This window comes from Anomalospiza imberbis, chromosome 1 (genome assembly GCF_031753505.1).
Source record: "Anomalospiza imberbis isolate Cuckoo-Finch-1a 21T00152 chromosome 1, ASM3175350v1, whole genome shotgun sequence".
Lineage (NCBI taxonomy): Eukaryota > Metazoa > Chordata > Aves > Passeriformes > Viduidae > Anomalospiza > Anomalospiza imberbis.
In genome coordinates, this window is record NC_089681.1 from 41,598,759 (window position 1) to 41,670,847 (window position 72,089).

Genomic DNA, 72,089 nt, shown 5'->3' on the forward strand with positions numbered 1-72,089 from the left:
TTTAATGGTTATTCAGCTAGGAAAGACTACAGATTGAAAACACTGAATTTTCATTATTGTTGGCATTATCAAGTCTGAACACGAACCTCAGTGTTCCTGAAGGAATAAGCATACTTGCCTTACTGAAGCTGCCACATGCATTCTTCTGAGTAAAGCTAACTTCTCTTGAGTTAAACATTCCCAAGATTAACTCAAGAAAGGATACCCAAAAACACATCTACAGCAGGACTGAAGCAAAGAGTGCATAACTATACAGAAAAGCTGAGAGTGGTCATCAGCTTCTCTGTGAAAGGAAAAATTAATCACAGAAACCAGTAGATCTCTATAAAACAAGTCAAATTTTGGTATTCTTAAAATCACATAACTGAAGTGCTACCTTGAAGATGCAAAGGAAGAAGAAGAGATGTATTCTATAAGGACACTTGGGGAATAACAGTTTCTTCAACTACACAGATACAAGGCAAAATACAGTGAATATTGTGTTCAGTTTTTGGAGGTGCTTACCACAAGACATTGAGGTGCTGGAGTGTGCAGAGAAGGGCATATGTGGTAAAGAGTCTGAAGGACAAGTCTGATGAGAAGTGGCTAAGGGAGCTGGGCCTAGGACCCTATCATTCTCTACAATAACTTTGAAAGGATGTTGTGAAAAGAGCTGAAGGTAAGTCTCCTCTCTCAGGTAACAAGTGATTGGATGAGAGGATATGGCCTCAAGCTATGCCAGAGGAGGTTTAGGTTGATCATTAGGAAAAATTTCTTCAGCAAAAATGGTGTCAAGCACTGGAAAAGGCTGCCCAGGGTAGTGAAAGAGTCATCATCCCTGAAGATGTGTAAAAACGTGGATGTGGCACTTAGAGAAAAGATTTAGTATTGGACTTGGCAGTGCTGAATTTACAGTTGGACTTGATGATCTTAAAGGTCTTCTCCAGCTTAAAGTACCTGTGTAATGCTCAGTTCACAGTTGCCCATTCATTGATGAAATTATAGAGCCACTGTGAAGCCAGGAAAAAATGGATGTTTTGCTTATTTAGTCACTTAATCTCAAGTAGCAAGGCACTTTTTGTCAGATATATCTTAAATGAAGAGCAGATGGGTACATGCACTAGAATTATAGTCTGGAGTGGAAATGCATTTTCAGAGCATATCTCCACAGACATTTAGCCATTAGCACATCAAGGTTCCACTGCACCTTGATGTGCACTGTGGTACAGGTGCAGTGGAACCCTTGAAAGAAGAAACATTCTTGGTACCCGTTTGTGCTACAAATCTCTTCAACTAATTCTGCTGCGCTGTTAACTAACACAGACTCTTTAGCAGCCAGCCTTGAGCAGAGATATAAAATAACAGAATGTAATCAGCACTGCTTACACAGTCAGGTGGCTTCCAGGGATCAATAAATCTTCCTGTCTGCAGATATGAACAGAAGGCTAGCTTAACCTAGGTCAAATCTCCTCAAACTCACAAAGATATGGAAGTCTTACAGGCAGCTGAAATATATTAAATTACAGCAGCTGAATGGCAGTCCTCTTTCTAAGTTGTTTGTAGAGTCGACACCTCAAGAGTACAACAGATGGTATTCATGTTCCAGTATATAACCCCTACATATTTGGAAGGAAAATACTGAACTAAGCTCTCAGTAACACCTGCAGTACTTGCCACTCTAAGACAGTGGGCTCCTGGTGGCACTGCACACCTGTATTATGACAGCTGACAACGTCAGTCAAACAGCTTGCTTCCAAGCACAAGAGTTTTGGGTCGAGGTTGAGGAAGACAAACTTGCAGATGTGATTTACTGGCTGGAGAGACAGTGAGGGCTGCACAGTGATATTGCAGCTCTGGCACTGAGCATCAACTCTTTCAAGGAGTTTTTTTCTTCCAAGTTTTTTTGTATGGAACATCTTGTTCCTACTCCTTGCCTTTGGTTTTCTGATCTTCAGCATAAAACAGTTTACTTTGCAAATTATTTGAGATGTGGTATGCCCAAATTTAGTCCTGTGTGAATGCAGTATGGTCACAGCTGGCTTGAAACATTTGTATCTGACAGCTGAGCCAAATTCAGCTTAACAATTTAAATTCAAATAATTAAAGAACAAGATAATTGCTCCCTTAGCTGTCCTTAGGTATCTTAACAAGGTACCAAAGTTTCATGTATTATAGAAAATGTAGAAGCCTTTAGGCAGTTCAGAAACTGATCTAAAGTAATCTTTAGGAAACACCAGAAGGGGAAGAGCACTTTGTTCCCACTTGTGTATGCAAGGGGGGTCTCCGACTGTGCAAGCATTTGATTGCAGAGATAAAAGCTAGTTTGCTGAAACTAGCTCTATGAGCAATTTGAAAAGGAAGTGATCTACACTTTAAGGACAGATAAAGGCGCATATATATCTGCCCTAAAACTGCTTGCATGTACAGAAACTTGTAGGCTGCATTTTGTTTGCAGATGTTACTATGAATACGACATCAAGCAGCCCCTCTAGGTACATTAAGATGCTAAACCACCAAAGAAACTCAGAGGAACGCACAGGGGTGGGAATAACCTGCAGGGCATGGTGTAAAAAGAAAACTTCACTGTAAAATTAATGAAGAGACTTTCATTAAAATGTATAAGTATGCAGTCAAAGTAATAGCTCACATATACTGAAAACAAGTGTTTTGTTTATATGCTTTATCCTAAAAGGAAGAACATATAGAAAAGAGCCTGTTATTCTTTCCTTCTCTTCCCATCTTGGTCAGTTTTTAGTAATTGATAAGCAACTGTACAAAACCTACAAACAAATCCCAGCCAGCACAGTTTCTTTAAAGCCACATGCATATTCTGGTATTTGAAATCTTTTCCTGAGATCCTGAACTGAATAATATCAGGTAAAGGGAAAAAAAAAATTCTGATCTTCCACATTGCACAAGACAAAAAAAAAAAAAAAAAAAAAAAGAACAACAAACCCCCAGAAATTCTAGAAAAAAAATGTAAAACTGTCTTTTGTTAATAGCATAATTCTTTTGAAAGACATGTCATAGGCATTTTTTTCTTAGGGTCTTTTTGTTGCATAAATCCTCAGAGTGGCTCCACAGCATCAAAGACAGCTGAGTGCAGTCTAGGCTGAAAATACCCTCTCCTCAGCATTCCCACAGGGCTGGCAGCTTCCTGCTCAGCATTCTCCCTTCAGGTATGTTAGCTCCTGAGATTTCAGGAGCATTTAAAGTGCTCTCCAGTTTCCCTACGTATGAAAATCAGGTACTAGGCTTTGCTGCTATAACCTGTTCCAGTCATCTATGAAGCACCTGCTGTTAAGCCTGTTTCACACTTCCTAGCACAGCCCTAGCCCTTCACACTGCCCTAGCACAGCCAGTAGAGAGGGGAAAACAAAGCAGTCTCACTTGTTCATCATCTGAGAGCAATCACATTGCAGAGCAGGTCGAAAAAGTGCTACACCTTCCCTGACAGCAACAAGTACCATTGAATAGTCTCACTCAGTAGACCTCTGCAAGTTCTTTTCTTACAGCCTAGCAAAACCCAAAGCCATCCACTTGATCCAGCAAGGCAGCAGTTTCTCCCTGCTCCAGCTTTTGAGCAGGTTTTAACCTTCCAGCCTTCTGGCTGGATTTCAGCCAGCTCTTCAAAGTGAATGACATCAAAATCCACAGTAAAACCATGAGGAGTGAGGTAACTACCTGAAACAAGGAGAGAGAAAAAAGCATCAAGATAGACATCCCAGAACTGGGATGGCAGAAAGATAAGGCTAGAGAATAGGAGGAAGTGTTGTAAGTAGACAAGGGAGTGACTGAAAGAATTTACAGGAACAAGCTGATTGCTTTCTCCCCTAATTCCATAATCAAAGAAGGCTGACTGGCTCATGACTGGCTCAGAGACAGAATACTCCTGTACTCTATTAAAAACATCTCAATAATATGATCTTTTTATATTTGCCCTTAAATTTCACCATACTGCTCAGATTTTATAAGTAAGATTTTTTTTTATTGTCATTTGAGGTTTCCTCTAACAGAGAGAAAAATATGTTGCATACTTCACAATATATAGCAGTACATTTCCTCCTATCTTATGTACTGCTCTCGTAATGTATTTTTTTTCTCTCCAGTTGTTTTATGAGGTTTCCAATTATATTCATTTATTCTGTCTCAAGCAATGGAACCTCAATGACTAATGAAATAATCAAATTAGTAGCAGTAAGTTACAGCAGGTTTCAACTGTGCAGTTGTCAGGGAAAGAATTTGCTAGATGATTGCCCCTCGATGTCGAAAATAGTTATACCTGTAGTTGTGTGGAACCAGGACTGATTATAGAACATAAATTCTATTTCCTTCTGATGTATGAGTTTTTAAACTGTGTTTGGTTTTTTGGTTTCCGATCATAATTAATGTGTGTTTTGGTATTTTTTTTTTCTTAATAGCTATATAATATCTATTGAGATGATGTGTTGCCCTTCAATTTAATTTTATTCAAATTTTAGACAGAAATTTCTCATTCTGGAGAAAACTAGGAAATACATTCAGGTCAGGAGTCTTTGTTACAGAGGCTGAACCCCTGAACACCATTTTTATTGCCATAATAACTTCTAAAATAGACTGGAAAAAAACCACAATAATTTTAATGACTTATTGTATTTTTTATAATAAAAAATATAATAGTACATCACAGCTTATTGTGTTATTCTAACAGTAGAAATTATATGTCCTTTGAGAAAAAAAAAAGTATTTTCTTTGGAAACAGCTGAGATGAAGAATCTTTTCTTTGAAAGAATGCCAAAGTAGCTCTGCTACAGCAGCAAGAGCATTTACTGACAGTAACTAGAGGCTTAGATCTGCAACATGTCCTCCAAATGCCAGCCTGTTTTCCCTTAGGAGAAGAATTAAAAGTAATTTTGGGAACAGCATGGGGGAAAAAAATCAAGATTTTTTACAAAGTTCTGCACTAGTATCCTACAACACAGTATTTTAGAGCTTTGTAACAGAGAGTAGTTACAATCTGTTACTAATGTTAACTCTTAAGGGTGGAAAGACTCAGAAAAAATATGTGGTATTAAAACCAAGTATTTTGCTTTTAGTTCTCATGATATAGAGCAGACTGCAGTCTTTAATTTTAGGTCTAATTAAGACTAATTAAATGTCTAATTTTAATTGTACATTAATTTCAGGCCAGTGAGATTTACCTTGTCAGCTTTAGGTGATGAATTCAGTACAGTCACAAAGATGGCAGAGTAGCAACAGCAAGGCTGTGATAATTCCTTCTGATGCTGAAGAAATTGTGGCAAAATGAACCTTTCTGTTCAATCGATCCCCATCTCACATGCTTAGATGCTGCTAAGAGGACAAGGACTGACTGCCAATAATTTGACTGAAACTATCAACAGTAGTTAGGAGCAAATGGGAAACTCCCCAGCTATCCAAGATACAACAGCATTTGTAAGAAAAAAGCTAAAAAGCTCTGTTTCCCTCTAACTAACAAAGCCACCACATAGGGGTCACTTTAACACCAACACAGAAGTTGAAAAACACTATAAGATTCATTTTGAAAATGTGGGAACATGGCACCCTGACTCAAGTGTGTATATCTGAGTTCTGCAAATTTGTGTCCTTTTTTAAAAGTACTGATGATCAGTTTGATGAAGACAATTTTTTAACACATTATAGTGAAATATCATGCCTTTCATAAGACTTACTTTGGCTATTCACCTATTCACTAGTCTTGCAGAAAATTGCATATATTGGTCACAGTTCCTCAGGTTTAACTTCACCTAAAAAACCCCCAAGAAAATGTTTAATAATTTGAAGTTTTATCTGCCTTTAAGTCAGTTGGTACATACATTCGAACTAAATATTAGTAATAGTCATGAATTTTGACCCAGTTTTGTGATCATTATTTGGATGAAAAAAAGGAACGTTAAGAGAGTTGACAATTATGGTGTGTTGCAAGCCACCTGAATCTGTCAGATGAACAGTGTAGCCTCATTGGAGATCATGAATTACAATGGAGTGGTCCAGCAGAGCAAAGTACTTCTTACCAAGAACTTTCTGCATTCAATGAGTTTAGTCTGGGTCTGCCAGTAGTCTAGTCCCTTAGATTAGAATCACAAGAATAACAGAATGACAGATTCACAGAATGAGTTGGAAGAGACCTATCAGGTTCATTAAGTCCTACCCTTGGCCCTGCACAGGATATTCCCCAAGAGTCACAACATATGCCCAAAAGCATTGACCAAATGCTTCTTTAACTCTGTCTTGCTGCTGTGACCACTTCTCAGGGGAGCCTGTTCCAGGGCCCAACCACTCCCTGGGTGAAGAACCTTTTCCTAATATCCAGCCTAAACTTCCCCTGGCACAACTTCAGTTCATTCCCTTAGGTCCTGTCACTGGCCACCAGAAAGGAGAGATCAGTGTCTGCCCCTCTTCTTCCCTTTACGAGGAAGTTGCAGTCTATGACGAGGTCTCCCCTCAAGTTTCCTCCAGGCTGAACACACCAAGTGACCTCAGCCATTCCTCATGCAGCTTCCTCTCAAGGCCCTTCAACATCTTTCTTGCCCTCTTTTGGACACTCTCTAATAGTTTCATATCTTTCTTATACTGTGGTGCCCAAAACACAGTATTCAAGGTGAGGCCACATCAGTTCAGAGCAGAGTGGGAGAAGGTGAATTAATGGAGATTATCTTCAGATTTGCTTTAAGAGCCTGCTAAAAACTCCAGTAAACATGAGACCTCCAAACACCTGTTTCTGTTACAAGCAGTACACTGCCGAGGGACACAGCTTTAATCTACACCATAATGACCCTAACATTCATAAGCAACCATGCTTGCTTGTTGGTAATCCATGGGCAGTCATCTTAGGTTCCATCTCTCAAGCTGTATTTTAATCACCCTACCACTATCCTCAAAGGACACGGATATAATAAACAATTCCTTTTTTTTTTCCCCATAGCAGCTCTTCACCAAGATGAGCAATAGTATCTTCCACAAAGCATAGCCATTATGTCTTACATTAACATCATCATATGTTCTGAATTACCCCATCATATGCCACTGAGCGTTTGATTTCTAATCCATATGTGTTATGATACGGTTATTGAAATATTTAGAGAGATGCCTCTGCCCAAATTAAGGTACAGAAAGGACCATATGCTGAATATACATAGCAACCTTTGTGTAAACCAAAGCAACCTTTGCTTCACATCCTGCAGCAGGATTTATTTATAGCATAGAGCTTCTTTGGATCGATAGGACTTTGAACGATAATACGACATGTACATTGATAAAAGATACCAGTTAGACAAAAAATAGAGTATTAACAGAAACTAATGGTAATGGTGGATTAACTTTAGGGGTTTTACTTACATGCTGAGAATTTTTTAGAAGAGTTCTATTAGCACTAATGTCTGCACAATCACCTAAGAAAGTGTTTTCTTTCAAATAATAATAAAAAATGCTATGGAATTGAATTTCATTTATTTAAACTTACTCTGTTGAAAAGAGCAAGAAGTCTCACCTTTTAAACTCACAGAATAAAAGTAGATTCAAATAATCTCCTTGATAAATGCTGTGAATATTGCAGTATTTTCAACTGGGACATTGTAATTTTATGACCTTTCAGTCATGAATAACCAGAACACTTAGTACCTTACAATAGCTGCAGAGAAATTGAAAACATTCAAACATTTAAAAAAAAAAAAAGTTGATTGTAGGGAATTCAGAAGTTCTTGTGACATCTTATTGGAAGTTCTATAGAATGATCTTATGTTGTACAAGAAAAATGAGTGAGACACATGCACAGTGGTTTAGCAATATATTTGGGGGTATGTGTAGACAGCAATAAATAGAGGTTTCAACTATTTATGTCTTTTGCTATTATATTCCTCCTTGTTCCTCTTCTACTGTCTATTTACAGATTATTCATTTATGTAACAATATGCTCAGTTTATATTTTCATTAACAAACACATGTATCACCATATATCACTATGCATCATTTCCTTTGATATGAAATACAGAATGCAATGTGATATAGTGCACCACAGTAAACAAGTAAAAGTTGCAAGTAATGATAATATATTTTGGACTCTTACTTCTGAGAGAAATGCAAACATGAAAGAAGCAGGTACAACGTTTGAGGCCAAGGGAATTATTTTCATATTTAAAGACATTTTTATTCAAGGCACCCTATATTTCTCATTTTGGTTTCCATGAGGACTGAGTTACCGTACAGTTATTTGCAGGTGCTCTTAAAAGATTTACTCTTATAATTCATTAACCCCATATACAGCAATATATAGGGCCAAATGTAAGAGAAAACGTAAAAAAAAAAGAAAGAGCTATTGCTTTGAATAAGGCAGTGTCTATCTGGGTATTTTCTCCAGAAATATATACTTAAATAAGATATTTAAACAACAATCTTAAACATTCAAACAAGGCATGCAGTGAAATCACATGAAATATTTTCCATGCCCAGCTGCCATTTGGAATAAATTACTACAGATTCTAAAAATCTGAAAAATTCATAAGGCACATAATTTCTGCCCTTCAGCACTCTCTCTGTTTGTAACTGTGTCACAACTAGAGATTATATAAGATTCCTTTTTAAATGGTGTGTAGGCTTTGGTGTAGAGGTTCATAGGAGTAATGATCATTGTGGGTTCCTTACAAACCAATAATTCTAGCCAAGTCTAGTCTAGTCTACTTCTATCCTATATATAATCTAATGGATAAGTTCTTAGAGTATTGTCAATAAAATATCTTTCCTAAATAATCATAAATATGTTGAGTCACAGATAATAAATTTAATACAGTTACAACTGACAAATTCCTAAAAAACCATGTACTTACCTTGTTATGATCAACTCCAAAATTTCCTGCAGATTAATAAAAGTGAGTCAATAAAAACATATGTTTGGAAGATGAGTTTATACAAAATGATTAAACATTACAATTACTTACTGTTTGGTAACTCTGCATGTGTAATCATTGTGCCTCCTATTTACATTTTGTAAAGTAAAATGCATCTTCAGTTTCTACAACTGAATAGTGAAAACTGCTTTCTTGAGAAGTTCAATGACTCGCCTTGTTGCTTTTTCATTTACCTTTTCCATCCATCTGTGACTGCTTAATTCTGTATCACAAAGGGGAAAACACTGTTGACCTCACTAAACAAACCTAATATCTTTACACACTTGATTCAGCTATACTTCTACTATTATGGTTTGAAGAACAAAAGAAACAGAAAAAAAAACAAGCCAAACCACAAAGCTATTTCTTACTTTTTTAAAATACTCAGGTAAAAGACCTTCGGCAAAATCAATTCAGATATGAATATATGCACCAGTCTTCAAGAATTCCAACAGGATTCAATTTGTTTCCTGGTAAAAGCTGTACAATCAAAGTTACAATTGGAATATAAGCATAAAATTCAAGTCCATCCAATAATTCCAACTGTGGCCTTGCTGGATATCAGTGCTTTGGCTGCATGCAGAACCCAGAATCCTCTGTCAATGAATTCCTGGGTGATGCAAGAGCTTCCCAAATCCTCTCAGCATTGAGGAGACAGCACATAAGACAAAGTCAATGACTAAGCCTTTGACCAGCTTCACAACAAAAATTCTGTTACAGGAGCTCTCCAGGTGTGAATTATAGACGGCCCTGGAATTTTCCTAAGCAGGCCCTGCTGTGCCTAGACTGTTTCTTAGCCACCATCTGTATGCTTCAATACATCTGCAATTCATGCATAATTTATTAATGTGCATTTATTTAAAATGCAGCTACCTTGGGTAAAGAATCTGGCAGGCTCATTGACTCCTTCAGGCAGTTCCTGTTGCAAGACTGACCAAAATATACAGATAGTTGCAAACAGCCAGCAGAAAGGGTTTTTGTGCATTTGACAGAAATGGTCATATATTACAGACTTTTATACATAATTAATGCTATGTGTGATAAGAACAGGCAGGAGAACGTGCTCCTTTAAAATGCCTTTATTAAAAAGTGACCAGCTCAGGTGGGGGCCCGACAGGTCGCATGCACACCACCGCTGCTGCTTCCCGGAGTGGCACAGATGAGGAGGAGGAGGAGGAGGAGTGCAGCTTTGCCCGCTTTGCATGCAGACAGAGCCGGGGATTCCATCATCATAGGAGCAGCAGGATTCTGAAGGCTGAGCTGTAGCTTAGGGTTCTCATTCCGGAAATTAAAAAGGTTCCCGCAGACACTAGAACTAGTTGCTCACCCTTGGCAGTTGTTTAGCTCCTTCAATTTCGTTGTGGCTCACTGTTTTAGGGTTTTTCAGTGCTGGATTTGGTGTGTTTCTGCATTTGCATACTGCCTCTGATGTCACTTCCTCCTCACAGTCCCGCGTGCCATTTTCTAGGAATTAGCAGGGGTGAAACCCGACCTGACAGAGAGGGATTTCTAACAGGGGATGAACAACAGGTAACTGATCCACAACAAGCCAACAGTAGGCCTTTAAGAAATAAGCAATTTCTTATTATAACAATGTGTATCATTTAAAACACTCAATATAAACATATCTATGACATGCTGGAGTCATCATGGAGGACTGAAGGCCAGCTGAATTATAGGAAATAAGTGAAATAGCATCACAAGTAGACTTAATCTGATCCAGGTGAACACACTGCTGCAGGGATACTTGCACTGGAGGCTCATGCAACTAAACAGAAAATAACCATCTCATTCAAGAGACTGGTTTCCTGTCAGGAGTGCTATGCTCTGCCAAGGTGGCATTTCTTTTTTTAGATAAAAAAATATGCCTGTGAGAATTTCTACAAGTTTCCAGCACTTAAAAGAAGATACCAAAAAAAAAATTAACAACAAATATGTTATCCTATTTCAAAATACATTGCTAATAAGGAATAGTAAATTTTCAAAGTCTGAGAGACCATAGTTCCACTACTGTGCAGAAGGATTGGTACTATTTTCAAAACCATGCTACAACAAAAACTTAACGACAGAAAATTAGGTTACTAAATTTGAACCCTTGTATATATATACTACCAAAAAAAAAAAGAAGCTGTATGCCTGGATTTTCCTCTCCTTCAGGTATTAGATGGAAATATTAATCATGTACGTGACTAATTTTTGACTAGTTTCTTTGACATGATTAAAAAGAAAATAAAGGAAAACCCCACATGACTAACACTGATTAACACAATACCTTCCACCTCATATGATGAATCAGGAATGTCATATCAAAGGAAGAGATTTGCAATTAGATCTGAGTAGCTAGGCTCTGCTTAAAGGCCAAACACTCCTTTAGAACTTGTTCACTCCTTTTGGTAAGAAGAGTGGATATACATGACAACAGTACAAAAAGACAAGCACCGTTAATACACCTAATTTTACATCTGCATCTGGAACACTAAAACTGTTGCATGACCCTAGATAAATCATTCTTTCTCTAAAATTCAGGAAAAATAACATCTCCAAGGGCACTGATGCTTGAACGAGACAGTGCCACAAGGTGACAAGCTAATTTCCAATAACAAAGTTGAATTATCCTCTGCATTTTTACACAACAGTCTAAAAGTACTTAATACATGACACATTAGTACTTTACATAACCATTGTACTCCATAGACTCCAATAAAACAGAAAAAAAATTCCATAACATTAATTACTTTAGCTATATAAAATCTTGTTAAATTCAAAAGGATGTCATAATTACAAAATTACAATGCTGTATAAAAAAATTATCTGTATCTTATGTTTATTTTAAAAGACATGAAAAACAAATATTTTTAACATAACTGGCTATGCAGTGGCTGTAAAATATTAAACAAAAAAAGTTCTCAGAAACTGACTTAATGAAATTCCTATTGTATTCCATACGACCCTGATCTTGCAAAGACTTTTAATTAATTTACCTTAATATGTATGAACACCTCCATCTGAGAAAAACAGACTACACAAAACTACTGAGCAAACACATTGTGCATCATTTGCAGAATTACACTTTAAAGCTAATGAATACTGAAAACATATAAAGCAGTTAAATCATCACAGTCATCCTGTATTAATTCAGGCATAGACATCCACCTGTGCTTTGGTACAAATCAGAAAACCATCCACACTTCCATCTGACATTCTCTTTCCTATTCTACTAGACAATTTTGCTCATATAAGAGCCCCCAGTTGAATCTATGAAATAGTTACTCAAGAGCAAGTCCCTGAATATTCACCAATCCAGCATTTGCAGTAAAATATGTTCCTATAATTAAGACAAAATATACAAAATATTCAATGTGCTTTTACATCTAAGTCTGTGTAAAAAATAACCCCTTTCTAAACTAAGAAAATATTTCAAAAATATTTGCATTGCTTTTCTTGAACTGCAACTGAACTGAACTCATGAGAAAAGAAGATAACAATTGACTGTGGATAATCCTTCATGGAAAAAGCTTAACTAAATTGTGAATGGGTTCAATGGAATTGTAGCCTAGGGTAGTGATACAGAGTGCTGTTTTAAGAATGGAAGCTATAGATTATAGAATCATAGAGTGGCTTGAGTTGTAAGGATCCTAGCAGACAAAAGGTTCTAAGATTTGCTGACGAAGAAACTCTACGGAGACAAATTATATATTGCATTTTAGGACAGTCACCTCACAGTATTATGGAATGTTTTTCCATATGGGATATTGAATTGTTTTGTTTAAATACTGCATTAGGTTTAAGTACTTCCAATAGGGCAATATTTTCCTTAGGTTGTTATCAGCTAGGTAGAAAATCAGCTCTTACATGAACAGAGCGCTGCTTCCCACCCAAAAAAAAAGATCTACCTCCTTTACCACAAGGATCAGAAATTTGTGTGAATGAATTCAAGCAGAAAATTCTAAAGCTCCTAGATATTTTCCAACTTATTTAGTTGTTTTTCTGTGTTTAGTGTTTTGATTCTGTTTTTCATATTATATCAAAAAGAATAAGATGTGTAGTGTCCATCTGGATAAGGAGCATAGGTATTAATCATGCCAAAAAAAAAAAAAAGAAGCTTTGAAACACAAACACTTTTTCTTGTTAATATAAAAAGGATATACACATATACATGTTATTAATCTTGTTTTTCAGTAATACAGGGGGAAAAACATCACTATGTGTTAAGATTAGGGTCTATATTACTTGTTTTGAAATGGCTGACAGAAGTTTCCTGTTTCTTTTTAGCCTGACCCATTCTGTGCATTCTTGCAGAATACTTTTTCTCTTAAACAATTTATCCTAGCCATGTTTCACTACAGTGACCCTGACTGTCTTTTGGTATTTGTTTATGCCTTCCAGTTGACTAGTGTAAATAGCAGAAAGGACTATAGCACTTACAGCTCCTTGTTCAGTTTTGCAGGTTCACAGAGGTTCCAGTTGTTAAAACAACATTTGTTTAAGCATTTATCTGCACTCACATTTTTGTGCAGAAATAAACAGACAGAAATCAAGATAAAATCCAAAGAAAGCATCTAAGACGGAATTGCCTATATCAGAGAAGACTGTTATGTTCTAAAGTCTTCTGTTTATCATAATGTATTTTTTATTCTTATTAGAAGACTGAGTTCATAAGGCTGAGTTCAAACTCATAAGACTGAGTTCAAACAATTATCACTGCTTTAGGTTATATACTTGATTAACTGTCAGAAATAAAGGATTTTATTCAACAGGTAACAGCAAAAATATCTTTTTATATAATCAAGATAAACTACTGGGCAATTAAATCAAGTTATTCAAAATGCAATTTCTGGAATTACTGAAAAAGTTTAGAGATAATAAGATTCTTAAAAATTCTGAATTAATTTAAACATCCTACCTGCATTATATTATCTTTGAATTATATCATACCTCTTGGAAAACACCTGATGGCATTGTTCCTTTAAGAGCCATTGTCATTAAAACCTTTCTGAGTTATTTTTGGCTATTCTTTATTGCTTTATCCAAAGCAATAAACTATATTTCCTCCTATATGATGTAACCAATGCTGTTTCTTTATTTCATTTAGTTCTGTAGATGAAAGAAACAACCAATGCCAGGCCTGTCAAGTAATGCAAGACCTGCTGTCTATACATGTATTTAAGAGAGAGGGACAGAGGGCAAGAGGGGCCAACATGAGTAAGATGATGAAGAAGTATTTCTGCAAACAGATGGCAAGTTTAAGAGCATACTTTTGAGACTAGGAAAAGGACAACTCGTGCTGCATTCATTTCCTTATGTGTCACTTCTTGGATCTGAATTCAGTATCATGAATTTGTAAGGAAACAGTAAAACCATAAAAGTTTCCTTTATTGCATCAAATAATAAAATATTGTTTACTGGAATCCTGTTTTTCTATGTGCACAGGTCTATAGTCTGATCTAAAACTTCCATTCACAAAGGCTTGACCTTTAAGGGCACTCTTACTATTTTCTTCGTCAGTCATTGATTTTAGGCCTCAGTACTTGAAGTCTGCTCCTTTCTCTGTATAGAATGCCTTACTTACTCAGTTGTCCAGGTTGGACAGTCTACAGCAGACCCCCTCTGTAATGTCACCTGTCCCTGCCCTGCCTTTAATCCTGACCCAAAAATTCTCAGTTGGCTACTCACCTATTTCAAAGTAGAGCTGATCATTGACACAGAGGGAAACACCCCTCCTCATCTCCCCTGCCTGCCTTTCCTAGAGTCTGTATCATTCCATTCCCACACTCCAGTCACAGAAGCCATCTCAGCGCCTCTCTGTTATGCCAATAACATTCTAGCCCTGCAGGCATTTGCACATCTCTAACTAATTTATCTTGTTTATCCTCCATGGAATAGATCTTGTATAGACACATTTAAGCTGGGTCCCCAGTGAAGCCAACTTACTGTCTGGAGTGGCTGAAATTCCTTTATGCCACACTTCAGGTACTCTCTTGCTGACTTGTGATTCCTCTCCAGGCTGTGGGTATCTATTGCAGGTAGGTTATTTATGATCCCTGGGTTTGCTTCTTCTCTGATGTAACTGGGGTGAAAAATATAAATTGAAGTAATGAAAAAAAAAAATCCAATCAATCAAACAAACTTATAAACAAAAAGAAAAACGCTTTGCTAACAATCATTATTTTCATATTTTTTGAAACCAAAGTATTTTGTTTTCAGACATCCACAACATGTGTGTTTAAGAAGCTGTGTTTTGCAGGTGCTGAGTAAAGCTAATTTAGAATTTGTATACAACATTGTCTTCTTGATTAAGTCTTCCTTTGCTGTGCAAGTTGGAAATATTTTTATTTGGGCCTACCTCTTACTCATTAGAAGCAGGCCATTAGAACCCATATTAAAGGCCAGAAAGAAGTAAAAAATACTGGCAATAAAGGGAGATGTTTTCTGTGCACAGATAATTGAAAAAATAGTGTGATAGTCTTTGGTGATTAGGCTGGATGTATACCAGAAGGCAGGGAAGCCCTGTGGTTCTCATATACTTGATGTACAAGACAGAACACCAGCTTCTTTTCCTGAAAAATAGCTCTTCAGTGTAAACAGAAATAATCATTAAAAAAACAGTGGTTGCTTATTTTTCATTGGGGAAGGGAGATGCTGGGTTTTGATTTGGTTGGGTTTTTTGGGGGTTTTTTTTGAGTATGTGATTGTAGAGTCAGCCCATAACATTTTGAACATCCAAAGGCTTTCATTCTCTTGAACAAGGTGCTAGTTTTAAATAAGAGTATTATTCAGAACAGAAGTATATTCCAAGCACTTTGCCCAAGATCATGCAGGAATGCTAGGACAGAACAGATGATAAATCAGATTTCTCAGTTCTGTGCTTTGATCAAAGAATGTCTTTCCTCTCTTCAAATGTATCCCAAAAGTATATCTAGAAAACAGTGTAGGGACCAGTCAAAGAGATTCACAATTACAGCCTTTTCAAGAAAGACTTTGAAAGAATACATTGAAGATGTTTGCTCAACTACAAATTTAACCTAGAAGTTAAGGAGTGCACATGCATTTGAAATTTAGTCCATGAAATTGTTCTAAATCACAGAACTGGTGAGTATTTTAGAAATCAGTTGGGGAGGGGGAAGTTCAAGCCCTGTGGAAAACCCTGTGAAGCTCCAGGCATCACAAAGGGCAGTGCTTTCAGCCTCAGACTACTGCCACTCCTGGTGTGATTTATCTCACTAACACAGGTATCTAGAAGTCAAACATGCAAACCTGAGCTATGGTTCACAGCATGCACAATTATGGAAGGAAGCTCTATTGAATTTACCTTGTGCAAACCTACTTACGAGTCCAGAAAATAGTTTAATATACAAGTAATCTGCCCCAGACAGAAAGAGGATGGCTTCTTTTTTGTTCCCTACACAAGGGCATACACATAAAGTCCAATTATTAAGCACTTATTTCCTAGATTCCATGTGTGTGAAATAATGTGACAGCTCCGCTGCATCACTTCCACATTATGTACCTCTAAAGAAACATTTCCCTCTACTCTGGCCACGCCCTGTACAGGCATACAAAGTTCAAGTCCATGAAGTACTTGTTACTAATCCTCAAACTTACTGTCAGTACTGCTACTTTGCTTTTACTTTTTAGTTTTCTTCACATGCTGAAGATATTTTTGCCTGTGGAGGAGGAGAAATGTTAGCAGCGTAGGTAGTTACCATTTATTTTTATCTTGGTTTTATTATCTCATGGGCTCACAAAACATTTACAAGCAGCAAGAACAATTATTCAAGTGGAAGGCAGGTGGATAGTACATCATTACAGTATTTCCCAAGTTCCATTAAGCAAGTACAGACCAAACTGACTCTAGAAGTGCTTGTAAGTAATACCTTGCAAGTAAGAGCAGGAAGGAAGGCTAGTGTTTCAAGCACTATCATGATTTCATGCTAGTCTAAATTTAGATAGGTAGAGAGATCCTTTAGCACAATCAATTCTTTTCTCTGTGCTGAAGCAAATATTAAAAGGTGTCAAAAGTCACAAAGTGTTGGGTACTGCTTGGGTTAGTTTTTGCTAAATAGAAATTAATATATTGCTATTATATTAGACTCTATTTTGTTTCAAGGCAAAATACGTATCTAAGACTCTTTTAAGGAACAATGCTTCAAGAAGCCCTGCCAACCCACTATGGCTGTGCTGACCTGGATTTCTAGCCTTTGCCTCCTCTTCTTTGGAAAAGTAAAAGCATCTGCAGTGTTTGTTTTGCATTGATCAATCTCCTTTGCTTTCTTTAGATTCTCCATTCTGTACTCAAATCCAGCTGAAAATGTCTCTTTTCTGTACCCTATTAAGCTTAAATATCACACATTGCAAAAAGAACCATGTTATTCATGTAATAATTTTTAAAAATCTTTCATTTATTAGGTTGTGCCTCTGTGTACAGAATTCATAAGAGAATTGTAAAAGAATACAGACTGTTGAGCAAATCAAAATTGTTGCTACACACTAAATAAAAGGAAAATTCAGTATCTAAAACTATCCCTTGAAAACTCTGCCCTATACACTTAAGAATCAATCATCAAAGCTTGAGTAACTCACCCCAGTCTTTTACAGTCATACTTTTCCTTTTTTGATTTAGACTCATAACCAAGGATAGACTGTCTTAAGTGATCCATGTACTTATTCATCTCCATTGACTATGAGGAATACCTTGGACAGCTAGTGCAGTCTTACAGGTGTCACAGCTGGACCTCTAGCAATGCACTTCAAAATGTGGGGACCTGCTTCAACAAAATTATAGATAACTTTGGAGAGAGGCCCAGAGCCCTTGGGCATCTACGGAAGGTTCACTGCACTCCAGTTACACGTGAAAGTCTTGAGCTTCAGATAACCTCAGCAGCTTGCTTCCACCAACACTGACATGGCTATACTTGCAGTCTGTACCCATTCCCCATGCCTCCCTGAGTTCACTCAGAGTTCTCTTTCTAGAAATGCCTTCTAGTTATAAAGAAAAAACAACTATTGGCTTCCCAAGAAAGTTTTACGAAATTATTGTTGCACTGGAAAAAAAGCAGGACAAATCCATGTAAATTGGTATATATATCAAGCTGTCCATGATTTGGATAAAAACCTTATCACAGGCAGAAAAAAAGCTGATCAAGATACACAACTACACATCTCAGAACTGCCTGATTGCCTATTCTACAGAGGTAGGAGCACTCGCACTATATTTTAGAAATAGACAGCATTACAAAATCATATTCTTACTCATTACTTTTTTAGAAGCAAATGATCACGTCTTCTGAAAAGGATGCTTGGATAACCAGTAATTTTGCTCTTAATAAGCACAAGAAGTGAATTAAATAACAAGAAGATTTAAACAATCAGATTTCAATACAGATGAATCATTTGCATAAATTTTATTTTGCCTCAAAAACACAGTTTGTCCCTAGAGGACAAAGAGCTACAGATAAATTGCTTTCAGCACAAGAAATTAAGCAGGATGATCAGCTTGCAGTGGCTAAAGAAAGCTTGCAAACAGGCTGATAAAACATTCAGGGTTGAGAAGTTTACGAACATAACTAACTTTGCATTCCTCATCATCCTTCATTAGCGAGATAATAAAATCAATAGCAATTTAAATCAAGGGTGTACTTTACACAAAGTCTCCTTTTAGGATTAGTAGAAATAGATCACTGTGTAAGTAAAAATTCAGTTATAAGCTTTTTCCATATCTAAATCAGAATCCAGTGCATCTCATTCAAGGCTTCAACAGTTCATTCAAAGCTTAAAGGAAAAATGTGCTTGTCACTCATTTCTAGTGGAGATATCTAAGATTTCTGTCATAACAGGACTGTACATTCTTTTCAGACCCGTTAGTTTGTTCATGAAAGTAAATATAGGAATAATTCTCTAAGAGTCACTCTGAAATGGTCCAAGTCCTAGGTGAAGTCCCAGTTCCAGGCATAAGCAAGTAGGAAGATTGATATCCAGAGCAGTGGAGGGTGGAGAGCTCATGGGAATGCAGCCTTTTCCTCAGCTGCAGCAACAGATCAACAAGATCAGTCTGCTATCACACTGATGGGAGTGATCCTCCCGACTGCACTATGAAAACACCTGAATTCCACATTTATCTGCTGTGTGCTAGGGCACATTCCAGCATACCACAACTAATGGAGATATCTCTTCACAAAGTTGTCACTTCATAGATTTAAACAGTAGTTAAGTATACCCCAATATTCATATTTTACACATCTCCAGCAATTTTTCTTGAAGGTTTCTAAACCAGTTTGGGAAGTTGAACATCCATTAATAATTCCAGCTGCACTAAGTGCAGTCCTGGAGCACATCTGACAACCATCTGAAAATAAATCTAATTTGTGTGCTCTGAGACTGCTCCAGTCTCATGTAAAAAGTAAAGAGGAAAAAGTAGTAAAAATGACTAAAAGATTCCTTGCATCTGTGCACACCTTGTCTTGGCTAATACTCTGATGCAGAGGCACCATAAGAAGTAGTCACTCAAGCATAATTCTGAAGATAAAGATCATTACTGTATCCTAACAAAATCCATTCATTATATTTGAAGTCACATAGAAATAATATTTTTAATACCTGGTAATTTTTTCTTAGCTAAAGAATATTCTTTGTAATTCATTCAGCTGGAAATAGAACCAGTTGACAGGTAATTTTTTAGCCCTTTCAATTAGAGATTGTCTTCTCAAATTTCTGAAAGCCTGGAACATGCCTAGAATTTATTTCTTCTACATATTTACTGGAAACACTACTAAACACAAATTCTACTTTGGCTACCTCTCTTAAGTAGTACTGACTTGTAGCTTTCTTGGTAATGAGAGCTTGTTTGCTGCAGCAATAATCCACCCTGGATAGGCATAGGTGCCTTTGAAATATGTAAGTCTCTGACTGAGCAGACGTAGACAAGACTAGTACCTTGTTTGTCAAAGAACAACCTCATTTATGTGAGGTAATAGGGGCTCCTCATACCAAACAGGCAGCTCATACCTTGATACTGAGATAGATAGATCGATAGGTAGATGAAATTATTTAAAAAAACAAACATCAGCATGGTTCATTAGGCTGCAGTCTAAATACAGTTTTTTTAAGGATGGGTTTTAAGTTTATTTAAGGACATCCATCACAAGAATAAATGACAGTAATAACAGAAAGCCTCTGGAGATACCATGTTAGCAGTCCCTTCAGGTAGCCGTATTGCCCTTACAACTCTCTTATCCTCTTCAATGCATTTTATCCTCAATCTCCATCTTGATGCACTCTCTGTTTTTAGCTACCCTGTTTCCAATACTTTGTCCTGTCAAGTGCCACCCAAATCCTCTGACACTGAAGAGAAGCAAGATTATCAAGGCATCCAACAGAAAGAGCCTAAATAGAAGGCTACCTAAAAGGCTACGTTTACTATGCCTTTAATCAATTGGTTCAATTTAATATCTCCTCTGAGTTCAGTTTATCAACAGAAAAGTAATTAAAAAGTCAACTCCTTTTTATAAGTAGATAGAACACTATTCTGTAATTATTTATCAACAGTGTGGTCAACACAAAATTAAAAGGGAGGACAATATCCATGGTTTCAATAAGATTCAAAGCTGCATTTTGGTTTGGTTTTATTACAGTGAAAATTGTGCTTATTTCCAAATATAGGGTATTCTGAATAGTCCTGTAATCCCCAAAAAGCAAAAAGTTTGATACACATACTTTTAGAAAACCACTTTTTAGACACTTTCAAAAACCCTCTATAGACAAAATATATGAAAACCAATTAATTTCCACATATTAATATTACATGTGGTTCTCAGCAACAGGTATATCCAGCCTGGTAAACTTTTAAACTGTTTTTTAAAGTTACTTAAACATATACAAACATATGACTGTTGCTTGCTTGAAAGTAAATAAAGACAAAATAACTAGATTAACATAAAAGCTACATCTATGTGCTTTCTCTCTATAGAACTAGCTTTTCACCCACATAACACTAACACCCACATAACTTGAAAACAGAGTTCATTGTCTTTCTATAGAAATTGACTCTGGCCCTACCACAAGTCAATAACCATGGGAATTTTGGAATTTCTTTTCATACCAAGGGATATTTTTAAATTTCCTGCCTCTTTTCCCATGACATATACATTGAAATAATTTATGGGGAACACTTAAGCTGCAAGATTATATCTTTACTATAGATGATGAAACCTAATACTTCAGTGTTTGATGACAAAAACATCATCAAAAAAGTTTATGTTGATAAAACAACAATTATACTTTTTCTTACTTTCATATTTCACTGTTTCTCTTTCTTGTCTGTCTTGAATTAAAAAATACTTTTTTACACGTTTTAATTCTTGCTGTATTTCATAGTGTTTTTCACATGGTACCACTCTTTAGGCAGATTGCAGCCCAGGGAGACATAAGATCTAAAACTAGTTTTTCACTTCACAATTTACATGCTACACAAAATCCATCAGGTCCTCAAACTTTATTTTACCTCAGTATTTCTCTAGCGAATGAGACCAGTGTTACTCATATACCCCTGCAAAATGCTGATTGAATCACTTATTTGACATTTTCATAGTCCACTTATTTTATATCCCCTCTGCTCCCATAGTTTAATTGTTTTCCTATCTCATTTCTCTCCCCGGTTTTCCTTTTCTCTTAATCCTTCCTATTTTTCCTTACCTCAAAGAGATCACCCATTCATCTTTTCATGTGTTTTCCCTCTGGTATAAGATATAAACCATTTTTTTCACAGTTTCCAATTTCTGTGCAGATTCCATAGCTGAAGGTCAACTTCAGTGTACAAATAATAGCCTAACCAAAATTCTGTATTCTTTTTCCAATGCTCTCTTCTAGGTGTCTGTCTCTGAGCTTATGTGCAATTTGACTAAACAAAGCTCTTAATTCCTTTCCTTTTACCCCAATCCAGCCCTCATATTTATCAGTGGAACAGTGTAAGTCTATAGATCCTATTAACTGTTGTATGCCTGTCAGGCATATAATTCCAGGCATCTTTTGTTGATCCTGATAAATCCTCAGTTGCAGGATATGACTAAATCCTGCCGAGGTCTTTTTTGCATAAGACTACATTTTGCATAAGTACAACATTTTCTGTATTCCTATTCAGCCAGAACAGGTGTCTAAATCTTCATTGTATTTTATTCTGTTTCTTGAATCATCACTTCCTTTCAGCAGATAATCATGTCCTACAATAGATATTTAAAATTCTTTTAAGGACTAACCTCTTTTTCATGTGCTGATTTGACTATGTTGCCCTGATTTCCTTTGCAGGTAGTTCATTGTCCAGGAATTCAATAGTGCTCAATGTCACTTTCACCTCTACTATTTGCCATCAAATTTTAATCTTTTGCTTCTAGCAATTCCTGTGTGTGGAAATTCCTTGTTCACCTGTCAGATTACACAACAAGTATCTTTATTCTTCTTTCCCAGTTTCTCTTCAGATATGGGTGTACAAATTCATATGCATTCACGTAAACATACATGTGTGTGCAGAAATGTGTGTGTGTATAGATATGCAGGTAGGTAAGCAAATATATGCATGAACACAAATACACATTTGGGCACATGTGCGCAAAATCCCACACACATGTACAAATATCAATACGTGCAGGGGGTGTGGGTGGGTAAATGAATGTGGTTTATTCCTTAGTGGTGGCTTTTCCAGCCTCCATTAACTCAGCTGTGCACATTTCCAAAAGCAATACTTCAGGCTACGCTTCAGTAACTACAACTGTCTAAGTGTGGCTGCAAATGACAGGTAAGTGAGTTCACTTGACACCCTTCACAGGCCACAAGGAAAGGAAAATAAAACTCAGCATAAAATGTTGGATGAATTTCTTAGATGATCAACTTAAAGTCCGAAACAAATTATTTCTTTTTATTATTTAAGACTGAATGACTTCCAGAATTCCATTTTGAACAATATTCTAAATCCATAAAGTTGAATGGAGCTTTCCAAGTTACTGTACTAGATAATGCAGTTACTGAATTGTCTCCTGAATTTGAAAATGACTGCTTAAACTTTATAGGGAAATAATATGGCAACAAAATTTACTTTTCTGGGCATTTATAGTATTTATTACACCAATATACCTAAGTTTTAACATTTCATTCCACCTTCCTGAATTAACAAGTGCTTGTTCCAAATCATAAACTGCTGTTCACAGGAAAATTGAAGTCCACTGTTGTTTCTTTGGTTCCTCTGCATTATAATAGAAAATAGATTAGATTTGTAAACTTTTTCAAAATTAAAGTATGGCATGTTTGTTCGGTTTTTTTAAGACAATACCAAATTTCTTTTTAAAATGGGCATCACATTAAAAAGGGCAGGAGAAGAAAATCAGCTAGAAACAGGCAATCCCAATCCCAAAATTCTTTAGTTTTCATGTGTGAAACAGAACTTTTGTAGTATGCAATATTTCTCCATTATCAGCAGGAATAGGTTTGAATATACTGGCAGACAACTTCTGAAAACACTCAATGTATTCTTTTTCTTTTACAGAAACAAGCAGAGCAAATGTGTTATTTACAAGTGAGGTATGTTATTTGCAGCTGTGAGAACAAAAAAGTTAAAATCACAAAGAGATATCCAAACTAGTAGGTTTTAGGATTCATCATGTCAAATCAGCCTTCCTCCTGGAAAGATATTTGCAACTAAATTCATCAGTGTCTCTGTTAGGTTCCCAGAAATGCTTCCCAGCTCTCACTTACAGCACACAGATCCTCAAATCAAATTCTTTCTTAAGACTTATCCCAAGATTCAGAGTTTGGATTCAAGTCATCTATGTACAAAGGGAGAATTTTCCAGACTATTCAGACTTCACATCATAGTTTATAAGAAAATGCTAGGGATTTTCATAATTCTTTAAATTCTATATCCAGATTTTTTTTTCCCACTTGAACTCCCTAAACTTTTTATATCACCAGGCTAAAATCCTAAGTACAGATTTTCATAAAATTTGCAACATTTTCTGACTCAAAGTAACAAGAGAAGATATTTTTATATGAGTTTTTAAACACTACTTCAATATTTGAACATTTTACTTTTAATTTGAGAAGACTCACCACACTACTAAATAGTATCTACAGTCTGCAAGGGTATGATTCTTAACACATATTTAAAAAACCATTTTTATTCATTACCTTTTTAAACAACCACATATATAAAGGGGAGAAATTAGCTAAATTTGCCTTATTTTGCATTCTATTATATGGCATCCTTAGTACAAAAATTCAAATATAATTCATGAGATGCCACCCTCCTGACTAGAAAACTCTAGTGCTTACTGGTAACTAGCAATGAATTCACAATTCTTTGTCTGCCTTTCAATAACCTTTGCAAATCTCTTGTTTTTTAAGCAGAACAACATCTGCAGTCTAGTTTAAAACACTCTCAGAGCAGAAATAGGTAAAGAAATACATATATACATTAGGTTCACAGTCTCTAGAGTTTTTTCTCCACCTAAAGGGCACTTTGTTGTATTATATATTTCAGCACAAGGCATACTTCAAAATTGCCCTTTCTTCTACATGAAAAACACCAGAACTGTGGAAAGGCATACACTATCCAAGAAAGAGAAACAAGCCCTGGAGATTCAGCAAAAAATTATGGCTTCAGAAGCACTACTTTTATCTTTTACTGTTTCTACAGTCTTCAAAAAAGTATAAAGACTTCATAAATGTCACATTTCTGCCTTAAACCATTCTAGAGGCTGTGAAATTGAAGCTAAACAGCAATAGACCTTATTCTTGGCTCTGGGGCTTAAACTCATAGTAGTGAGGAGACAGTTTTATTTGTGTAGATTTATTTTTCATCAATTTGGACAAAGTCCAATGCTATTTCCAAAGCCAGCTGGAGAGCAGCAAGAGGGCAGGCACCTTAGAACAACACCTTAATCCCACAGAGTCATTGTGGTCAATCATGTCAGTCATTTATGAAAAATGGGGGAGGTGAAGACTGGTTTGTGGTTTGAAGACAGCTTCTCCTGAAGATGGTGTGTGTAACAAGAGCCACATTTCTCGTTCAGCTCTTAGACAGTCATTTATATTAAACATAAAAATGATCCTGCCCATATGGTTCAAAATATCTTTTTTGCTTCAAGCTTTAAAATCAGCACCCTGCAGTTCCAATAAATGGAAGAAGGTAAAGTACAATGTCATCTTTATTGTGTGCATTTCACAGTGCTGTGCTAGTCTACTAAGCATGGTGGAGGCACCTTCACAAATAAAAAGAGGCATTAAATACATAGCACTGGAATTGCTATAGAAGTAAAGTAGTGGGCTTTTAATAAAAGCTTAAGAATTCTTGTACTATTTTAAAACTCAGCAAGCCTGGCATATATCCAAAAGCTGTAGAAGATCAATCTCAGTCAGATGCTTATGCAGTTACCAGCAGTACTCTCACCAACATGTCACTTAGGTAATTATACATCATACCAGCTTTAATTAAATAACGTTTTAATAAAACAAATGTCTAGTTTGTTTTTTTTTTTTTACTAATTCCACAAAATAACCAATTAAAAAATAGAAGACACAATGTTATTGTAATCACAAAATAAATTAACACACCTCAGCTTTTAGGAAAGACTAATGAGAAGTCAGTGAGGCAAACAGCAAATTAAAAGTATATAAAACATTTACATCACAGCATTTACTAGAACTATTCATGGGTATTGTCTTCAAAGAACTGTTTTAAGCAGCTGTCTTTATCCAATCCTTTCTCTGTTTAGAGCCATGTACTATAGCATGTGGAATTCAGGAGGAACACTGATTTGTTCCTTTTGCAAAGATGAGTATCTTCACATTGTCTAGGAGAAGACAATTGCACTCATAAGGAATTTTATCACTTCCAGCATGGAGAAGAGATAAACATTTAGGGAAATTGTAGTCATTTGAGAGCTGACAAGTACACTGACATTGTAGCAAAAGGTCTGGATTCGCACAGAGAAGAGCATTATACTGAAGATGGTCTTTAAACAAGAGCTTAGCTGAATCCTCTGCCTGTAATTGAAGACCAAAGTCCTTCAGGCTATCTTGTAAGAAACTTCACCCTTCTGCTGCTATTCCCCTTCTAAAAGTAGTAAATTTGCCTCAGGTTTACATTTGAAAATCTGAATAAATTGCCATTGTCTTTATCTGTTTGCTTTCTGGCTTGCAAAAAAAAATGAGTTATGCGTATAATATTTAAAGCAGGAATTACTACATATGAAACAAAATTATTATTATTCTAGTTTCAGGAAAAAGGTGTTTAGGATGCTGAACCCTCCTCCATTTTACTGTTCAATTATAGAAAAAATGGTTGAGATCCTGGAATTTTGGAAACGGACTAACTGACTTTTGGCAATACTAAGATTGTCAATGATAATTTTTAAAAGTTTAAATGCAAAATGTAGCTCATCCTTTATAAGGTTTGTGTGAAACAGTTTACACTTCTTGGAGGAACACATAATGGTTTATTAAAAGGTAGTACATTTAAAACACTAAAGGAACTTTACAAAAATTGATGAAAGGTATAAGTAGATTAAAAGAAAATACAGGCCTAGGAAGAATTCATATCTGAATAAATTAATCTTGGGTAGAGAAGAGAAACTGCTACTTCTGGCCACCTCCATTTAAGATTTTATCACAGCATTCAGAGACAAAGCTGGTAAGTCAGGTATGACAGGCAGTGGCTTCTCTGTTGCTCCCTTGGAAAGAATTTATCAGAAGTACTTTCTTTGCAAATAAATAGGCTTCTGAACAATTCAACTGAATTTGTTATCAGGGTCTAATTAGCTCTGCTCTTCTTATTAAGCCAAAGAAAAAGCCACCAATTTTTTTTAGTAGAAGTTTTATACAGACGGCAGTTTAGCTGTTTCTAAATGGGAAAATAGGAATAGAAGTACAAGGTAATTAAAACCCTTTTTACAATGGCCATCAATAAAGAGCAGCAAAATTGATTTGTTTGAAAAAAATGAATAAATTCAACTTCTCAGTTCTTCCAGCAGTAACAGGCAAAGGAATTGTTTATAAAATATTTTGGCAATTGGACAAGAATAACACATATTTTCTAAATTATTAGACTTATTCATGTGCTCTTTGTTCCAGTTGTCCACACAATAGCAGTCCAACGTAGGAACACAATTAAGCTGAATCCACCCACATGCTAATAAATTACACCTTTGAGGTCTGAAGAGTCACTTTGAAGTCTGACTCAAAGGAGGCTTTTAGTTTTGTTTGATAAAACTATAGTTATTATAAATGGCTTCAAACTAAAAAAGGGTAGATTTAGATTGGATATTAGGAATACCTTATTTTCTGTGAGAGTGGTGAGACCTTGGAACAAGTTGCCCAGAGAAACTGTGACTTCTCTGTCCCTGGGAGTGTTCGAGGCCAGGTTGGATGGGGTTTAAGCAGCCTGGTCAAGTGGAAGTTGTCCCTGCCCATGGCAGGAAGTTGGAAGCAGATGATCTTTAAGGTCTGCTCCAACCCAAACCATTCCATGATTCTATGATTTCTACCTGAGAACAACCTGAATAAATCAATTCAAAGAAATATTTCAAACAGTGTTGGCTTTTCTGATTCCCCGCCACTGCCAGAAAGAATTGGAAATTTTCAGGATTAACAAAAAAAAAAAAAAATCCCATAATTGTAACAATGAAACAAAGCAGGATGTTTCACCTGAGAAGAGACAGGAATGGGGGAAATATTATAGAGTAACTTTCTATGGTATAGAGAAATTCAGTGATGAATAGTTGTTTTCCATCTTTCCTAACACAGGCATTAAAAGCAATTTAAAAAATAGTATTGACACGGCTTAAAACAAAGGAAGGACTTTTCCTTACTGTACACAGTTAATCTGCATAGAGACTTTAACTTCATTAGCACTTTTCTGCAATACAATTGAGACAATCAAATAGATTCTCTATCAGATCTCAGACAATGCACATGGTCACATATTATGTGAATGAAGAGCAGAATTTATCACTTTAAATGTGAAGTATTAAACTTCTGTGTCTACCAAAGCAGCTGAAATGCTACAGAAATTAAGAAATATTTTAATTTGAGGAAATAAGTCTGACATTAAAAATTATTTTCTTGAAGTGCATATTTAGCTAATTTAGTTTCATTGCCAAATCACTTATTTGCTTTGTAAAACTACTAGCTCAAAACAAATTTAGGATTAATTTTTTTCACTAATTTGTTATGCTTGAGAAATATCATTTGCCAAATTATAGTCATGCATTTTGTTACATGAGCTTTCATTTGAAATTTATTTTAAAAGATTAATTACTTGCTATTTTGAGAAACAAAACCAAAGAAAATATTGAAAAACTTTACTGGATTTTTTGCTGTTTTTTCTTACTTTGCTCAGAAGACAACAACATGTCTTGATAAGCAAGAGCTTCCCACATATTTTGAACCTCCACCCAGTCAGCAGAAGATCATTTTCTCTTAGATTTTTTTTCCTGGCTTAAACTCAAGCCTATATCCAAGGAAATGTGCAATCCATTCACACACAAGCTTCAGCCTGAGTAGTTGCTTGTAACTGAGGAGGGCGTAGGTGTTGGCATCATTAGCTACCACAGCTAGCACAGAGCAAATCAGGAATGGCAGGCATGTTGACCATCAGTTTCAGAATTATTATCAACTGTCTGCTGCAGACAGAAGCTTGTTTCGTGATCTTGGCTGCTCTGTGACAGGAATAACGTATAACTAAACATTGAAAGAGATACTCATAAAAACTGTCTTTAACTTGTGAAGGGATGTGTGGGCTGCAGTCTGCAGACAAGGTTCAACATCCTCCTGGACACCTCGAAGAGTCTGAGCTCCAGATGCTTTTGCTTAGACTTTAAAATCAGCTTTTCCACTGTGACTAGAAATCCAGGAAGAACTGTATTCTTTAATCAAAATTAGCATTTTTAACCACAGCCCTCCATTTTTTCCATGGCAAACAGGAACAAATGCAACAAATTTCTCCTGCAAAGTACCAAGATTTGCTTATGCAAAGAAATTACATACCTATGCCTCTTTCCAGACCACTGTCTCCTATGCAGCATATCCATAAATGTTTCCCAAATCCAATTCCCAACGTTCACTAGGGAAACAAGTAAGAAAAGCTAAGCTATGCCTCAGTTCTTCTGAACATGTACTTTTGATCTGATAGAATTTATTCTGTCATATAAAAAAATGTTCCTAGCTCCAGTACCTTCCCTGAACATCTCCCCCAGGGAACCTGCAAGGATGCAAGGATTAGTTTAGGAGAAACCAACACATTTCCACAGAAAGACTGACAATTGTGAGGACAGTCAGTGTCTACAGAACTAGCCATAGTACTAATTAAAAAAAAAAAAAAAAAAAAAAAAGAAGAAAAAAGCAAGACACCAAATAATAACAACAAAACAACCACAAAAATGGTTTCAGAGACTACGCACAGATATCGTCAGTAATTATAGCAATATCTGAACCACTACTGCCATGTAAATATCTGAATTGCTAAGACACTTGCATTAAGTTACTAAAATTAATTTTAAAATAAGAATCAAAGGTCATTAAGATTAAACATACTACATTGGAATATTTTTGTAAGAATAAAATAGCAGAAATATGCTACAGTTATAGTGGTAGAAAGAGACAGCTTTTTACTCTTTGGATCCCAGATTTATTATGTATAAATAATGAATTTTAAAATACTGAAAATGCTTTCTCATGGGATAAAAATATTCTTTCAAAATCTCATAACCAATCTATGAATATGTCTGGGAAAGATATATACTTAAGTATTTAATAAAGGCCTAGCAATCAGCAAATACTTCTAGGCTGAGAATAAGCAACTTGCTAGATGAGGAAGTTTCATGTTCACATTAAATTTGTTTTCTATTTGCAAAATAAATTTTGTTATGCAACTGCAGCAAGAAAACGTTTTACCTTCCAAGTATTTCCTTTCTTTTACTTTTTGTTATGACTAAGCAATCTGAAGCTTGTAAAAGAGAATAGCAGTCCTTTAAACACATTTACCTCTTATTGTGAGAAAGTGCAAAAGTGACATCAGATGATGTTTTGTGTTGAACTGATTGCCCATATTTTCTGTCTGCAGGTTTGTATGGGCAGGGGGAAGAGGAAGAAAGAGACTACCAAGTATGGCAAGTTCTGTTTTCTTCGTTATATATAATTGTGCTTTGCCATTTTACAGGGGATAAAAACCTGTGTGTTAGTGTAGAAACATTAACTGCATAACATTTTGTGGATATTTTTATCAGCAGAGAAAAGACAGCAAGAGTCAGTATTTCACTACTGTATTGAAGCCTAGAAATGTGACACAGTGTATTCTTTACCAACAAAAGAGAAGAGGGTGCAATAAATACATGAAGACAAAGTTTTGTTGTTTGTTTTGGGCTACTAAAGTGATAATACTGGCTACATCTTCAACCATACATGCTCATGCAGTTGAGGAGTGACATGGTACAAGAAAAATCTGTGTCCAGATGTTACATTGTATTTTGTCCCTATCCAGACATCTCATGATACTTTTGTTTTAAGAACACATTTGTCATCTCTCTTCTCTTCTATCTCAGTATAAACTGCTGATAAATCTAAGGAGATGCTTTTTACAAATAGATGAGATTGAATCCAATAAAATATTTAATAAAAATACACAGAAAAACATTAAGTGAAAGAAATATCTGCAAGGACTTTCATAGACTGTGACATAACTGAGAACTCCCCCAAAAAGATGTGCAGCAGAGGATTTCTGGTTTTTTGGAGCACGTGAGTAGACTAAGTTGCCTGTAAAAAGTGTTGGGTGTGAACTTATCAGTGGCATTGGTGAATGGCTGCTGAAACACTATCCCTATTTTGTACTGTTTGATTTCTTATAGATAATTTTCAAAAACAGCTTCCTTGTTTTCATTCAAGAAAAAAGGAAATGTGGTTGCACAGCAGTGCATTTATTTCCATCCAGATCATATTCTGTGGTTCTTAGAGACTTTTGCCCCCACTTTTTATTTCATGAAGAGGAGTGTGTCCACTTGCATTCTCATAAAAAGAAAGTTTCCACTGAGCATATTAAAAAAAAAAAAAACCCTAATCCCACCACAGGCAACATAGAACATAGGATGCACAGAAAATAGAAGTTTAGCTTTCTGGGGAGGAAAAAATAAAACACAATTTGGAATTTTTCTGAGGTTTTTAAACCAATTTTTAAAATTTACCTACTAATGCAGAAATCACTAGAATAATAAGTAAAGTTGTATGGCTCAGCTCTAGAAAAAATGACAGAAATTCAAGTAGATAAAAATAACAGGGAAACTGTCTGAAGCATAAAAAAGCCTGGGTTTCCCGGAGAAATTGCAGAAGTTTCCACAGAAAGGTCTACCAAGCCATGAAATGGGAAGAAGGAAAAGAAGCAGTGTTAGGAGAGATATTTCTGGTTGCTTCAGGTGTCCTTCAGTGCTTACAAGCAAATTTAGAAAAGTAAATTTTATCAAGAACAATTTGTAGTGATCTCTGCATCACCAAAAACATAGTTTTTAAAATTTGTTTTAAATTAAATCTAGTTTGGAATTCACTATCAGCTCTTATGGTTAAAATTTTCTAAAAGTGTTATAATTTTATTTTGTAAAGTGAAAGAACATAATTTTAGGCCCAGGATGCAACTTTTATGAAAAAATTTTTTCAAAGTTCCTATGATGCATAATTACTACCCTTTAAGAACTACATCATAAAAATCTAGGACAAAATGACTATACTCATCAGTATCCCATTACAGAAGTGGTATGAACATATTTGAATCTGCATGGAATAAGATTAAAAATCTTGAGGCAGCAAGCTTGACAAATTGTTTAAGCATAAAAAAATGTCATAGTCTTAAAATTAACTTTGATACAGAAACATTGTTGGAATGTCTTGCATAAAACAGAGATTTCAGTTCTCCTTGACATTCCTGCTGTCATGTTAACAGAGGCCCAGAGACCAAAAGAATTCTGCTGGAAAAGAAATATTCTTACTTGCTGTATCACTACTATCCCTATTCCTGTGAACACAAAAGCATGCTGAGAGAAAACTTTAAAATGCCTACTTCATACACAAAATAAAGATTTTATTTTGTTCTTCAAAACTCTAATTAATCTGATGTTAGAGTTGAATGATACATGTACAGCATATGAAACTTGGAATGTCAAACAACTTAGAAAACCACAATGTTATCACCACTATGCTTGCCTTACAAATTACATTTTCTGTAGGATGGAAAAACTCAACAAGTCCCCACTGTCTCTTTCACTGAAGGCATAAGCAGTTTTGCACAAGATTCTTTTTGCTAAGGTCCAGGTCTAACCTGTTTTCAAACTACAGAGCCCTTTCTCTCACTGGACACCTGAGCTTTTTGGGTCAGGACCCTGAAAACCCTGCAGTTTTGGAGTGGCTCTAGCTAGAATTATTTCTCCATAATTTATGATGTCTTCAAAAAGGTTCTTAAAGAGTAAAAACAAAAAAGAAGAAGAAAAAATAAAAAAGTAAGCCTAATAGTGTTGAACAAAGCTTGGAAATTCTCAAAGAAAACTGGCTCAGAAAAAAACAAGTTAAGACTTGTACACAGCTCTTCTCCTCACTGTGTGTTCAAAGGTGAGTTACTGCTTCCAGGCATCTCAGCAATTTTTTGAGTCACAAGGAACTGCAGCATCCTCTGGCCCCTGGGCAGATCTGAGTCACTGCTGAAAGCACTCTCTCTGCTCCTGACTGCACTATTTGTTTAAGCATGAGCTGCAGACTCCCAGGTCAGTACAGTGATTCTTGCCTCTCTTACCTTTCCATCTCAGCCATCTTCTCCTCACAGGTCTTGATGCCTAAAAAAAACACATAACACATATTCAGAAAAGCAAATAAAAGAGATGCAAATTCTATCATAAATCTTGATGGAAACATCCAGTATGGTCCTCCATGTATACAGGTGTCAAGAACAATACTGAGCTGCAATGCAAATTCCTGTCGAGAAGAAAGATTCTTCTTGCAAAACCATGATCTTGTCCAAATTCCTTCCTAGAGCTCTTCTCTTAGGTCATGTTCAGACCTACAAACTGTTCCAAATTGTCCAACAGAAGGAAACAGGGCAGCCTCAGGGGTGCCCAGCTCCATTGACCACAATTCTACGGAAAGAACTGGAATGTCTCAGGCTTCTGGTAAGCAGTTGGACTGAAATAAGAGGAGCAGCTTTCTAGCTTCAGGCCACTTAGAAAAGCTATAGGAAAAGAAAAAGTGAATTTTTTAGAAAGCAATTTGTAGACCGGCTGTTTACTGCTCTTCTCTGCCTGGATGGAAAATCCTTTTTTGGAGTAGCTTAGAACAAAAGATCAGTACAAGTGTAAAACTTCTTGTCAGAGTTATTGCAGCAAATTACAACCTCCCCATTTCATTCCTCACTTTTCATTTGAGGCTTTATTGACTTTTTTCTTCTGTTTTTGTTGTTTCAAAATTTTCAGCAGCTACTAGTATCTCCTTAGCCAGCCTTCAAGTACCTGAGTTAATTTTTGAGATACTGAACTCTTTACCAGATATGACATAAATTGTTCTCCAGCACCCCAATTCATAACCTGAGTAACTTTATTAATGTCAGTGGCATTATTCAAACTAAGTCTTGTCATATGCATTTTTCTTCTATTTCCATTTAAAGGGAAGTACAGTATTCATCTGTTTGTGCCATCTGTCCTTGGGACTCAATGAATCTAATTTTTTAATGTCATACTCTGTGATGCAACTATTTGATGTATATGACAGTTCCTTGATCGTCTTGATTTCAGCATTTTCTGTTCTACAATCTGCTCCTTACCAATCCAAATGCTTAATTTGCCAAATAAGCTATTTGTCTAAGACTCTTTTTTTCCTCTCTGTCATCTAGTCTTCCATTTTGTTTTCCTTTGTTGTTTTCATTCTCTTTTCTTCCTTTCAAAAGGAGGCAACTAAAAATAAATTTAACTAGGTACCTTTTCTTATTTGACAACAAACACTTGTAGTCAAGTGACAGTCAGTTATAATTGTCTTTTAATATGCATTAAATTTATTCAAGAAGACTTTGTCTTATCAACCTGCTCTACAATTACTATACTTAAAATATCCGTGAATTCTTTATAATACTCTTTATAAAACAAAGGATTAATATTGGAGCACTGGACCACAGTGTCACTGAAGGCAGAGGGTGATTTATGACTAGTTTTTAAGAAAAACTACCCCAAGAGACCAAGAAGAGTTAATTCTTCAGGAATTAGGGAATAATTTAAATAAGACACACAGATAAACAAGATGCAGGGAAAAGTCTCTAATGGTCAGTGATTACAAGTATACATTTACTTTATTTTTTAATTTTAACCTGATCCTTCCTGAAAAGACAATGTTCTGCTAGATTTGCTAGATTGGACAAGAGGGAATGGTTTTAAACAGAAAGAATGTGGATTAAGATTCAATACTAGGAAAAGATTCTTTATTGACAGAGTGATGAGGCACTGGAATAGGTTGTCCTGTGGATGCCATGTACTTAGAAGTGTTCAAGGGCAGGCTGGATGGGGCTTTGAGCAACTTGGTCCAGTGGAAGGTGTTCCTGCCCATGGCAGGAAGCTGGAGCTAGATGATTTTTAGGGGCCCTTCCAATCTAAACCATTCTATGATTCTATAATACACTTCACTTTTTTTCCTTATAGCATCAAACATTAGAACATAACTGCAAAACCCAAGCAAATATCCATTTAAAAACTGTAGTAACCTTGTTCAGGAATGTTGTACTGCTGTGCACTAAGGAGCCATAATGTCAAAGTCTGCCTTCTGCTTCACAAACTAGCCAGTGTTATGATCTGAATCTACAAATGGTTTTCAGTAAAAGTACTTGAAGATAGGTACAGGTATATAATTAATTATTTCTATGTACTGTGCACCATGTGAGAGACAGGCTGTCCTCAATAAAAAAACTACATTTGTAGTAATGACTGATCGAATGACATCTAAATTTTTTCAGTATTTTGACAGAGTGAATGTTTCTTTTGTGGCTGCTGTTGTGAAGGAACACAAAGGAAGCCTGTAGGAAACTGAGCAGGAGCAGTCTTTAGCCACAAGTCAGGAGGAAGTTGACCTATAAAGCTATTTAGTCTTTTTTGGCGCCCTACATATTGGGTTGTTCAAATCATAATATCTGTATGGTGTTTAAAACTGCTGGGAAGGAAATTAGTCTTCTCAGATGACAGTACTTTATGATTTAATCTAAATACTTCCACAGAAGAATCAACAAGGATAAAGATGAAAAAGAAACTGTACAAATAACACTTTACTGAAAATTTGGTAATTTATCCACTGATTAGAAATCCTCCACTGTAACTCTGAGACCTTAAGAAAGTGCCAGACCTATTTGGAAAGATTTTTCCAGTTCTTTCCTTCCTGCAGTAGCTTTTGGCAGTTTTTAGCTACTGCCTTTGCGACTTTCCTGAGTATACTGTTTGAAAAATAGGAAACTAAAGATGCTGCATTATGGAAATTAAAAGTGAATGAGTTTTTATACTTCTTAAACCACCAAAATGTTGAATGTCTACTACTTAAATAGCAGTAGACTCAAAAGTTTATACTGGTATTTTGCATCAAGGAAGCATCCTGAGGTATAAAACCACAACAACCTGCAAAGGAAAATGCAACAATTATATGTCTTGATTTTTTTTTCAAATTCTTTGTATTTCATTGCAGATGGTTATGTTGATGGATATATCAAATTCACAAATATGAACACATATGCCCCTTTTGTAGCTTGAAGTCATTATTACCATTCCTTAGTATTTTCATGGAACTCTGTACTGCTAAAGTTGCATTAATGGTATTATATACACACATTGTCACATACAGAATAGTGCACTAAGCAGATGACCTTGTAAAATCAAGATAATCCCCTAGAACACACAGAATTGCTATTCTCAATTGTGATGCCTTTCTTTCAAATTTAGATATTTAAATTCATTTAAATTTATCAGAATAGTCATCAATGTCATACTGAATTACACGTTACAAGATGTTTCCCTTAGTAGGAAAGGCATCTGGAATTTAGATGGCCATTTATGCCTGTTCCTTTTTCTTTGCCATCCATCTAGCCTCCATTTCTATTGACATATAGGGAAATTGTGTAAAGTAGCACCCTCTGCTTTCATTTCACACAGAAATTTTACTCTGTTAATTTGGTTAGCACTACTAATACTGCTAAACTTATGAGAATGTCCTTCTGTGCATTAGTTTGGATCATTTGGTTGCAGAAACAGTGTAAAATATGTAAGAACTTTGCTGAAACATGGAAATATTTTCTTCAGGTCTATGGAACTGGATTTACTTTGTCTTTTTAAAAGAGTGATTGTATGTAGTATTTCATCATTAAAGGTAATCTGTTTCTGAGAATCTCTTGAAATTCTGAAATATTATTGATATGGAAAGGAGAATTCAGAGTTCAAAACAGAAGAAAGACTAGAAAGAAAGTCTCACTGCTGAAGAATTTTTGCTTCTTGAATATTCAGTAAAAAGCCCTGTAGAGACTGCTTGGAACATGACTGGCAATTGCCTTTTATTTATGAAATGTTTCTGCTCTGGAAAACCAAGGACAGATGTTGGTGCTGGGTACTTCAGTTGCATTTCAGGCACACATTGCTATAGTAGTGCCTTTATAAAGAGGAGGAACTATCTGGCAGCTTAGAAAGGACAGAGAAAATTTTGATGCAGTAGGTAACCATTTAACTTGAAAATACTCCCCAGCCTCCAGTCTTGAAAATAAGCACCAGATGAATCCTGATTAAATTTTGGGATGAGACCCAGGAGGGCATTATCCTTCCTCTGAGGTCCATTCACCTTTCTCCTGCTTTTCCATTGCCCTGTTTTCTTTGGATGAAGACACAAGCGTCCAGCAACATGTGTCCTCTGACAGGTCTCCTATCCTTAACAAGGGCATGAAACCAGAAGTCCAGGGAACAACCCAAAACTATCCTCTCCAACAGTTTGGATGCAGCACTTCTGTCAGCTACCAGTTTAGGAGCCGGGACCAATCATATAAAGTTTATCCAGAGCCCTTCGGCAACACAGATATAGTTGAGAAATTTTACAAGTGGTGATTAATAGAAGATTATTGAATAACTCTGGTTCAAATCAGGAAAAACCCTTATGTGGAGTACTTTCAGACATCTGCTTATCACCTGTATATCACTATCACAATTCCTTGATTGTGGGTGAAGGTTTGACTAATGTTTTGTAAATGTGAGAAAACGGATGAGAGCAGAAAGAGTCCATTTGAGGAGATTTGGGGTGATTTTTGCACAACCATGCATTGCTGATTCCTTCTGTACTATCAGAATAGGAATTATATTATTTTTTTGTTGTTGCCTCCTTGCAGTTTCTGTTTGCTTCTGCAAATATTTCTGCCTACAAACAGTTGTGTTTTAGCAAGAACTTTCTAGTAAATGAATCCAATGTTTGGAGCAACTGCAGAAGTTTCCTCAAAAAAATTTGAAAAACATCTCTAGAAAACATACAGCACAACATTAGACATACTCAGGCAGAATTACAGCAATGGAAATGAAATGGTTTTGGTTTCAAACATAGTCATGTGGCTGTTCTCCAGTTCCAAGACCAATCCAATGTGTCCCCTTAGAGTGCAGTGGAGTCATCTGGGAATTACTCAGACAGTGAAACAGAGAGTATCGAGGAACAAAGTGTTCCTGTGTTTGTTTTACACTTCAGAAATGCCTATTACTGACAACAGCAGTACCCAGGGAGTAGGAAAGATAGTGAAATATAGCTCTCTGTAGGCATTAGAAAAGCATAATTTTTTTTATGCTGACAAGCTATAGGTTTCATGCCATTTCAATTAAAAATATGGAATAATGTTCCCTTAATGGTTCATAGCAAGACTGTAATTCCATTGAAGTCCCATGTATAAACTGAAATATTTGAGTAAAACTTGGATAATGCTACTCTGATTCCAAAAGTAACATCTTCAACACACATTTTCATTACACACCACTTTTTCTGATCAGTTGGATCCAGCAAACGCAGAAATATTAAACACCTTCCTGAAATTAATATGATTTTATGTAAATGTTCCTTTATTGAAGGTAATTCCGCAAATACATTCTTTTCTGCCAGAAAGATTACTCATCACATAGGAGGTATTTTCCTCCTATCATGAACACTGAATATTCTGCTGCTGCTTTTCACTGAGACTACATAAATAGGATTTATATCTATTATGTCCTTGGGAAAACTTAACTGAAAGAAAGTCAGACTTCTGATTTTACCTGGCTAGGCTTTCTTTTTCATTATTTTTGATTAATTTATTTACAGTCATTGACTAAGAGTAGCATTTTGGAGCTTGGAAAATCTAATAGGTTTTTGTTAATAGAAATGTCCGCCTTCATTTCCTCTTGCACAAAGGTGAGCCACTGGTGAGTTTGACACATTACTCATTTAAAAAGAAATTACAGCTATTTACACTAGTTAGGTCAGACTCTCTAAAAAGAGCTCTCCCTCGATTATAACACTTAGAAAGTATGCAAGAAGTTCAACAAATAGAATTTTTAAAATCATGTAATTTCAGTTGACCATTCAGTTTTATCTTGGAATCATGTAAATACTTATGAACTTTTAAGAAAATGTATCTACAATGAATCTGAATCAAATACATGTTATGAAAATTTTGAAATAAGGATTTTATTTGCTCTCAGATTGAATTGGTGTTCCTATACCTAATGTCCAGATAACAGCAGAACAGGTCTAAACTCAAATGATAATCAATCTGGAGGGACCTTTTTGTAATTACCATTTTCCGAAATGTCTGAAAATGCCTACAGTTCTGCCACAGTCACAAAAACTGTGTTATTTTTTCCTTTCAGAGGGAGTGATGGGATTCTTACAGCTACTGAGCATGGCCTTGTGCAGTTTTCAATGCATGAACAGTAGTAGTTTCTGTAAAGCCATCCTGATTTTTGCAGTGTTTCTTAGTCCAGCTGTAGTGGATTGACCCTGGCTGTGCACCAGGTGCCCACCAAAGCACCTCCCTTCTCAGCTGGACAGGGAAGAGAAAATAGAATGAAATGTTCATGGGTCAAGAGAAGGGCAAGGAGAGATCACTCACTAATTACCATCAGGGATAAAGCAGACGTGACTCACAGAAATTAGTTTGATTTTTTGCCAATCAAATTAGAGTAGGGTAATGAGAAATAAAACCAAATCTTTTTGATTTTGTGAAAACACATTCTCCTACTCCTACCTTCTTCCCAGGCTTAACTTCACAACTGTTCTTCTTTACCTCCTCTCTTCTAGGGTGCAGGGGGATGGGAAATGGAGGTTGAGGTCAATTACTCACACAATTAATTTCTGCTGCTTTTTCTTTCCTCGGGGAAGGACTGCTCACACTATTCCCTTGCTCCAGCATTGGATCCATCCCCCAGGAGACAATTCTCATAAACTTCTCTAATGTGAGTCCTTCCCATGAGCTGTGTTTCCTCATTAACTAGTCCAAGGTGGGTCCTTTTCATGAGATACAGTCCTTCAGGAACAAACTGCTCCAGTGTGGGTCCCCTGGGGTCACAAGTCCTGCCATCTATCCAGTCCAGCATGGGCTCTGTCCATGGGTTCACAGCTACTGCCAGAACTGTTCTAATGTAGGCTTCCCATGGAGTCACAACTTCCTTCAGGCATTCACCTGTTCCAGTGTGGGGTCCTCCATGGACTGCCAGTGGATCTCTGCTACCCCATGGACTTCCATGAGCTGCTAGGGGACAGCTGCCCTCATAATGTTCTTTACCATGGGCTGCAGGGGAAGCTCAGCTCCAGAGTCTGGAGGGACTCCTCCCACTTCTCCTTGGTGTCTGTAGGGCTGTTTCTCACATGTTCTCACTCCTCTCCTGCTGTGGGTTTGGAGGCTTTCCCCTCTCCTTATATCTGCTATCCCAGAGGCACTACAACTGTTGCTGCTGGGTTTGTCCTTGACCAGTGGCAAGTCTGTCTTGAAGCCAGCTGGCATTGGCTCTGTCGGACATGGGGGAAGTTTCTGGTATCCCCCCACTACCAAAATCTGGCCAGGGAAACCCAATACATAGTGCAATGTTGCACTCCGCTCTGAATCCTGTAAAAGAACCTCAATCTCATCAGAATAAAACCAAGCTACTGACTTCACTGCCACTAGTCTTACCCAACAAAAAAGTGTGACTCTAAATATTTACTATGAATGTCCCCTCTCCAGATATTTCCTGTCTACACGAATACAAAATATAATTAGCTTCATTGCATTCTTTTCTCAAGTATTCCCCCTTCTCTATTAGAACTTCAGGCAGATATACTATGCTAATCAACTCACATGTAATCGTTTTCTTAGCCTAGAATCACCAAAGCACATGACATGAATACTAAGATAATTCTTGGTAGATAGAGCTACACCCTGGCTTATGCATGAACAAAGTGCTAAGTATCTGCTGTGCACCCAGAACAATCACTGAACTGAGGCATATCTCAAAGAGATGGGTTTCTTACTTGTATATTTTTTACCTTTTGTGTTATACTGCCTTTTATTTTTCTCTTAATACAGGTTTTTGCTCGTTTTGGTATTTCACCTTTTTTCGCAAATTCATGAGCAAGTTTATATTTTGCTGTTAGAGTATTCTTCTTCTCTAGTTAGTTTTCCTTTGTCAGTTAGCATTGTTACAGATATACAGACTTTTAAAATTTTTGTTTCATTATAAACATAAAGCCTCCAATGCCAGCTTCTTTTCAAATTTCTATTTTATTCCACTAGTGTCTATTCTTATATGAAATACTTTTCTCCTGGTTCATGTTCTGTAATTCTGAGAAATATGAGAAATTCTATACATATAATAATTTAATTTGTTTGTGTATACCTTTCTTTCAGCCTGTTCTAGTGCCAACTCATACTGTCAATTCTCATTAGGTGTTTCTTTTTCTGTAATTTAGGATTTACTTGTCAGATTGTAATGAAGCACCATTTAACAAGTTTTTCCTTATCATTTTAGTATGTCACAGACACAGACTAGTTGCCTAAAAGAAATCAAAATATTTTTTTTCCTTACATCAGAATTTTCTATTGCCCTCCATAGAAACTATGAAAATTGTGGTAGCCTGTCAGAACCCAGAATGTCCCTTGGACACTCTTGGATGTTCCAGGCCCAGGTCAAAAGCATTTGAGACCCTGGAATGCAGCCACAGACCCCTGTGACTTTGAACTTGATCCATGGAACAATTTACCAACTTTGCAAGAAGAACAAGAAATCACAAAAGTTTAGATATTATAGTAGAAGTAGCCATAAAGTGAAAAGAAGAATTTTTGAGTGCTGTACAGGGGGGTTTTAGGCCTTGTACAGAGGGGTCTGAGTTTTGTACATGGGGGTCAGAAGTTCTAAGATGGAGGGATTTGGGTGTGCCCTGTCCTCTTTCTTCTTCCTAACCTCCATGTTCTTGGTGATGTTGGCACTCACAGATTGGTTTAGAGTAGAAAGTCACTGTTCAATATAGGTGATGGGCATTGGGGAAAAACTATAAACATTTAACACATAATGTATGACATAAAAGGAGAAATTTTTTAGATAACATACAATAAACTACCTTGATACCAGATGACTGAAGACTACTGAGTCTTTCTTTGGAAGCTCGGGTTGGAGGAGAGACTTTTCTACCTTTCCGGGCCACCCCAATCAGGGAGTGAGGCCTGACAACAACAGACCCTGCAGTAGCCATGAAATCATGTAGGACTCCATCATAACCTGTTTTTCATTCAGTCTAACAGGAATTTGTGTTTTCTGACTTCAGTTATCTGCAGTGTAGTCATCCTTATCTGAGCTAGTCATCAGAACGTCTAAAGTTCATTGGGAAAATTGCCAAACCTAAGTTCATCTCTGCATGTCATCTGCAATAACATGATATGAACTTCAGGTTTGAAGTATCGTTGTTGTGACTGGACCGAGGATCCCCTAGCCTACACTGTGGATGTCTACATTATGTCTACAGAATTTCTTCTTCTTTCTTGTGTCTGAGATATTCCACTGCTGCTCTTTTCATCTAGTTGAGCCTTGCGGCAGACTGCAGAATCTCACTTTTTGTTTCCTCTCACAGTGTTGAAATTACTGTTTGCGACACATGGCACCATTTCAGTGGCATCTGACCCTCTGAATGTGAGATAGTTCTAGTCTTCTCCAAACTGCTCCCTCCTGCAGAGACCACACTGATCCTCAGTTGCTTTCGGGGAACAACGCATGGAAGCAACACAGATAAGGTGTTTTACATCTCCACTCTGTTCTGTCCTCTCACTGCCTCTGCCCATTCTGGGAAGTAAGTCCACAATAAGAGCGGTAGCCTACTGAGGGATATGTAAAACAAGCCATTATACTTTTCTCATTTAAACTAAGTGGACTTGCTAAACTAATTTCCATCTTGACTTCATTTCAGACAGAAAAGCAAGGATGGGGGAAATGTTCCAGTTATCAGGCCCACTATGGATGCTGCAGTACCAGGTAACAGATGCACCTTCAGCTGATGAATATACTGCTCTGTAGTTTTCTTTACACAAGCATCCCAGCCTCCAACTCCAATATAGACTGTCATCTTGAATGAATCTTGAATGAACAGTTCAAATGATTCTCCAGGGACTCTTTTCAGAGGCACAATAGAATAGACAACAGCACAAAACACTGGTCTTTTTCAGATATTATACTCTCTTTACATAATGCATTCTGTGAGATCCAATCGTTATCTGCCAGGACCATCTATCTAGGAATATATTCCACAGCATTGATCTTTGGAGGATATATTGTTGGTGGGTTAATTATACAGTTAGATCATGTACTAATTAAAATGACTCTGAAGGATTGACCTACTACTGGAAAACAAACAAACAAAAAATATAGAAGGCAGAGATTTAATATCAGACCTGCTGGAAGCTTCAGACATAATGAAGATCATAAAGAATTATTTCATTTGATGTTTTATGATATAGTATGGTGGGAGAAGTAAATAGTCAAATAGTCTAGGAAGCCTCTCAGGCTGCAATAAAGGGAAAAATTATTAGCATTTTTATACTTAAGTAGAGGGGGAAACTGAAATCAATTGATATATGGTTTGGCTTTGAAAGCTAAGCCTAATGAAATACATTTTGAAGAGGAACTAGTATACAAGTATAGAAGTAAGAGACAAAAAAAATGCCTATAGTGTGCAGGAAGATTGAGAATTCTTTGAAGCTTACAATGGATCTTTTATGAAGGAGGAATAAAGCTAAGAACAGACTTCTATCTTATAAAATTAACCCAAATAGCATAGGGATCCAAAATGAAAAGAAACATACCAGAGTCTTTCCCTACAGAAAGTGTTTGTATTTTCAGTAGATCATTCTAGAGCAGGGATCACACTCATCTGTAGAGATAGGTGACTGAGCTTGTGTTGCCTTTTTTGGATGCAGAAGTTGTGGGTAGTATTTATAGTAAAACACTATTTTGTTGTGGTATTTGAACCAGTCATAGACCTTTACAGCTTGTGTTGACAGTTATTTTCATGTACAAGTACACACGAAATCTGTAATTAGTAATTAACCTTTTCTTTCAAATTATAGTACTACTCTAAAAAAATCATATCTAGAGGGTACAAATAGCATTTCGGCCATCAACTCTGTGTGCCGCATGCTGGACAGCTTTCTACAGCAACACTGACTTTCAGATGCAAAATAAAAACGTTTGGTGGAGGAGAATAATGAGCATGAGCAGTGTGGCACCTTCTGAGAAAGTGGCAGCAGGGTGTATAGCTTGACAGGTCACATTTATGTTTAATAGCCAGGAACCACAAGATTTTTAATATTAGCTAAACCAGGCAAAGCTGCCTCCAGCATAGTCCTGGAATAAACATGAGCTTAATTTTTGATATGTTGCAATCCCTTTTTTCCTTCCAGACATTCCTGTTGCAAGCTGGTAAATCTGACCTGCAAAGAAACAGCATTTCTGATCCTGAAGGTGTACATAGTGTATGCAGAATTTTTTGCATATTACCCACAAATGCAACAACTCTTTTAAAGTTCAGCATTAGATCTCCCATTTTGTGTGGGCTGCTTTGCAATTCATGCTATATTCATTTTTGTGAAATCATTAAGGCTTTCATTAGTTAGAGAACAGTTAATGGAAAGCAGTAATTATATTAATGATAAAATAAGAGGAAAAAATCTTTTACTAAAACAGCAATTGCAAGCTCCGGCATGTTTTAGTTCTTGGTGAAACCTGCTCTAAACCACCCCAACACAGATGAGGACTTTAAGGAACTACCATCTTATATATTTCCTTCTACCACAAGTAACTAGCTGCTCAAAACAAAACAAAATTTTCAATTCCTTCAAGTTTTAGAGTGCCCATTTTCTCATCTGGGAATATATGACTAATATAGGGACTACTTTGAGACTTATTGCTTTATAAAATATTTTTTTATAAGAGTAGAAGATAAAGGCAGAGTCTTTTTAGAAGTGCATGGGAATAGGACAATTGACATAAGTTAGAATGAGCGAAGTTCTAATCAAATATTAGGAGGTTTGCTTTGTACTATAAGTGTGGGATGGTCTTGAATTAAAGACACCCATTTTGAGCAGGGAATTCAACTGGATGAACCCTAGAGTATTAATCTAAATTATGTTTCTGTAGTTCTAGCTCTGGTTCAGGAAAAAATTAACCCTATACGTTCATCTGTCTCATAAGATAAAGATCTTTATCTTGAGATAAATATTAGTTGTTAATAAGGTGGACTGAATTAGTGGGAAGATGGGCATATATTTTGGTATTCTGAACAGGGATAGCTTCCTCCACCAAGTCTCAGATACACAGGATATGAAACTATATTGTGATAAGTTTTCTTTATAAAGAATGAGGAGTCAGCACAAGTTCTTTTTCTCTCTTTCTCCTTTTTCACACTTGTACAAAAAAAGCACAAATAAAATTTCTTTATGTGGATCCTCATGAAGTCTTACAGTTGGAACAGTCCTACAGAAGGACACTTAAGTATACTCCCATATGGCTGCATTTCTTTCTTTCTTTTGCTTATTTTTACTCTTAACTTGTTGCTACTATTCAAATGCAATACCAAAATGCCTAATTAACCTTTTGCATAATTAATAATTTTCAATTATGTTAAAACATCCTGATGTCTTTCAGGCTTCCTTTATTTTTTTTCTTTAAATTATTAAAACTGGTGTTCAGTTTCCTTATTCCTCTGCATTCCATCTCTCTTCTGATGGAGCCAACCCAACAGAAAAATGTTTAATTTCATAAATATTAAAATTTCTACATTCTAACAGAATAACAGGATTTGTTTTAGAGAAGAAGCACGCATTTTTCACAACGAAGCACATATTACCTTCGTTGACATATTGAAATATATTTTTCCAGTTTCTCTTAGTGTGTGTAGAGTGAGATAAGCAGTGGTGGAAAGAAAGATAGAAAATCTGGTATAAGATAGTTTATGTCTTCTTTGTTTTTTGTAACTACCATGTTTCCTCTGTAATATTTCTGCTACAGATGGCAAATGAACCCAAATATGCAAATGTCACTTATGGCACTAAATATCTGCTTGTGGACCTATTCTAATTTCCATGTGTTCAAATTATTTCAAAATTACCAAGGAAAAACAAGCATGAGCTTATACTCACAGAGAATCAGTGCCAATCTTTCTGTTTACTGTTACCCTGAAATGGGGAGTGTGAGTACCCAGAGAGGGGATGGAAACATACCCAGGAGGGGAGGGTTTTCACCCCCCAGGACCAGAAACCCTGAGGCAGAATCAGATATGAAAGTCTAACATCATCCAGGGGACAGCAGGATTGCAAAGGAACTATGAAATCACATCATCTGCTTCCTAGATCTGGCCAGACTCGGCATCAAAGCCACAGCAGCACCAAGGCAAAGAGGTCATGCACAGATTCCTCTGATTTCCCTGGTAAAGTGAGTAGCTAAAGCAGCCATGCAGGTGGGCTAGTGGGGGAGGCAGGGGATAGCAGTGGGGGGGACTCCGCCTAGCTAGTGTTAGACAATGCTGAGGATAGTACTGTAGAATTATACACTTCCATTTGAAAGAAGTTTGCTCCTGCACTGATTTCCTACGTTTGCTACTGAGTCGTGAGTAAATTTTCATGTATTTTTAAACATAAAAATTACTCAGCAAGTTTACTAATGACTCCAAACTGAGACATGCAGTTGACACAACAGAAGACAAGGAAGACATCTAGGCATTTTCTCGGGAAAATATAAGTGCCATTTATAGTTTTTTAATATTTTACACAATTTTGTATGCTTGTAGTTATTCAGTAGAACAGACTAATAGCAAATCATATTTTCTCAATGGCAGAATGAAAACACTCAAATAGTGCTATGTTGGGCCAAAACACTGTTATCTTTTAGTGCATCTTTACTTCAGCCAGAATACTGCCAATTCTTACTCCAATTATTAAAAACACTGATTATTAAAAGGCTGATATTTTTGTGTATTTTCTATACCTTTGCACACAGAATTCAATTTTAAATCCAAAACACATAGCCACCAGACTCACCTATTTTCTCCCTGTAATTACATTGCAGGAATGTCTAGACTGTGATGTCTGCCTACCTAGATACCAGAGATTAGATCCTGGTCCAGAGATTCCAGAATCCATGGAGATACTGATAAAATGTCTTATTATTTCTGGAGGTAGCGAGCAAAGTAGTGAATGGCAGGAGATTAGTCTAATTAGTACAAAGGATAGTAGGAAAGGATCATGGAACATGCTGGCAGCACAAAGCTCAACTTTTAAGCCAGTCCAAGCAAGAGGTCAGCTGTGTCAGGAAAAACACACGCGTGTGCACAAACACGTGCACCGCCAGCCAAGGACTTCTACATCCAGCTGTCAGTGCCAGGCACCAGTGAGGGGAGCCCCTAGAGACACGGAGATGTATCTTTCCAGCAGTTTCTGTTATCACTCTCCTGTCCACTGCCAGGACCAATGTCCTGGCTCACCAGTGTCAGAGAGCTGGCCAGAGAGCTGTACCCAGCACCAGCCAAAGTGAGACCACATACTGTTGTATCTCAGGTCGCCTGTGTCACAAAGATCTGAGAAACCGGGATTTTCACTTTCTGCCCCTGGTGCTGTTTCTCTAACCCAGCCACACAAAGCTTCAAAGATTTATGATATGAGGCTAAGACTGCTCTCTCAATCCATTGTTCTTCCAGTCCTCCGCAGGTATCAAAGCCCCACAACATTGTGTTGAATGAGGGCCTAATTTCCAGTCCATTTTAAAAATCATTAATGTTATTTACAGTGTTTCTTCTTCTTCAAAACTACAACATGCTGTGTTTTATTCATTTTTAGTCTGTCTTCAATCTACGTTGTATTATTTCCATATTTTAAAATATTTCTATTGTCTTTTTTCAAACACAAGCCCTCCATTCATAAAGAGTAGCATAAAAACTTTTGTCTGTAGCTTTTCTCCCTGTAGGTTCTCTATTTTCCTTAATAGAAATTGGTTATTGTGATTGTCTGAGCTCTGATGAGCACACAGTGCCATTAAAATCTGCCTCCAAGTAATCTGTAGGGGTTTTTTGTAAGATCAATAAATAATTTCTAGAGATAAGTTAAATAAATTGTACCTGCCTAGCAAGATAAAAAAATCAGAGTATGTGAGTAGGTGTTTGTATGTTTTATTTAAAGCAGTTTGTATCAGTTCCTAAATTTCAGCTTTAATGTTCCATTTGATGCTGTAGAACTCTTAACTAGTGCATTTATGTATTTGAAGCTTGTGTTACAATCCAAATTCATCAAAATGTCAATCATTTGTTGTAACAGTCTGCTCCTTTTTATTATCAGTTTCTGTATTATTAGGGTGTAGATGCAATCACATTTAATGCTGCTGGAAGTGTGTATGTGATCTGCCTTCCTTCCCCACAGATCTGACAGTTGCATGGTCACTGACAGAAAGCAGAGGTAAGATTTGACTCTGATCTGTTGGCAAATCTGCACCGGCAAGCACTGACAGCCCAGGCAGTGTCTGACATTCTAGTGCAGGAAAAAAATAACAGCTGCCTTTTGTGGTAACCTACCTTTTGTGGTAACTGCTTCTTTTCAGCCTCAGGGTCTTAGAGGTGAGTGCCCAGAGTCAGCTACAACCATACTGTCAGCAGGGACACAACCGGAACATGAGCTGGTTTTCCTAACCTGGAGAGTCAGCTGGCTCCCTCAAAGCTGGAACTGAGCTGCCAGCCAGCAGTTTGGTGGTGTGAGGGATCAGCTGGCCTCAGCTAAAGTGGTGGTATCATCTGCCTGGTTTTGTTATCTCTGTCCTCTTTGGTATATCTTACTGATTTCTAGGTTCTGTAAACATAACAGCTGGATTCCTTACCAGATGTCATTCCTGTTCATGCCATGGTAACTTGGAAGATGGGATATAAAATGTCCCCCCATGGAGCTAAAACTTCCATAAACAAATACTATCAAATACATGCCAAAATGCTGTCGTAGCAATGGGAGGGTTGAAATTCAAGACTGTGTCTGCTGAGTGCTTGCCAATTCAATAGCGGGTTAAAAACCTCTTGAAAATTAAAACTCTGGTCAGATGCATGAAATCTATACATTTCTTAATTCCCACGTTTCCGATTTGAAGAAATGTTCATTTATTTGGGGTAAATATAGTCAGAGTAGCTCCATTTTTCTTAAAGAACAGGTGACAAGCTAACATCTTTGTCTCATCCTTCCCTTATCAACACCAAGATATAGAAAACCAGACTATTTATTACTGTGGTTGGGTTACTGTACGCAAACATATGTGAAGAAAATAAAGATGTACCATGTTTTGAGGGGATGTCTGCATAGAGGGGCACCGGAAGACTTGGCAGGGCATGAGGCTTTGGGGGAATGAACATTGCACAGGGCACTGCAGGGTGTACACAGGTACAGGTCAGATATCCTCAGGCAGGGTGCCCCAGCCTGCCTCCAGTGATGCAGGCAAGGTGAAGGTCAAAGATCAGGTCTCCCCTTGGTTTTGCAGCTAGACCACAGCGATGCATCTGAACATCAGCCCTATCTTAAAAGACCGGAAATATTTTTCCGCTCTTTTCCTAAACTGAATATTTAGTGTTATTTTCCATGTATAAACTATAAAAAGATTGAGAGACTCCATACAATAAGTAATGGAATGCTTCAAGTAAAGTACTACATAAGTTAAATGTCTTATAAATATCAGTGCTACACTCATCAGTTTCATTGGCCCTCAATCTTACCCTGCAAACTTGAAGAGAATAAATTATTTTATGCAGAAAAGTAGGTCACAATGTAGCACAGTTAATTATTCCTCTGGCCATCTTCCTCAGATGAAACTGGAGAAGCTTCTATTTGTAAGATTTTGAGATTCATCTCAGCATTTCTGTGGTGTCTTGTAATGTAATGGTAATCCAGTAGCGCTGTAGACATTTTCCAAGCAGAAGTCCATACTCCAGGGACATTTTAGTCATAATATATTGTTTTAAAATCTTTCTGTTACAAACAAATGGGCAGTTACCCAGACTATTAGGCTCTTGAATGTTTGTTTCTTGAGTGTTTGTTTCTTGAATGTTCGTATTTGCTCAGTATTTGGGGCACTGCCATAGAGCACAAGTAAAATGCTCAGCGCCACTGTCAGTGTAGAGGTGTGTATCTCTTCAAAATGGATAGAGGACATCATCCTGAAGAGCTCTCCTGAAAGAGTCCTAACTTAGCAGAGACACTGAGGTGGCAAAAGTGCTGAGAGCTCTCCAGGGGATAAAGATTTCCAGTATTTACCTGTGAATTCCAAGTTAGAAAATAGCTTTCAAATTTGCTTGTTCATATTTGTTAGTGACTTTGTATGTGTGTTTGTGTGTTGGGGTGTGTGTGAAAGAATGCATGTGAGAGAGCAGTGAAAGGAACCATTTGTGATTAGGAAAAAAGAGAAATGCTATGCTCTGCTCTGCTGCACATTTCAGATATGCCAGAGATTCAAAAAGGTCATTGCCAAGAACAGTTTCCTCTGTTGCAGACACGCAGTAAATGTGTGAAGTGGCCCCGAGGGCAAAGCTGACAAGACAGTACAAAAATGCTTGATCTGCAGGGTTTTCTTTCTTTTTTTTTTTTTTCTTTTTTTTTTTTTTTTTTTTTTTGTTTAGTCCTGTAATACTGTAATAAAGCGGTTAGTCACAGCCATTTGCAGGCAAAACTGTTTTTAATGCAGAAGATATGAGATCTTAAAAATGGGGATAAAAATGGGGATAAGACCAATGGAGGAATTATTGCAGATGCTGAGTTAAACAGCAGACCTTCTTGGTTATCACCTTTTCCAGCATCAGTAGTTTCACTTTATCACAGAAGCACCACTTTTACTGGTAAATATGCTTGCACAGCTACTCTGACCAGTAAATGCTGGGTATGTTACTAAAGCTCCTGGGAGTCACATACCTAAACCCAAATTTGACTAAAACAGCTCAAAGACATGAAGGAAACTTTTATTTCTTATCTGACTAACCTTCTAGTCCTCAGGTTCTGAAATTTCCAGCTTCTTAAAATGTGTTCTGCATGTCTCCTATGTTAGTTTTTAGAGACTAAACTGTTGTGATTACTTAAACCAGAGCTAGGTTAAGACCCCAAAGGAAAATTGTATGTAGGAGTGCACTTCTTGTCAATGGAATTAATGTGTACATATCTCTGCATGCAACACTTAACAAGTTAGACAAGTATTTTAACAAACAATTCTCACACATTAGATTATAGTCAATCATGTATTCAAAGGCAAGTGTAATTCTGCCGTGATGATTTTGAACAATGAATGCTTTTAAGCACTCAAACGTTAATAGCATTTTGCTTTTATTCATTTTACATCTGCTTATGGGATATATGCTTTCATACTTCACAGAAGCTGTTGTATCAATGTACATTTAATGAATGTTTACAGCTGCACACAGCGGCTTGGAATTTTAGTTCTCATTATTTCTGGTAAGTGTTTGAAATAATTTTATACTATTGAGGAAGGCCTTGATCTGCAGACCTGCCCTTGAGAGGAAACATGGAGAAACCTCAGGTGATGATACAAACCTACTAGGGTGAATCAAATCTTAGATTGTTTTTTTTCTAGAGGACTTTTAAAAGTAGCTTACAACCAGGCATTGTCAGGCAGTGTCTAGTTTTAAAAATGTCTAGGAAAGCATCTTGCTTAATCTCCGGAGAAGGGGTAGCCTATAGATTAGATACAGAACTGTCTTCTAGACACAGCACTTGAAATTTTAGTTCCTTACAATCTGGAATATACTCCACCTAGAGGAGAGCTTTGCTTTCTTATGCATTTGCATCTGAAAAGTAAGACTTTGCTTAAAGGTATTAAACAAAAATATCCAATTTCCACTAAAAACTGAATTACAAGTTGTAATAGAGTAGGCACATGTGAATGGACAGGTGTTGAAGAATAAATAGGTAAATATCTTCCTATGAACTGCTACTCACCCACACTTGACAAAAATCAGACTTAATATGGGGGAAAAATACAGAAAGATTTATGTGTACTTATAAAAGACTGACTTTTCCATATCCAGATACCATGTGGGGCCAGGAGTTATGAATTATGAGGTATATGCCCAAGCCTGCTCTCAGCATAATAAAACAAGATGGGAGAGGATGTGAGTAGGAGAGAAGGGAAAGGAACAGGAAGCCTGCACTGATGGCATCAGGCAGAGGCAGAGTTAATATCAGCAATTTCTAGTGAATTACAGCAACCTCAACATGGAGTTCTTTGTGTAAAGGAAGTTGCAATACTAACAGAGGTGGTGCCCCTATGTCTGTATTACTATTTGGTGGAGCAAATATTAATACAGACATAGGGGAGTAGACCTGCTTATTTATTGATGATCTGCATTCGTAGCCAATGGCCTCACACTTTGATTTTCAGTGTAGGTAAGTTTTATTATTCTGAGGAAAGTTTAGAAATAATAAATGGTTTATGAGATTTGTTTTAACACATTTTGTTACTCTAATGTGGCTTGACATTGCTACTAGAAAGCAGCACTCTTGGCCTGCTGGTTTATGATTCTCAGTATTTTGAAAGAGTCATTAAGCTCATATAATTATCTTTTTCAAGCAAGCTAAGGTGAAAAGTAAGTATGTGCAGCTGAAAGCAGTCACTTTTTTTTTCAATCAAACTTTTTACTGTGTGCTTACTTAACTTAAGCATTTGCAATCCTTTCACAGTCCTCTGAGAGCCTGATTGATTGTGATGTGGCTCCTGGATCAATACCTCTGTAGCATATCAAAGAGTTGCCAGAGCAAGCTGTGCAACTGCTTTATGGAAAGCAATCTGTCACTTCTCTCTGTCATGCAGATATGCTAATTCAGCTGTTTATCTGGATGCAAAGCATTTTCTCCAAGAGTGAGATCTGTGTGTATACAAAGTGCTTTCATTGACATATTTTTTCTGAATACCTGAGTATTTACTGGACAAAGTGCATTCAACACCAAAATGGAAACCAGAAGTAGTGTATTTTAATATAGGCTCCAGCTGATATAAAAAAGTTCTCCAGATTCAGGATATTATATTGCATCTTAGCTTGCACCTCAGATGCAGAATATGTATTTCAGCTATAAACCATATTAACCTGAGTTATTAACCATTGCTTGAAGGAGAAGCCTTGCAGAGACAGTCCTTGTGGTTTCCTGCTTTGTGTAAGAGAGGGTTTTGTCTTGTTACCTTATGATAAAACGTTTTTAGGAGTTTCAGTAAATAATAGTACCTTGTTCTCAGAAAAAGGAAAGAGAGAGCTGAACTTTTCTTATTACCTCTGGGAATCCATTAGTCCTTTAGAAGCTTTACAAGGCATTGTAAGAAGAGCTAGTGAGCAGAGAAAAAGTCTGAAGTCATCTTCTTCACAGAGTAACTTACTAAGAAATGTTCTATTTCTCTTAAGGCTTGATCTTTCATATCCACCTGAACTGTCTCATAATCAAACCCAAGAAGGAGCAAATTAATGCAACTATTAGAGATTTGATCTGCATTGTGCCGGGTGGAATGTACCTCCTGCTAACCCTAAAGAAAACAGAATGATTTATTAAAGGTCAACACCACATGCAAGTTAAAAAATGTTTACTGTGGACTAGCTGAGCAATGGGACTTCACAACAGAAGTTGAAGCTGAACAGGGCAGATGTATTGCAACAGCAGCCATGCCTACCAATTTTGTCTCAGTTTTTAACTACAATGAAATGCAAGGTTGTTATGTTTCTGGCATTTTTAAAACATTTCTCTTTTGGGACAATGTGCATACTGAAATGGAAATCTGAAACACATTTTTAAATAAAAGTATATATAGCTATGGCCAATTTTTTTGGTACCCATTTCTTTGCTGTGGTAAAGAAAAAATTAAAAGTATTGGTTTCTAATTCTGATGGACTAAAATGTCTCTTTTGCAATGATACCTACATATTATAATTATGTGTATTCAAGAAAAATATCATTATTTTGCTCATCAGAATTATTACAGAACCAAGAAGTCACCTGTTTTTCTTGCAGGACACAGTTTCAGAGAAAAGCTTCTAGTTGCCTAACGGCTAACAAGTGTTTAAATTAGATATTAAAACTTCCTACATAAAACTGGAACACAAATTTTCTTTATGAATGTAATACTGTTAGCATAAATCAAATTTAAGTTTAGACACACAGGAATAAAGACACGTTTAGAGCACCCACATACAATATTTATGTTAACATATTAAAATGTGTTTGGTTACAGCAACAGTAAATTTAAATCATTCCTGTAGCAGCATCAGCATCAGCAACAGCAGCAGCAGATGCTTTCAACCAGAGGAAAAGCAAATACTCTCAACTGATGTTCAAATAGTGAATACAAGGTCAAGGTAATTCTCAGGAATATACAAACCTGTTTGAACACCTGCACAAACATGTGTAAGGTTCAATTCAATTATAGTTTCTTTCAGAATTGGGAGCAAGGTTTTATGCTTGTATTGCTAACCACACTTAATAGTCATGAAAAATAAGCTGAAAATTAGATTACTTAAACTCTATTCCAGTAACTGCTTAAAAAAGGTGCTATATAAAATGAACACATGCAAAAACAGCAATTCATAGGGTTTTAATTTAATAAGAGTTATAAGAGCACTTGTATCTTATTGTACCTATATCATTAGTTCAGCAGTTCAAACATAAGGCAAAATTAGAGCTTAAAATTAGAATATAAAGCTTGGTAATAAACAAAGCTTGGTCCAGTATGTTTATTTCTTTAAACACTGACCCCTCAAAGAGTACAGCAGTTTTTCACCAGTCCAGATCAGCACTGGCAAAACTAAATATAGGCTCTTAGAGTTTGATCATGAAATGATTGTTTAGAGCTACTTTGTTACTGAATCCTTCCTTTTTTTTATCCTTAGTAAATGTTTCATTTTGAGAACAATTATTTTTTGACAGTATTTATCTTTCTAGCTCTCATAAGGGGAAAAACACTGAAGTATCTTCCCTGCTTTGGGTGATGTTAGACTCAAGAAGATTGCTGCAGCCAAGGATAGTTCTGGAATAAAAAACAAAAAACTTAATAATTTAGGATTGGGTTAATTGTAAATAAACACTACAAGGGAACGTGAGCATGTGAAAATATGTATAAAGCAGAAACCACTTTAACTAACTGTATCCTACATCACATCAACACAACTGAAAACATGTCAGGTGCCTATGTCTATGCTTGCTTTTAAAGATTTCATTTTGAAGCACTCAGGACTTACTAACAGCACAAGAAAGTTGTGACTAAACTTAATTTTCTTGATATTACGCAGCCTGAGGACAATTTTGCCTGTGGCGTGTGCAACTCCTAATGAGGCCAGCCAAAAATCTGTAGTCTCACTTCAGATCAAGACCAATTGTTAAAGTGTCTAGCGGTAAATGGTGTCTTTTTCTCTATGGGTAAAAAAACCAGAAAAGCACAGGAGCTCTTCCTAGGAAACACCTATCCAGAACATCTGAGTGTAGTCTCTATAATAAAAAGCCAAAGTATTTCAAATTCTGCCCATTTGAAAATATACTCCTCTGAAGGGTAGGGGGTAACCACAGATCCCTCTGACAGTCTAGTTTTAAAATGTTACAGTTTCCTTTAACTCTAGCAATTGCTGAGAGGGGGTGTAGAAGTCATCACCTTGAGTTGGACAGCAGTGCCTGTCATCTTGCAGCTGAATGAAAGATGAGGGATTTGAACCCTTCCTGTGTCTTAGGTTGGAAGATGTAGCTGGAGATGTGTATTCTATTAACATCTGTCAGAGGTGGGGCAGTTATCTTCTGTTAATTGGGCACTTTATCTCTTCCAAAACCAATCTTCCCTCCAGGGAGACATCTGCTGTTAATGGGCTATTGCATGTCACTGCGTGACTGATAAAATTACATCATCCCATTGGGAGAAGCTCTGCCCAGAGGGAGGAGCCAAGCATCCCTACCTGGAGACAATCTAAGATTTTGGGACACCACAGTCTGACTTCTCCCACTGGATTCCCAGTGGAAGATCAGGCCCATCTACAGCACCACTGGACCTTCAGAGGAAAATGACACCCTTCTACAGGATCATTCTTTCAACAGAGCCATAACTGACACTCCAGGAGGACTGCAGACACTGTTCAATCAGACTGCTACCAACACCCTGACCCACAGGGTGTCAGGTCATATACTGACTCTGTCAGTGGGTTTTTTTTTTTGTACTATTGCATTTATATTTTGAATTTTCCTGTCAAAGAACTGTTATTCCTACTCTGGTATCTTTGCCGGAGAGCCTCTTAATTTCAAAATTATAATAATTTAGAGGGAGGGGGTTTACATTCTCTATTTCAAGGAAGGCTCCTGCCTGCCTTAGCAGACACCTGTCTTTTCAAACCAAGACATCCTGCTCTATGCTCTGGCCCTCATGAGTCTCACAACAGTTCTGTCTGCCTGTGAAAAGAGAAACATAGGCAGATAATGAGAAAGAGAAGTGTCCATTTTCCACCTTAAGGGCTAGGGGTTTTAGCTTTCATGATACAAAACTACATGGATGGGTTAAGATAAATTTAAGGTAAATTCACTTCCTAATAGCTGATACTCCAGTGCTCCCAAAGCTCATTTAAGGAGTTAAGCATTTCTTTGCTACAGTTCATTACAATGCCTAAGTACTCTGCAGAAACAATTTCTCATTAATTTATAGAATGAGATGTTATTTACATTACTTTTATTTAATCTTCAACAGTACTTTAATTGTGCTTTTCAGTTGCAAAGGTAAACTGCAAGAAAGAAGGAACAGAACACTAGTAAATCTTCAGGAGACCTCTAATTTGGCAAATCAATGACAAGCATGTATTTTTAGAAGTGTGGTTTTAAGTATTCAGGACTGAAAATGTGGACCTATGATTTATGGCACTCTCAGAAGAGGTCTATCTGAAATTAGGGGAAATAATATTCTGGAAAAAAAGTTAAATACTTTGTGGCAGGACCTAAATTCAGCCAAAGCCTTGAGATGTATGTGCCCGCTATTTTTCTTAAGGAGAATATGTCAAAAAGAACACAAGATAGAAAAGCTTTCTGAGTACAGCAAGTTTCTGATCAATTGGCAGATCAAAATGAAATGCTTTGGGGACACATACATCCCTCACAGCCAGTGTGACCTTGCAGGTTGCTCCAAACTTAATCTCTGTCCAGCAAATTCCAGTGGCATTTGGTGTTGCAGGAGGAAATAACATCTCCACAAGGTCCATAGGAAGCATCTGTCTTTTTTAATCCTTGGAATTGTGACTCTGAGTGTTCTCCACTCCATCTACAGTTTGCCTTCTATGTCCTCTCTTGCTTCTTCCTGCCCATCAGCCTAGATGTTCACACATACACACTCTGGCATGCACTTTGCCATGGCTAATTCATTCAGCTGTGGAGGAATTATGCTGTGTATAAACCAAATAATAGTGATTGCTTCTTCTGGAGAGAAGATTCCTAATAAAGGCTCCTGATCATCACACACATGATTGGCTAGATGAATAAAGACATGCATAGTCATCATTGCATATTTAAATCTCCTTTAATTCAGTAATTTTATAGCTCAGTAGTGATGCCACTGAGTTAAAATAAGCCAACAGCTCTGTTTTATTTAATCCTCTAAAGGTTTTACTTGCATATGGCAGTGAGATGCTTCTTTTCAGAAAGCCTGAAGAGTGATTGTGTATATACAGGGTGTGATAGAGCAAGATTATGCCTTAATTAAGTGATGATTATTGTCTCAGAAGTTTCTGAAGGCAAAAAAATAGTAATAAGCATGCACAGTTGATAACAAATAGTTTAAATACTTGCTGTTGCTTTAATTTAAGAGTTCACTGAGGGGAAGAGGGGTTTTAAAGCCGCTATTATGAAACAGCCCCAAACCCTAAATGCTTTGAAGGAGATGGTCTTCACAACTTACAAGAGTCAGTTAACTTCTTTACATACTTCTAATATATATGTCTTTTATTTTAGGTTCTGCATGAATTACAAAGCTTCAGCTGGATCTGAGAATGTGCTTTTCTGTTCTTTTTTTTTTTTTAATTCCCATGCAGTGCTCTACAAGTAATTTTTTTTATAATCTAATAAATGTTGTGGTATTAAAGCCTGTGGAAAATCAACTTCTTTCAGTTCATTTATTTATAATAATTACTCTTAGCTTCAGCTGATTGTAGCAGCCTCTGACAAAGAATAGGTGGTGGAGACATTGAGATTTAGAGATTTTGTTCAGGCCTGTATAGAACACTGAAGCCTGGAGTCTGGGTTAGAAGTCTGAAGCAAAATTTAAACGATTGTCAGATTTGTTTTTACAATATGCTTCGTTATCTCTAATGTGGGTACCCACAGCTTCTTACCTGAGACGGCAAATTGTGGTGAGAAAAAAAGCAGTCATTTAATTAAAAACTTAGTTTGAAGCTAGCTTAAAATTAATCAGTTTTTCTTTTCCTATCAATAAAGACTCTAATTCCAATTAACTTTAGAAAGAAAACCCAACACAATAGCAACTTATGAATAAATCATAAGGTCTGATCCTGCACATCTTGTTCTGGTGAAATTATCAGTGGTTGTGTAAGTCCTAATAATTTGTGGGACAGGGCTTCCTTATATATGGGAGAAAAAATATCAAAACCTATTTCTAGGAGCAGAAGTGCATCATACCTTTTTTTAGAAAAAATTCCACATTTTACCAATCTTCAGATTTTCAAATTTCCATAAAATAATGAGCTATTTATGGCTTCACATCATGAACACAAGAAAGCCACTGATCAAGGATGGACCCATTTGGTTTCTTCTTAAACCACATTTTTGTCTAAATAGTAAAAGAAAGAGGTGCTTCAGAAAGGCATCTGTTTCTCATTAGGAATAACACAAAACCTTTGGAAGTTTCCAACAACAGAAAATGAATGAAAAGGAAAGAAGGAAGGCTGAAACAAAGTTAGCTTCTCTCACTGAAGTGACTATATTTTTTTAATCATTTCAGTAGTCAATTGAAAGGGAAATTGGAGAAAGGATGAAAGAGAAGTCATGTTTGTCTAGTCTAAAATATCATTTTTTGTCAGAACGAGTTAAGTAATGATAGAAAGCATTACTATTAGAGCTGAGAATCCTAACCAGTGAAAACTTGGGGAGAATGAATTTTCACAAAAAGAAAAAAAAATTGTTTAATCCAAAATTTTACTAAAATAAATGCTTTAGCATCTTTTGGACATATAAGGATAGCATGAATTCCATGTTACTTCATGCAGTTTTTTATATGAGAGCTTTCATACAATTTTCAAGTAGTCCTAAAAAATCTAGCTTAAAAAAATATCTCTACTATCAATTATAGAAAATATAATTTTTATCATAACCTGGGCTTAATCAGAATTATTAGCATCTGCAGAGAGTTTAAAAATACACTGATCCCAAGTATTTGGCATCAGGTCTAAAGTATGTTTAATCCTCTTCAGTCTCTTCACAGATGAGAGCAAAAGCTGAGAATATTACTTTCTATAGACACAGCACAGGTCTACACAGCTTCACTCTCTTTTTTAGAGGCAAAAGTAGCTTCAGATCTAAAACAAGTTAGCATGGACTAGAATCACTCAAATTCATAATCACTGGGAGTTTAGTCAAATCAAAACAGATTTTTAAGGTAAATGATAATTTTGAGATAGTCAAGAATTTAATCTCAGGATGCATTATAGAACTACACATTCTGAAAATTACAGTATTCTAATAAAACATTACCATAATCAAAACAACTATAAACCTTTCAAATAAAACAATACAACTTTTTACTGCCTAAAGAAATGGAACCAGGAGGCAACAAAAATAGTCTAGCCTATATAAACAATTTAATGTGATTTGTACTTTGGATCTGGTATAGACATGCTCCATACTGACACTAACATCAAGCCACATCCTGGAAGCCAGCTGTTCTGGCACTTTTGTAACTCTTTAATTCTTGAGTAAATGGTGATGTAGCCCTGACGAGCTGCTTCACAGTTTAAGAGAAGTTGATATGCTTTCATATTCACTGAGTTTAAACAATTTTTGTTTTGTCATCTTAAAAAGAAAACTATGCAAATAGCAATCATTATTGTTACTGTCCACAGTTATCCCTTTTTTCCTGGAGGCAGCTGGTTTGCGTAAACCAGAAATGTGGAAGTTAGTTGTCTCCTCAGTTTCCTCCCTGTCAGAGCTGCTTCCCCCTCTTTATTCCCAATGACACTTATAATTATTTTATAGGCAAGCAAGCCATTAATTTCCAGCAGCAATCTGTGAATTAGTAAAAAGGTTTGTATTTCTTTTGTCTCATTAAATAAATTATTTTATTTTGTTGCCCATTTTAATTGAACTAACTTCTCTTCCTTGTCTTGAAATCTTCCAAATACATCAATACTGCTGTCTTTTTTTTACTAATTTACCTTTTATTGAAATAAGAACTATTATCCTATTTTTTTTGTCTTTTTCAATTAACAGCCTTTCTACCTATCAAGACTTTCAAGAGATGCTGTCCTTTTAGCTCTCTTTTTTAGTCAAACTTGTAGAATATCTAAAAAAAAAAAGAAAGAAAAATTTTACTGCAAGTATATGCAGAATATTTATCATTAATTTTGAAAATATAAAATACTCAGACTATGCCCATGGAAATTTAATTGAAAGTGAGTTCAAAGTATAAAAATTATAATTTCCTTTTATTTTATAATTGTGGTGTAGGTGGGTTCTGGTGCTGTGCCCATGTAAATGCCCACTGCACACTTAACTCCTTGAGGGCTTCGGGACATCCCCAGTTGCGAGGTTGCATTCTTCCCAGTCAGTCACATGCATAAGTGAGATAATAAATCAGCTTGAGGCAGTGGACCAACCTGAAACCTGACTGACCTATCATAATTATCATAATTAAACATTTGATTGATGTTTACAGCAGCCCTATGGTTGGTAGTTCTGAATAGTTGCATCTATTCCCCCCCAGCACCTTCCCCTGTGCTTGGCCCTATTTGTTCTCCTAGATGTGCTGATTAACATCGATGGTGGGAGTGTCCCAAAGTGTCACATCCATGGTGTGTCCCATCCATGGAGTGTCCCAAAGTGTCATAACTGCAGAAGTGTCGGACTGTGCATGGATAAGACATTTGTAAAAGTCAGCCGAAACTGCTCCAGCAGAAATGGTCACAGTCCTTAAGAGGTGCTTTGTGTGTAGATAGGATGAGTTGTACTCACTGTTGATTCCACCCATGCACTGGGATGGTCACATAGCATCAAGGTTAGCTGACTTGTAAGAACAGAACAAAATGTTAGTTTGAGGAGTTTCTCCAGATTCAGCTACATGCTGCCATGTGAGGATCCCCTTGACTGAACCACCTATCACCACGGGACAGACATCAGTCATTCTGATTTAGAGATCTGGTTCTCCATGCAAGTGCTACCCTATTCCAAGATTCCAATAAATTATTATTTTTTCCTCTTAAAAAATACTTTGTTCAAATGTCTCTGCAACAGGGCCAGATTTGGAAGACAATATATTATATAAATAAATAAATTGTATTTCCGACTTTTGCCATGTGTTTTGTCAGTTCTATTGCCTCCTAATGGCAGATTTCTCAGCCAGGAGGCAGGTTACTCCCTTTTTATAGTGAATCTTTTTAATTCCTTTTGCAGGTGAGGTTTCATGGAAGATAATATTTTCAGGCTGCAGCAGAATACGCATGGGGTATGGAAATAATTCTGCAGCAATTACAGTTAATTGCAGTTAATTCTTAACAGTGTTATGATGGATTTTCCCTTCAGAAGGTTTTATCATTGGACTCCTAAGAGTGGAGACAATTGATTCCTATGAAACAGCATGAGCTGATCCTCATGAGCAGTAGCAACATGGAGTGAACTCCTGGTTTCCGTGTGTCAAGACAGCGCAGAATTGCTTCAAATGCAGTTGCTCTACACCTTTGTCCTGTAAAAGAGCAAGATCTTCCCTCATAACATTAAGTAAGATATGAACCTCACAAACAGGCATGGATTTGTGACACTGATTAGCTTTCTCCCTTGGACAGGTGAAGTGTTTGCTCCCATGTCATGTCTTTGTGTCCCCATAGCACAATTCCCCTTTCTCTCTTGATGTCAGGCTGGACCACCACCTCTTTAGAAAGTTAATATGAACACTGCTCTTTACTTACTGTTTTCAACCCTTCTCTGATGCTTCCAGGATACTCTGTGGCTCTTGTTTCACAAATCTCAATGTCAGCAAAACTGAGTTAGTACTTTTTAAATTTAAGTGCTGGGGCATATGGTGACCTGCCTGTTTCAGGCCTCCTTAGATAAGCTGCTTCGCCAGTTTTCCTTTGTTCAGTGACTAGCAAGACTAATATTTTCCTCTAGGGAAAAAAGGTACATGGCAAGAAATCTACTTACTCCTCTTTCATCTGTTAATTGGAAAGGGGGAAATGCTTCCAGGGAAAATGAAGGTATCAATGCTTAGTGTTATCCTTATCCTTGGGAAAAAGTCTCAAATGATTTCTCAGAGGATTTGGTTCACTGATGCTCCAAGTTCTCTTGATGATATGTCCCATTTTTAACAAAAGGATGGGCTTTTTCTCTCCAAACATTTTCCCTTTTATATTTCTTGTTTAATGAGGCCTCACAGGTATGTAGCATGTTTTCAGGATTACACTTCTTCTTTTTGGGTAGCTGTGAAGTCCATATCTACTTCAAAGGGTTTTCTGAAAAAGCTGCTTATGGTTTTCTAATTTTTTATGGCAACTGTTTCTTGCAAATATTAAATGGATATTGTTTAATCCTTCTCCATTTGTTTTGTTGTACTGCCATGGCATTTTACTTTACTTGAAGCTGTTCTGCTAACTTCTTTGTTTCTTGTGCTGTCATCTGGTATCCACTCACAACCACTGAGGTCCCGAGAAGTCTGTTGCATTTAATGTCCCTTAAAACAAGTCTTCTTTGTTTAACATGAGCCTGTGGCCTGACACATCACCAGTGATGCAAGTCTGGTAAAAGGCATTTCCCTAAAAATGCTTTATCTTAAAAAATATTCATTTCCAAATTATTCTTGCTTTATCTCCACCATCAGTTCTTCCACTAAACCTTGCAGGAGAGACTTGTGTCTCACTCAGCACAACTTTGGGCAAAACATAGTGGAACCAACAGTTAGGGTATCACATTCCTTCTGCTTATGTATAAACACAATGGAAGTAAGAAGGCAGGGCATCTAAACTTATTCAAGTCAATGTTTGGCAAAAGATAATTCTTTGAACAAAGTTCTTCAGTCTAAGTTTTAAAGTATCTTTTCCTATGTGGATTACTATTTAATAAAGTGATGGAGAAATTATGATACAAACAAAACATCCCTCTGTGCTGAAAGAGGTTTCCATCCTGTTGTACCTGATTTGGAATTGCTAAAAATGAAGAAATCTAGGAGTCATTTTGTGACTGTGTGTGAGCTGAACTGACTTTTAAGAAAAGGGAGAACATTTTGCTTTTCTTGTACTAATAAATGACTGGCTTTCTCCTTCAGATGTTCCTTGACTAATCTAATGTTTTATTCTTCACATTTTTCAGAAATATGATTTTTTATTGCTGTTTGGCTTTCATTTTATACCTTAAAAAGTGACTTTTACAAAATTGACTATTGAGTTCTTAAAGACAACCCAGATATTGCATGTTAATTTTATGGAACTAGGTGTGGCTAGTATGCTAAAAAAAGTCAGGGGTAAAATTATCTCCCATCAAAGCAGAGGACTGCTGTCTCAGAAGTAATTTGATTTCCATAAAGAGTTCTCACCTAAACTCTGAGGAAAACTCAGAATCAGTTTTCACCTTAAATCCGTTCATGGGCTCTTGGTTGAGATTTCAGTGAGAGCAGATTTCACTCCCATGTCTTCAAAAAGCTTAAGAAAGTGGTAGATGCAAAAATTAACCCGTCAATCTTGTAACCACTCCCCTTCCCCTGGAAAGTTCTGTATCAATCCTCCACCTCTGTAATCCCATTTGTCCCAGAACGCTGTACACACCCCTGTTATATTCCCATAGGTTGTCGTGTTCCAGGTCACTCCCCTGTCGTCCGTCCCCATTGGGCGAGGGGGGCTTCTGCCCCTGTCTGCCCACTCCCTATTTAATCCCCTGTTCCCTGTGCCCCAGCGCCATTTTGCCCATGCGGGCTCGGGAACAGCTGCTTTGCCCACCACGGCAGCCATGCGGGAATAAAGAGTTCTCAGCCACGCGGGAGAAGTGCACCTTCTCTCACCCTTTATCTCACCTCAGTGTCTGGCCATGGAAGCAGCAGACCCACACGGAGGCTCAGCCCTAGAGCTCCACACACACAAGGCAGCCCCGGTCTCCACCGAGAAGCAGCATGCCAGCCAGGCACCCCCAGCTGCCCAGGACCAGGGTGAAGAAAAACCTAACACCGCACTGCTTTAAATGCATAATTGCACCAAGATGATTTGTTTTTCCTGAAATATATTTTGTTACAGGGACAGCCTCTTCAAGTGGCCTAGAAGTGAGGTCTCTATTATGGTTATTACTGATCACAATCACTATTTTAGTGTAAATAAGATTAAATCTTGAGGAAAGCAGAGAGGCTTTAGATACAGGCTATTACCATCAGGAAAGAGAACTAGAAAACATCTTGGGCCAACAGAGCTGATATTAATTACTCTGACACAGATAGCAGTTTTCCAAATTATGATCTTATGACTTAAGATCATTGCTGCTTCTGGAGATAGCAATGCAGATTTTACTACAATGTTTGATCCATGTTTTAGCAGTCATGCATAATACTGGAAACATCTCTGGACTCACTGATTAATTTGAGTTACTGAGCAGTCATTTAATTTGTTGATGGATCCCTGAGCCACAAGGGATTAGATAGATATGAAAGGAGGATGACATATGCATAGGCCTGCTTAATCAATCATTAAAACCCGAAGCAACATGCCTCTGGTAGAATAGCAGCCTCAACTGAGTTTGGATTCATGATTCTGAAGCCAGTGGGTATGTGAGGACCACAATGTAGGCTAGGAAACTTCACCCACACAATTATTTTTTTATACCACCTTATCAGTAAAAGAAAAGATAAATATTGTCTATTTTCAGCTGGCTTGGTAGAAGTTGTTGTGAAAGTTGTCATTAACTATGGTGCTTAAAAGATAAACCACATAGGAAATTGTACAACGTAAAATTTTGTTTCAGTCTAAAGCTCAGCTCCAATTAAATAACATTTTAATGATTGCATGAGCATTATAATGAATATAAAATTACTGGGTCTAATATTACTGTTATATCTCAAAAAATAAAAATAATTTTTAAATATACAATGTATGAAAATTTCTAGATATGTTTACGTATACACACAAAAATGTGCATTAAAGTGCTTTTTTTGCAAAAATGTAGCAATCTACTAGGAAAAGAAGGCTGCTGTATAAGACTACAGTATGTGCAGAAACAATTTTCCCTGCAGAAATGCAAACACCAATACACGGTGTCCTTGATGATAAACTTTTCTCATACAGGCCCTGACAAAGGCATCATTAATGCTACTTTGGTGGTTTGATATCCAGCACCAGCCAGCAAAGTTTAAGAAGCGTTTGGACAATATTCTCAGGAACATGGTGTAGCTCTTGGGGACGGTCCTGTGCAGGGCTGGGAGTTGGAGTCCATGATCCTTGTGGGTACCTTCCAATTCAGCTTATTCTGGGATTCTGTGATATGAGACTGAAGAGTGAGAACTACAAAATTAAATAGATCACTCTATGAATCACCGATTTTATATGAAAGAAAAAATGCTAATGCAGTTTGAAGATTACACAGCCGAAAAAGTTAGTATATGCTAATAAGAATTTCTATGGAAATGCTGAACACTGCATTGATAATTTTAGAGGGAGGTGCTGTAGTTCAATAAATACAATTATTATAGAGTACTGTGTTGGTTTTGGTTGAGGCAGAGTTAACTTTCTTCACAGTGGCTGGTATGGGGCTTTGTTTTGGATTTGTGCTGAACACAGGGTTTTTGTTATTGCAGAGCCAAGGCCTTTTCTGCTTCTCATGCTGCCAGGCTGGTGAGGAAAGTGGGTGGGCATGGGAAGTGGGGAAGAGACAGAGAGGACAAGGACCCAAACCTACCAGAGGGATATTCCAGACCATATGGCATCATGCCCAGTATATAGCACCGAGGGAAGGACAAGGAAGGGCTGGATGTTTGGCATGATGTCATTTGTCTTCCCAAGTAACCATTACATTTGATGGGGCCCTGCTGTCCTGGGAATGGCTGAACACCTGCCTGCCCAAGGGAAGCAGTGAGTTAATTCCTTGTAACACTTTGCTTGTGCATGGCTTTAGCTTTCCCTATTAAGCTGCCTTTATCTCAATCCTTGAGTTTTCTACCTTTTACCCTTCCCATTCTCTGCCCATTCCTGCTGGTTGGGGGAGTTAGCAAGCAACTGCATGGGGCCTGGCTGCTGGCTGGGGTTAAACCACGACACGTATGTCTGTGTATAAAACTTCTAAAGAAATACTGGGGTTTGCATTTAGTAAGATATAACATTGATGCTATATTTTATATTTACATAGTTTTTTCAACAACATTTTATCTGATATTGAAAGAAAAAAAAAACTTGTACCTACTGATATTAGGTTTTAAATCAAATTTTTAGACCCTATATGTTAGAAATCACTGATGTTAACTATTCCATTCCTACCCAGACAGAGTCTTAAATGGCAAGAATATAACAGCTATAATGTGGGAAACAATCAATTGAGTGATAACAGTCACTTGAGTTTGCAGAGAACTGTAAAAAGAAGAAACCTGAAGGCAGAGTGTTTTTATCCCACCTTTTCTGTTCCTGTTTCTCCCTTCTCAAACTTTTCTGACCTTCCATATCTTTAAATACTGATTGTAGGTCTGGCATTCTGTTGAATTTTTAATGTACAATTCATGAAACAGACCCTCACTGCCCCACAAATTTAGAACTCTTTGTGTCCTCATTTAATGTTTTGTAAAAAAGCAGGAATAATTAGACAATAATAAAGGAAAACTTGGCAAGTCCCAAAAGAAAATTCTCAAAAGAGAGATTTTGCTTATGTTTTTACTGCTCAAATTGTGCCTTCTCTTTGAGATGACCCAAAAATTGTGGTTCAATAAACACTGAAAGTACAAAGAATTCTTTCTCTCCTTCACTCCCATGTGCCTTTACACACATTAATGTAGGAGGCTCATAAAACTGAAGCAGCAGGGATGAGGGCTTTTATTTTGCTGAGGCATAATAATTTAATACAAGTGTAATGCACATAATGTGTTGACTTGCAAATGGGATAATCTAGGATCTTCAAATGCACACTTTCAATAAAACAGTAATTTAAGAACACTTTTTTTAAGCTAATGCATTCAGACAATGTATGCCTTCTCTATTATCTATTCATGAAGTTGCTTCTCCCTCATACACTTGAAATAAATGTTGAATTGACTTTCTAACTAATTATAGAACAGTGTTAAGCAAGTCACAGCACAGTAACTTCAGCTGTAGTGTCCTGGGTGACTTAGGTAAGACTAGAGGCACTTGGATTTCTTGGAAATAAGGATCTATTACTAAGACAAACTCCTCGTCCTGTATTTGTAGTACACTCTTTCAGCAGACAAACATAAGCAGCGCTCTTTCTAGGTCACTCCTCCACATCAAGGAAATGGGAGTGAGTTTTATTAACTGAAATTTATTTTCAGCTGCACAGTCTTTTCAATCCTGAAAAGACACAATAAAATTGCCCTTTATCTCTTCACACTGAAAGTGCATCCCTCTAATCAACTAAATGGATACTAAAATAGCTGAAACCTCACTAAAAATATGTCCTTACCTACATTTTTCCATGCACTGCATATTCATTCTTCAGATTGCGAATTATATAAATAAAAATTAACATCAGTTAATAAATTTTATTATTACTAAATAAAGCATATCAAAATAATACTATTATATATAGCTGTGTTTCAGATATAAATTCTCAGGAGATAAAAACTAACAACATCAATCTCTCAGCATCCATTTGCCCAAGAATTTTCAGCTTATTAGAGGTTCCAGTCCCTACAGCTAAAATGTTCATCAGACTTAATAAATAAATGAATAAATAAATACTCCTGACTGTCTTACTGTAAAATAATGAACCTCCACTAGATCTGTGCCAAGATATTTGTCATGTTCCATCAGGAGCCCAGATAAACCTGCAGATTTTGTTTCTGATAATTTGCTGCAGCCAGTCAGGGTTTGGTTTATTCATCCTGCTTTCCTGCATTGAGCCTGCTTATTTGATGGCTCTGGTCTATTTAGAGACATCACTGTTAGTGCTCTTTAGTGGAAGGAAGAGAGAATTTAGCCCTCATATACAATTAACTGCAGCATTTAGTGTTGCTTTCTCAGAGATTAGTAAAATTCTTGCTCTCTCTGATTTGCAAGTAAATGTTAAATTTAGTTTATTCCTCACTCTACATCTTATAGAAGTCATTGTTATGAGCAGTCAAAATATTTTGACATATATATTCTGTTCTTTCACTGAAATACTGCATATTTTTTAAAAAATATGTTTTCCCTGAAATTCACAACAATTTGAATTAAATGCACACATGGGATATGTCTCTAGGAGCTTTTGCTTGGCTACAGCCCATCACCATGTGCCCCATAAAGACTTCATCCACTTCAACGTAACATGCATAAACCGGGGGGGGCAGGGGAAAGAGAGGGACAGGACAACATTGCGACAAGGGAAGCAATTTCTGAGAAGATTAGCCCATAAAAGAGGTCTTGAACAAAACTCCCGTTAGCCACTGCAGGAACATATCCTGTCAACACATTTCAGCGATGCTATTTTTCAGCCTAAAAGTCAAGGTTTTATTGAGGTAAAAGATTGTGCTGCAGTCCTGCTCCCTGTTTTACAGCCACATTGTGGTTTCTTTCAATCCATTTTCCTTCTTTAGAGTTGGCTTAGTATAAATGATATGAGGGCCTGCTCCTTCTGAGCTTCTAATATGGCCTAGATTATTTCTTGGCCACAGCAAAACACTTTTGCATTGGCGGGGGTGGGGGGGAGGTAGGCAGGCGTGTGTTGGCTTTTCTTCTTTTTTTTTTTTTTAACCAGAGACAGTAAGATGTATGTCCTAAAGATATGCTGATCCATCCCAGGCTTAAAAGGACTGAAGGACTGCTGACTGCCCTGGCTGTCCCTTCTCTCTCATTTTCCTATTTCTGTGTAGGTGCTAAAATGAAGTTTGTTCTTCTATTGTTTTTTATTTTTTCTTAATTAGTGCAGAGAAAACCAGGGGGAGAGAAGAGTAAATGAGCATTGATAACAAACGCTGTGGGTCTTTGAATCATAATGATCCTTACATATAATTCGGGCTTTAGGTAGGTGTGAATGACTATTGCAACCATCCACCTTGTGATCCTTTTTGTTGTTTCGGGTTTTTTTTTTACTTCAAATCCATCATCAATGAGTTTAAATTTATTTATTACAAAAAGCACATTTGCTTTCTCTGTATTTTTAAATGCCACAGATGCTTTAATGTCCAAAGGAAAGGCACATTCATTTTCAGAATTAGTCATAAAGGCCTTATATAATTTTATAATGCCAAGCAGTTTATGCCTTTCAAGATTAATATCCAACACTATGTTGTAAAAATGCAGAATAAAAGTCAATCCTTACATGAGAGAGTTACAGCCTAAGCACATTTATCTCAGAAGGTCTGAGCTAACTGGTTTAGTTACTGGAGCTCTAGTTTGGTGGTGAGGAGGTGTTTAAAAAGTATTTATATTATAAAGGTGCCCCCTCCAGACAAAAAAAATAGTTAAAATCACAGCACAGTGATAGACACAGAGAAACAACTTCCCCACTAAATATATTAAACAGTAATGGCAAAAAATTAATGTAGGAAAATAATTATAACACCAAGTAGACCTAGCAGTGGAAGTATAATTTTATTTGCAAAATGCATTTCTGTTTGTTAGTCTTTTTCAACCATGTTAGAAAGAAATACAAAGGAAGTAATACTTCATCAAGGAAAATATGTCTCTGGAAAGCACAAAATGTGAAGAAGGAAGAATTTTTTGTTGCAGTGTTTCGTTTTGGTTTGTTTTTTTCAAAAATTGATTTTGTATTTTGCAGGCAGGCATTTTATTGTGACAGAATGTGAAGGTATTACTACATAAAACATACAGCTACCTTGCCTCTTGCATTCAATACTCAACTCAATCTCTGTCGTGGTTTGACATGGAAGTGAATTCTTTCAGGAAGTTGGGTCAAACCAATGAGTGAGTGGTCAAGTTTGGATATTGGCACCTAAAGTGACCACTGAAGGTATGGATATGCCTCTGAGAACACAGGGGGTTAAAAGCAGGAACTCCCAAGAGCTCGCTCTCTTTGGTTCCGGTCAAGGTGCTGTGCAGATCTCCCCTGCCCAGCCATGGGGCTGGGTGGGGGAGGGGAAGCCATGAGGCCTGGTCGAGGTGAGCTGAGGGGTAGAAGGACTGGAACCGGGCCAGCTCCTGTGGACGGAAGGGTGGAGAGAAGCAGAGATGCCTTGGTCGTCCCCCCCCAGAGGGAAGAGACACAGAGTCCGGACGGCACCTGTAATTTTGCCTGTGTGGAGGAGAAGGAGTGGTGGGGGGAAGGTGCCCAGCCTTGGCCTTGGGAATCGGCTGCTGGGCAGAGATATCAGCCGTCCAGGGAATCTGAGCTTTTAACCTTTCCTGAGAAATGAAGGCTTTGTAAAATATTACTCCTCTTCGATTTGAAGTAGAAGAGAGACAGTCTGGGATCCGAGATGATGGAAGAGGAAATTTTTGAGTTGGGAGGAGATGATGGAGTGGCTTGTGGCTGGACTTTTCTTGTTAGCAATAGACTGAACCAAATTCCCCTGACAGAGGCTGCACTTAGCGGGGTGCTTTGATGGGCCAAGAGACCTGTTTCAGTGATTACCAACAGAGGAGTGGAGAGAACAGAGGAAAGCTGAAGAGGGTGTGGAGAGGCCCTCTGTCTTCAGAGAAGAAGAAGATCTCTGTTATTGGACCCTCGGCCCCTGGGGGAAATGGTGGGGACTGTTGTCCCGAGATGAGATGCTGAACTGTCGTTTCTTTTGGTCCATGGCAAAGCATCCTTAAAGGAGCCCTATGAGCAGTCTGTCCATGCACGGTGGTGAGAGCACTGTGACATGGAAAGGAGAGTGTCACACTGGCAGATTTTCTCCGGGCGGTTGCCATGTGTGACAGGGAGACACAAGGGTGGCAATTGTGTTTCCTGGGGAGTCTGTAGCACAGGAGAGACTCCTGTCTCCCTTGAAGGACTGAGTATTTGATTATCTGAAGGGTGGCAACTTGATCAGGATCCTGGGTGGTGTCTCACTGTGGGTTTGTTTGGAAATTAGGTGGGAGGAGGAGGGATGTTTTGGAAGGTCTTCATCCTGGATTTAATGTTTGTAGTTTTTATAGTAGTAGTAGTTTAATAAAGTTTTTTCTTTGTTATTAAGCTTGGGCCTGCTCTGCTGTGTTCCTGATCACATCTCACAGCAATTATTTAGGAAGGTGCATTTTCATGGGGGCGCTGGCATCGCGCCAGTGTCAAACCATGACAATCTCTTACTGCCATGCAGAAATTGTGCAGCCACTAACACATCCTGTCAGTGTGATGCTATGGTGGTTCCAAATTTCATCTGAACTTAAGTATATGGAAAGTCAGAGCTGGAGTCATGGCAGCATTAAATTTACCTGCTTAAAATATGTTGGGAAAACACCTATTTAAAAGAACTTATTTCATTGTGTATTTTACCCCTAGTATTATACTTTAATTTCTGGACTATTATGAAACAGTCAAACATGACTTTTATAGGTTCTTAGAAAGATATCGTGTATCCAAAGTAGGTTTACTGTAAGAATCTTTCATAGATTCCAAAATTCTATTCAAAATATAAAGTGGATTCTTTTCAAGATGAAGAAGCTACTCTCTGTGTAATGAAATAATGTGTAATAATGGAATTAAAACCAAAAACAACGTACAATACATTTTATCAAAGAGAGGATTAACAGTTATTTTAAAAATAAAATTTATTTTAAAATTAAATTTCAAAAATGTGAATTGTGTTATTTCATACAAGTCTTTAGTTGCAACAAGTAGAACTCTTTAAACATATTATTTTTTGAGATGTTAAGGAATTTACTCATTAAATTTAATTTCAAAGTAAATTGGGTGGCAGTTCAGGATCCAAGATTTAAAACTGGCTAACATTTTGATGCCATGCCAATAATGCACCAAAGTGTAGGAAATACTGCACTTTTCCCTTCTCATTTGGCTCACTTAGCAGTAGTCTGTAAACTAGAGTCTGTGGCAAGCACATTTCTCTCTCTCTCAGGATTTTTCATAGAGGTACACAGAGAGAAAGAAAGAGAAAACAATTTCTATTTCTGCTCCTTGTTTTTCCTGTGTGGAATGTGCTTGGAAAATTTTTTACTTGGGGTGATGGCTTGATTGGATTCTGGTGAGGATTGTTTGAGCCTGGTGGCCAATCGGACCCACTTGTGTGTGGACTCTAGCGAACAGGGTCTCAAGTTGTGAGTAGTTAGATATGGTAGAGAAAGTAGCATGTAGTTTTTAGTATCCTCCTTTATATAGTATATTAATGTATTATAGCATAGTTATAATAA